The sequence below is a fragment of the Marmota monax genome, unplaced genomic scaffold, assembly GCF_021218885.2.
Source record: "Marmota monax isolate L192 unplaced genomic scaffold, Marmota_monax_Labrador192_F-V1.1 WCK01_AAM20220418_F8-fsc01215, whole genome shotgun sequence".
NCBI classification, from domain to species: Eukaryota; Metazoa; Chordata; class Mammalia; order Rodentia; family Sciuridae; genus Marmota; species Marmota monax.
This window is the reverse complement of record NW_026693440.1, coordinates 23079-87181: the sequence shown is the minus strand read 5'-3', so window position 1 is coordinate 87181 and position 64103 is coordinate 23079. Positions and strand designations below refer to the sequence as shown.

Here is a 64103-nt window from a genome sequence, read left to right as displayed (position 1 = left end):
TGTTCTAATTGGTTATACATGATAGCAGAATGCATTTCGATTCATTGTACATAAATGGAACAAAACTTTTCCTAGTTGTACACAACACATGTGTAGTCCTACATGTACCTCGGGTAATGAGGTTCATCTCATTCCACCATCTTTCCTATCCCTATGCCCCCTCGCCTGTCCTACCTCCCCTTTGCCCAATCAAAGTACCTCCATTCTTTGCCACCCACCTCACCCCCTTTATGGGTCAGCATCCACTTTCAGAGAGAACATACAGCTTTTGGTTTTGGGGACTGGCTCACTTCCCTTAGCCTGATATTCCCATTCACCCGCAGATGCCATAATTTTTTTCTCTTTTAATGCTATAAGCAATATTCCATTTTGTATATGTACCACAGTTTCTTTATCCATTCATCTGTTGAAGGGTTGGTTCCACAAAACTATGGAATGATTCACAAATGTGGGTGTCATCCTTGCTCAGGGACCATGCTAATTTTTTTCTGTATTGTCCCAATTTTAGTATATGTGCTGCCAAAGCAAGCACACTCTGAGTTTTAACAAATGTAGATACCCATGTAAAAACTACCATAATGAAGATATAGAGCCGTTTTTTCACTAGAAAAGGGGTTTCCTTGGGATCCTTCCCAGTGAGTTCCTTCACCACCTGTTCCAGGCAACCACTGATAACTTTTTTTTTTTAAACTATAGATTCATTTTTCCTACAGTACTATTTCATATATATGCCACTATAAGTGGACTCATATCTAGGAGTGCAATTGCCTCCTACGTTTAATGTATGTTTTTATCTTATGTGATACTGTCAAGCCATGCTAAAAAATGACCAGAATCATTTTATACTTCCACCAGCAATTTAGGAGACTTCCACTTGACTTCATCTTCACTAGCACTTGGGCCATTCTAGTGGGTATGTCTTTGTGAGTTTATTTCCTGACAATTAATGATATTGAGTGAACTTTTTTTTTTCTTTTGAGATAGGGTCTCACTAACTTGCTTAGGCCCTTGATAAGTTGCCAGCCTCAAACTTGGGATCCTCCTGCCTCAGCCTTCTGAGTTGCTGGGATTACAGACATGTGCCATCATGCCTGGATCAAATAGTTCTTCATGAGCTTGTTGACCATACTGTTTTTGTATGTCAGCTCTCTCTGGCTAGCTGGAATCCAGACTTCTCCCAGCTCAGTGCCAACTGTGGGATTGGTTAGCTTATAGTTGTTCTTGGCCCTCGCAGGTACTGCTTAGAATGTAGCCCCAAACTGAAGACCACCTCCATGCAGATTTCTGGAACTCTTTTTCTTGTGTCTCCCATCTTTCTGGTAGTTTTCTCTACATATTTTTGGTTGCTTAATCTCCTGGAACTCTGGTCTCTCCTCAGTGAGACTGTTATGCCCCATTTGGGTTCCCCTTCCCAAACTGAGGTCTAGAGGGTGCCTCCAGGTAGAATGCTCACCTATTTGTTCTCCTGCTCTTAGGGGTGACAGTTGCATATCCCTTGTGGCTTTCTATCTGAAAAATAGCTCTTTAAAAATATATTTTGACTGGGCATGGTGGCACATGCCTTAATCCTAGTGGCTCGGGAGGCTGAGACAGGAGGATCACGAGTTCAAAGCCAGCCTTAGCAAAAGTGAGGTGCTAAGTAACTCAGTGAGACCCTGTCTCTAAATAAAATACAAAATGGGGCTGAGACTGGGGATGTAGCTCAGTGATCAAGTGCTCCTGAGTTCAATCCCTGATAGATATATATATTCCAACTTTCTGGTTGCTTTCAGTGGGAGAACAAGTCTCATATAAGTTACTATCTATTGATTTCTCCTTTTGTTGTAACTTTTTGCAATAATTGAAAAAAATATGTTTGTGGGACTTCTAGGGTATATTGTAGTTTTTGTGAATAAATGACATCCCCCTGGTACAACAATTTAACCTGTTTTCTCTATTGCCTTTTTTTTTTTTTTTTTGGTGGTGCTGGGGATTGAACCTCAGGCTCCATGCATTCTAGGCAAGTGCTGAGCTGACAACCTCAGCCTCTCTCTGTTGCTTTATATTTCTTGGAAATTGGTAGTCAGGTTTAGGTTCAATTCTGTTTCTTATGAAAACTTAATAGGAAATATTGCATTGACATCTGCATGTCCTCTCCTTTGATGTTGACTACTAGTCAACAGTGACGTTGGTGAGATTTGCTAATATATTACAGGTTGCAAAATAGCAATGGTCTGAGTTGCTGGGATTTTTCTTTCTTCATTTAAAGGTTGGGATGCCTACACAAATAAAAATTTATGATTGATTATTCTTTCTTTTTTTTTGGTACTGGGGATTAAACTCAGGAGCACTTGGCTAGTGAGCCATATCCCCAGCCCTATTTTGTATTTTATTTATATACAGGGTCTCACTGAGTTGCTTAGCAATTCGCTTTTGCTGAGGCTGACTTTGAACTTGCTATCCTCCCTCCTCAGCCTCCGGAGCTACTGGGCTTACAAGTGTGTGCCACGGCGCCTGGCTATGATTGATTATTCTTTACACAGATATTTGGTTTGTATAGTTAATGCAGGAGATAAACATTTGATTCCTTTTCTTCATTTAAACACTTTTCAGAATAGTAAGATATTCTTCTAGCATTATCAAATGATACCCAAAGGGGCTTGAAATCTTTTTAACTTTTATTTAAGAGTCAATATGATGTCATGCATTTAAAAATATTTGGTGTGTTTAATTCAATTAGGAATAGTAATTGTTCTTACCTGATGCTCCATTTCTCCCCCTTTTGCCTTGTAGAAGCCTCTTTATCTTGGCTCCTGGGACCCTTTGCCACCATCTAGTGGTCATTGTTGCCTATTTCCCTTGCTTTTGAAGTATGAGATGTTCCAAGTTCATCTTAAACATTTCCTGTCCAGACCTTGAAGGAATTATTTCTCTAAAAGAACTTTGGTTCCTTTCAATAGGAAATGATATTTAGAGGCTACATTCCAAGTACGAGGATTGCTTATTGCTCAAATTGACTGTCATTTGTAGGCCTTTTTAGTGAACAAAGCTCAGAAATATGTGGGGATTTTTCATCATGTCATTTAGATAATTCCCATGAAAATTCAGGATGCTAGAGAGATTTTACTTCACTTCATCTATCTTAGATTTGTGTTTTCTTTCTCTGATGTTGGAATTCCAGTTTTAAATGACATCAATATAATTGTTTACAGTCTTGTGCCACTTAATGACATTTTGGTCATTAGTGCATAATAATGGAGCTAAAAAAATCTTGTCACCTAGTATTTTTAGTATCTTTTCTGTGTTTTGATATGTTTAGTTATATAAACATTTACAATGTTACAATTGTCTACAGTATTCAGTATAATAATGTCTTATAGGTCTTTATCCCCAAAGCGATGATATACCACCATATATGAATACCTACATGTGGAAATGGCTATGTTTTCTAGGTTTGTATAAGTATACTCAATGATGTTTGCACACTGAAATTGCCTAAGATGTGTTTCTCAGAATTTATTCCCATCATTAAGCAACACACGACTATATTTATGTTATTTAAAATACTTTCAGGAATGTATTCCTGAAATGAAATGAAATTCTCTTGTCTTTAAGCTATATCCCACTAAGATGTGTTTGAAATAATTCATTTCTGTGGTTTGTCACCAACTTGATATAACAGGTTGTTTCATTTTTGCTTTCAGTATTTAGGTGTTACTTTTTAAGATTTTTTTTTGTTTATTTTACAATTATTTAAATATTTAGAAGAGCCAAAGTTAATTTGTAAAAATAAGTTGTTTCTGTTTTTTGGTACTGGTGATTGAACCCAGGGCTCCTATCCACTGAGCAACATACCTAGCCTCTTTATTTTTTATTTAGAGATAGTTCTCACTAAGTTGCGTAGGGACTTGCTAAGTTGCTGAGGCTAGCTTTGAACTTGTGATTCTCCTGCCTGATTTTGAAAGAACTCTAGCTTTTGTCCCAGTTTTGTCTACCCTGATGTTGTTACTCTCTTTTATAGTTAACTTTTAAAATTTATTTCATTATGTATTCTGCTATTAAAAAATAAGCAAATGAGAAAAGGGATATGTAGCTCAGTGGTAGAGCACTTGCCTACCATACATGAGGCCATGTGTTCAATCCCCAGCACCATAAAAAGAAAAAGAAAAGCAAATGATTTTTACATGTAGCTATGATAGCTTTATATAGGTACTGGCTTCACCTTCCCAACTGAAACAACTAAAATAAATATGAAAAAAACAACAACCCACAAACAGATAAAATTTGAAGATCAAGCAACATTGAAGATCAAACAACAAAGAATAATTCTGGAAACATAAGGAACAAATGCTGTGATCTCTTTAGTTGTCCCAGCTTTTACTATGTTCAGAGATTCCCAAGCCATGACAAAGAAGGGGAAGTCAGGCAGAACCAGAGGATACCATGAATTGAGAGATGGTGCTGAAATTCCAGGAAAACCAAAGTGACTAGAATTCACAGGGTGGAGTACCAAAAGAAGTTTGCTACATTGAGAGACAATTCTGGAAATCTGTGAAAGGCTCTCTGAGTGTTCAGCAGGGTATTGATCAGCACATAAGTGTGATGAAACTGCTTAGCAAGTCAGAGAAACAATCTTAAGTGATTAGAAGGAACAGGTCCTAACACAGGGACCAGAAAAGCACCTGGAAGAAACTATGTAAGGAAGTTGGGTAGAATAATCAGAAGGGTGTTACCTCAGACTGACTATTACAGTTTATGTCATACCTAACAAATATTCAGACCCAAGAGAATCAAATTGTTACCAGTAACTTAACTGTATACAAAATATTAAGAATAGTAATTCGTAATGTATGGCATCCAATCAAAGCTTACCAGGCATGCAAAGAAACAAGAAAAATACAATCCACAATGATGAGGAGAAGAATCATCCAATCAAAGCCAACTGAGAACTGGCGGAGATGTTAGAATGAGGTAATGGCATTAAAAGTTATTACTACGATATTTCGTGTGTTAAAAGGTAAATAGAGATATAGAAGATATATTTTTAAAAATCAGACTTCTGGAGTTGAAAATATATGATAAATACAGTGGATGGGATTAATGCCAGAATAAGCATTGTGATGAAATTGTTAGTGAACTTGAAGACATAGCAGGAGAAGTACCCCAAATGAAACACAGGGAAAATTTCTTCTGTTAAAGAAAAGTGTCCAGAGCATCAGTGAGCTGTGGGACCGTTTCAAGTTGAGCGATAAGAGGCATTCAGAAAAATATTTTAAGAAATGATGGCCAAAAATTTTCAAAAATTTGTGAAAACTGTACATCTGCAGATCCAAGATGTTAAATGGAACTAGAGTACAAAAAGCATGAATAAAGCTATATCAAGGTATATTATACCATAAATAAATTGTTCAAAACCAGTGATAAAGGGCAATCTTAGCAGTTAGAGAAGACGTTTATGTAGAGAAGAACTAAGGATGACATCAGATTTCTTGTCAGAAATTAGGCATAAGAGAATATAGTGGAGTGATACCTTTAATATATTTGAAGAGCGATAATGTTGGCTGATAATATAATGCCCAGTGAAATATCTTTCTATAAAATGAAGACTTGTACTGACATACAAGCTGAAAGAATTCACCCTACACTTGCACCAAGACAGCAGATGGAAATAATGGAATAAAGGAGTAAAGAACACTGAAAATGGTGACTCTGTGCATAAATATTTAAAATAATTTTTCTTATTTGAATATTTTAAAAAGTCATTGACTGTTTATTTTTTTATTTGTTGTTCAAAACATTACAAAGCTCTTGACATATCATATTTCATACATTTGATTCAGGTGGGTTTTGAACTCCCAATTTTACCCCAAATACAGATTGCAGAATCACGTTGGTTACACATCTACATCTTTACATAATGCCCTATTAGTAACTGTTGTATTCTGCTACCTTTCCTATCCTCTACTATCTCCCCTCCCATCTTCTCTCTCTACCCCATCTACTGTAATTCATTTCTCTCCTTGTTTTTTTTTCCCATTCCCCTCACAACCTCTTATATGTAATTTTGTATAACAATGAGGATCTCCCTCCATTACCATGCAATTTCCCTTTTCTCTCCCTTTCCCTCCCACCTCATGTATCTGTTTAATGTTAATCTTTTCTTCCTGCTGTCATTGACTGTTTAAAGACAAATATCAGTGTAGTATGGGACTTAGAAAACATGTAAAGTAAAATACATGACAACAGTATAAATCTCAGAAGGGTAGTAACTATTGTAACGTTCTTATTGAATATGTGAAGTACTATAGTATCATCTGAAGGTAGATTGTGACAAATTAAAGATGTATATTCTAAACCCTGAAGCACTAAGATTAGAAAACAGAGTTATAGCTTAATAAGCCAATAGAGGAATCACTAAAAATACCGATAGTGGTATTTCTGCAAAAGAAGACAGAAAGAAAAGAAAAAGAACAAAGAACAGAAGGAACAAATAGAAGATTATATTAAGCTTACACCTATGCACAGCAGTAATCCTATTAAGTGGAAAGTATCTAAATACATCAGTTAAAAACAGAGTTTGTCATATTGCCTAAAGAAGCAAGACCCAAATAGATGTATATGGGAATAACACTGTAAATAGAAAGACACAAAGAAGTCAAAATTAAAATGATTGAAAAAGGTATCTCATGTTAAACACTAGTCAAAGGAAATCTGGAGTAGCTACATTAAACCAAAAGAGGTTGTGGGGCAAAATATATCATCAGGACTAAAGAAAATCATTTCCTAATGATAAAGGAGTCAGTTAGTCAAGATTATATAATAAATCTAAATGCTTGTACTTTTAATATTAGACCTTCAAAATACATGAAGTATAAAAATTGATAGAATTATGAGGAAAATGATGAATATAGGATTACATTTAGAGATTTCAATATCCTCTCCTCAGCAATTGGCAGAAAACAAAAAATAAAAGTAAGGTTGTAGAAAGTATGAATGACATAATCAATCCATCCATTTGAAATTAGTTGACATTTATAGAAAACCCCCAAAGAGCTGAATACCTATTCTTCTTAGTGCACGTGGAACATTTACCAAGATAAACCATATTCTGGATCTTAAAAAAATTATCAGTAAATATAAAAGTATTCAAAGACAGGCAAAGCTTATTCTCTGAACACAATAAAATGAGAAATCAATAATGGAAAAATCTGGAAAATTCCCAAATATTTGGAAATGTAAGTGCCAGGCTGCTATATATATAATTTTTTTCTTTTTTTCATTTTTGGTACATGAACACACAGTACATTTATTTTTATGTGGTGCTGGGGGTCGAACCCAGTGCCTCACACATGTGAGGCAAGCACTTTACCACTGAGCTACAACCTTAGCCCCCACTGCTAAATAATTTTTGAGTCAAATAAATCAGAAAAGAAATTCATATTTTGAGTTGAATAAAACTGAAAACAACATATCCATTTGTGCAATGTCACTAAAGCGTTACTGGAAAATTTATAGCACTACCAGGCCCAGATAGCTTTATTATAAAAGAAGTCTCCAGTCATTGACTTTAGTTCCTACTATGAGAAACTAGAAAAGGAAAAATAAGTTAATCTCCAAGTAAGCAAGAAAAAAAGTTATAATAAAGACCATAAGTCAGTGAAATTTTAAAAAAGGAAAATAAGAGAAAATCAATGAAACCCAAAGCTAGTTCTTTAAGATGAATAAAATTGATCAACATCTAGCGAGGGAAATAAAAGAGGAGACACAGATTATCAATATCCTGCAATTAGAGAAGGGATATAACTACAGATTCCACAGATACTAGACTGATAATGGGGATATTATGAACAGTTTATGTTAATTAACTTGACAATTTAGTTGAAATGAAGAAATTCCATTTAAGCCACAAATTGCAAAAGTTCACTCAAGAAAAACAGACATCTTCATAAACCTTGTTGACTATTAAAGAAATTGAAGGTATAGATAAAAACCTTTCTACAAAGAAAAAAATATAAGACCCAGATAGCTTTATTGGTGATCCAATTAAACCTGTAAGGAAGAAATGATACTAATTCCTAATAGTAATACTAAACCCTTGTAGAATACTAAAGCAAGGAAATATTTCTCCTATGAAGCCAGTGTTATCACTACACTAAACCAAGACAAAGATATAACAAGAAAACCACAGACCTCTCATGGGATCTCCAATGAACCTGTACAGAAATTCTAAACAAAAATTTAAGTCAAATACAATAATATGTAAAAGCTCAAGAGATACAAAACAAGCATTTAAAAAATATAGCAGAGGTGGGAAATATTGGGGAGTAATATTGGCCAAATTATATTGTTATTTTGTGTGCATGTACAAGTAGGTGACAATAAATCCCATCGACATGTAAAAAAAAAATCAGCCCTGATTATTATTTTAAAATTTTTTTTAGATGTTGATTGACTTTTATTTTATTCACTTATTTATATGCAGTGCTGAGAATCGAACCCATTGCCTCACACATGCTAGGCAAGTGCTCTACCACTGAGTATCAACCCCAGCCCCTCAGCATTGATTATTGATGTAGAAAAACAAACAACAAACTAGGAATAGAAAAAGGGAGCTTAAAACATCCTCTGAAAAAATGCAGCTAACCTCATACTTAATGGTTGATAATTGAATACTTTTCCCCAAGATCAGAAACCAAACAGAGATGTCCACTCTCATTACATCTATTCAGCATTGTCCTGGGGTACAGTAAGGAAATAGCTAGTATACTAAGGCAAGAAAAAGAAATAAAATGCACTCAGATTGGAAAGGAAGAACTAAAATTCTCTTTATTTTCAGATAACATGAACATATAAAGATAAAATCTGGTATGATCTAGAAAAAAGCTATTGTAAGGTTGACGGATAAAATTTATATCTAAAAGCAATTATATTTTCTATATATTAACAATGAATAATTAGAAATTGAAATTTTAAAGATTTCCATGTACAATAGAATAAAAATATGAAGTATTTAAACATAAACGTGGCAAAAACTAAAATGTATATATTAAAAACTATAAAATATTGCTGATGGAAATTAAAGAGAACCTAAATGGAGAGATATACCTAATTTATGAGTCAGAAGACTAAGGTGTCCATTCATCCCAGTTTAATCACCAGAGTCAACATTATTCCAATCAAAATCCCTGCAGAGTTTTGTAGAAAATGACAAGCTGATTGCAACAGACCTAGAATACGTGGCTTCAAGACTTAAGCTAGGGCTGGGGATGTAGCTCAGTGGTAGAGCACTTGCCTAGCATATGCAAGGTCCTGTGTTCAATCCCTAGTACCATACGAAGAGGAAAAAAAGAAAAAAAAATATTCTAAAGCTACAGTAATTAGGATCGCAGACAAAACATTGGAACAGAGCCAAGAATTCAGAGATAGATACACATATATATGGCAACAGTCATTGACAAAGATGGAAAGACACGTAGAGAATGGAAAGTTTTTCAGCAAATGGTACTGAAATTACTGCATATTTATATGCCAAATATTGATCCATGCCTTGCATAGACACCTGAGTTAACTCACAGACTTAAATATTAAACTCAAAACTACAAAACCTCTAGGAAAAAAATAAGAGAAAAATTTTTGTTGAACTTAGGTTTGGCAAAGATTTCTTAAATTTGACAACAAAAGCATTAAAAAGGATTTGACAATGTGGGATTCATCAAACTAAAACCTCTGTAATTCAAAATACACTTCGAAGTGAATGAAATAGACAAAACACAAGCTGGGAGGAAATTACTGTAAAACATTTATCTGATAAAAGACTTGCATCAAGAATATATGAAGAACTCTTAGAACTCATTAGAAAGAAAAAAAATATAGTCCTGTAAAATAACACTTCATCAAAGAAGATAAACAGATAGTAAATAAAGACATTAAAAATGCTTGACATAATTATCAGGGAAATGCAATTTTAAAGCATAAGAGTTACCACTACACACTTATTAAATAGCTAATATTAAAGACAATTGTGCTGAGTGGTTGGAGAAGAGATGGAGGAACTGGATGGGTACACAACTGGTGGGGATATAAAGTGGTAGAATCACCTTCTTAAAAAGGTAAGCATACACCAGTCATATCCAACCATTCTTTTCCAAGAAAAGATAAGTTAGATAGCAATAGAAGGAATTTTATATCAGTGTTCTTGGCTATTTTATTTGTAAAAGCCCCAAACTGGAAAAAAATCCAAATGTCTATCAATAGATGATAGACAAATTGTGGTACGTACATATAATGAAATGCTACTCAGCAATAAAAATAGATGATAGATAAAACTGATGTAGATGAATCTCAAATTATGCTGAATGAGAGAAGCCGTAGAAAATACAATATATTATCCCATACACATAAAACTTGAGGAATACAAAGCAATCTATTAAGATAGACATTTTGCTGGAGGAGTGGGAAAGTGGGGGACAAGAAGGAAGGGTGACAAAGGGCAGAATTACCTAGAGAATGAGAATATTTTTGGAAGTAAAGGATGTGTATATTATCTTGATTATAATGGTGATTTCATAATTTCATGTTAAAATTTATCAAATTGCACACTTTAAATACATGTAATTTATTGCATGCCAATTTTACCTCAAAGCTATAAGAAATATATTCATCTTTTTTCACTTTCTAAGATACAAATAGTATTCTATAAATACTTTTCTCTACTTCATTTTTAAAAAATGTATTCTGGAAATCAGCTCTTAGCAGTATTTAAAATTATTTTCTTTCTTCTTTGGTTTATTCAACAACTTTTATTGATGACAGTTGTTTCAGCCTTTTGTGACCATCTTGTGTTATTATAATTAATGCTTGAATAACATAGTTTTGTAAATACAGGTTTTAAACATTTGTTGTTGTATTCCCAGTATATTTAGAAGTTAGGGCTGGGGGACTATATATAGCTCAGCAGTAGAGCACTTGCCCTAGGTACCCTTCCCCAGCACTGAAAAAGTAAAAAAAAAAAAAAGTGGGATTGTGGAGTTAATAGGTAAATATATAAGCAGTTTTGGGAGATGTTGCCAAATCTCATTCATAAGGGTTGTATCATTTTGTATACTTATCAGCAGTGTCTGAGAATTTGTATTCCCCCACATTCTCTCACCTACTGAGTATGTTGTCAAACGTTTGGATCTTGCCAATGCAAGTGAGAAATGGTATCTTGGTGTGGTTTAATTTGTATTTTGTTCATTATGAGCTAAGCAGAGCATGTTTCCATATTTTATAGCTATTTGCATTTCTTTTCCTGAGATCTGTTTATTTCTTCAGCCCATTTTTGTATAGGTTTGCTGGCCATTTCATTTATAATATTCTTTATATTTCAGGAACATGATTCTTTGGACAATAATATGTTGCAAATGTTTTTTCTCAGGTTGTCATTGTTAAACTGCTTGTGTGTGTGTGTGTGTGTGTGTTTGTGTGTGTGTGTGTGTGTGTGTGTAGCAGGTTTAGATACAGCCAGGAAAGATTTTTTCATTGAGGCAGGTTTTGCCCACTCATAATACATAGAAAATTTCACCCAATATTTTCTAGTACTTGTTTATTTTCTATTTTTACATTCATGTTTCTTATCCATTTGTAGTTTATCTTTTGAATAAGTAGAGAAAAATCCAATTTTATAATTTTCCATGTGGTATTTGCAAACGCTACTTATTAGAAAGTCTGTTTTCCCCAAACTCACTTTTATTGTACCCCAAATGTCCAGTGCAGTCGGTTCTGTTTCTGGATTCTCTATTCTGTCCCACAAACTCTATGTATTCTTGGGCTTGGACGAGGGTACATGATTTGATTATATAGTCTGCCCTCCCTGTACCCTTCATTGCTCTTCTTTTTCAGTGCTTTCCTGCTTATTCTTGTTCTTTTGAATTGACTATATTCAACTTGACGACAGATTTTTTAAGATCCACATATGTTCATTCCCTCCCCAAGTTAAACGTCCCCAGTTTCTTCAATTTTTAGCACGTACTTTTCGGGCTATTCATGATTCTGTTCTTTTCCACAAGTCATGCAACCTTAAAATGTGGCATCCAGAAATGAAGCCACCGGCGTGGGGTGATAATGACATGATTCCTTAGGGTAAGGCTTTTTAAAAAGAGTATCATCCACAAGTGGAGAAAGTAACATAGGACTGGAGTGAGCAGGGAAGGAAAGCCCAGTCCGAGCAGTAGTCCTTTAGAAGGGAGCAGGAGAAGCATCTCCTCTTGTGTCTGCACTTTTGGGGCAGGTACCTGGTGTCTCAACACATTGACAAAAGGGTTTTGCTCTGGGAGGGGCTGGGAGGCCTGACTTTCTCCTTTTTCCTAGTCTCTGCCTATAATCCCCTTCTGCTAGTTCCCTGGCTTCCTCCAGGGCCTTCTAAATCGCAGGTCCTCTCCCAGTTCCAGGGTCAGGTGAGCCTCTTTCCTCCTGGAGTCCTTTCATTTGGACTCTTCCGCTGGGCTCTCCTCGCGCTGTCCCCTCCGTGCTCCGCAGTCGGTTCTTACCGCTCCCGGCCCCGCCCCTCGGCCCCGCCCCTCGGCATCCTCCGTCTGCTCACTGCAGTCCGCCCAGTGGCTTCGTCTGATGACACGTTTTACGTGCGTTGGGCAGAAAGCGCCTGCGTGGAGGTAGGCAAAGTTCACTCCCAGTACCCGCCCCCTGCGCTAGGTCCTCCCGAAGTAGGAAATGGTGAAAGAGAGGGTCCTGTGCTGTTCTGCAGGGAAGCGTCGCTTCCGCTCAGCTGTCCCTACACCATGGACTCAGTACCTGCCACTGTGCCTTCTGTCACTGCCTCCCCGGGGAACCCGGAGCTCCTGGGACCCCTGTAGGTGCTCTACGCAGCCCTCATAGCCAAGCTACTGGAGGTGACGGTCCCATTCCCAGCGAGGGACCCCAGCTCTGGCAGGCGGGTGGCTGAGTTCTGGCAGAGTGGGTGCACTGACTGTCGCGGCGACGGAGAAATGGAGTGTGTCAGGCCCAAGGAAGGCAGGAGGTGACTGTATTGTTAAGCGAGGCTGGTGAGGGTGTACTTGAGCTTTCCCCACTTGCACTTTTTTTTTTGACGGAATAGAGGTGATAACCTCATGTTATGTTCCGAAATGCAGCCAGCAATCGAAACAGCTAACGTTACTACAGGTCTTTTCCCTACGGAGACTGCTGGGGAATTGGGCCCAAATGAGAGTTATCTCGTATTACGTGTAGAGGGTGGTGAAAATAGGGAAGAGTAGGCAGGTGTTTAATGCACTGCCTTTGAGCAGCCATTTAAAATTAGGCTTTGAATTTTATAGAAGGATGTTAAATTCAGAGAAGTTTATCTAAGCCAGTTTTCAAGAGTTGTCTGAAATTACATGTCACTTATCTGTTTATATAAGAGTGGAATGGAAGTAAGATTTAAAATCTTATACGTATATCATCATTGTTTTTATTTGTTGCCATAAAATTAATTAGTTCTTTCATATATTTAAGTTTTTGTCTTAAATGAATTTTTAAATTATAAAAACCAGGTTATCTAAGAGAAAAGAATGATCCAGAGGGATTCTAGCCAGGTGTTAGACAATGTGATGATATAGGGCCTGTTACAAACTGGAAATGTATGCTCAATTTAAAGTATTTAGATTCGGGCTGGGGTTGTGGTTCAGTGGTAGAGCGCTTGCCTAGCATGCATGAGGCACAGGGTTAGGGTTAGGGTTAGGGGTTCAATCCTCAGCACCATATAAAAACAAAATAATGTGTCCACCTAAAACTAAAGATACATAAATAAATATTTTTAAAAAAGTATTTAGATTCATTATACTTGAAAACACTGCAAGTGAACAAAAAATATGAGACTGCCAGTATCTTCTCTCTTGAAGAAGCTATTGGAAAATATTGAGGAGGTGGATTTCTGATGAGGAGGTTGGTTTAGAATTGCCATGATTCTTTGTGACTGTTTTGTTATAAATTTAAGGTTTCCCATTTCTTCTAATTTGTCTGTTTCAGCTGTTTACTACATTGCCTGATGATACTCAACCTGGGCCTGATTTTTATGGACTACCATGGAAGCCTGTAGTTTTCACTGTTTTGTTTGGATTTGTATCCTTTGTCGTTTTCTTTTGGAAAACTATTCTTGTTGTGAGTAAATTAACTTACTTATACCTTAGCACATAAGCACAAGGATTATTTTATATAGTCACTGGCCCCCACCTTTTTTTTTCTTTTTCAGTTGCTAAAACACAAATTAGTGGTTTAAGTCAAACTAACCTTATAAAATAATTTAGTGTGGGTGCAGTTGGTAGAACTGGTAATTCTTACAGCCATCCTGACCAGTAGTTTCATATGTATCAGAAGTTTTAAAAGTGGGATAAAAGATGGAATAGGTTAGATAAATATCCTTTTATGTAGCATATATGTCTAGTAATCTATATTAAAGAAATAACCATACTTTGAAGATTTTGGTAATGTTTTTCAGTGGAACAGTGTATTAGATTGAAGACTTAGCACAACATAATTCATTTAAGGGTTATTGTATGTTCGCTTAATGTAATAGTAGGCAGATTTATCTATTTCAAAGCTTTGAGGTACAGAAAATGCTCACAATTAAATGTGAAGTGGAAAAAAAAGCAGAAACTAAGATTTAAATGTTGATGAACTGTATGTTAATATAAACACATATAAACAGGGGGAAATGCTGCAAAGAAATGCAGTAAAATGAGAAAAAGGAGATGAGATAATTTTTCCAGTCTTTTATATATATTTTTCCCAGATTTTATGATTTGATCATATGTTCAGAAAATACCTTTTTATTTGGAAGTATAGATTATGTGTTGTCCAAAAATCCATTAAATGTTTTGTTCATTAAGTCTTTTTTTTTGTTCTGAGCAGAATTAGTCCATCTCTGTGTATGTGTGTACATATATGTATAAGTGTGTGTGTGTGTGTGTGTATATATATATATATATATATATATATATATGTGTGTGTGTGTATATATATGCTTATACATACTTATGTTTGTACTGTAGGTCATTCTGTTTCATAGTTATTTAACATAATTGGAAGAAAATTATTTTAGGTAAATGGGCTTTGCATATGAAAAGCCTCACAGTTAAAGAGGCCAAAAGCATTGGATACAAATATTTTCAAATCTGAGTGTTCTTTTTCTGATTTCTTAATTATATCAGATATATAATTGTTAAGATAAGTTTCCTCTCCTTGTACAATTGAGTGTAAAATCTCTTAAAAAGTATTCCCTTCTTAAATAGAAGAATCTTTTGCCTGGATTCCTGTGAGGAATTTTCTAATCTCATTGAACTTTTTCTCAGCTAAAAGAAAAAAGGAAATAGAAGGATAAAGAGAGGGGAAAAACATTAAAACATTTTATATTTCTCTCTCTTGTTTCTTTCATTTCAAGAACCCCAGTACCTGTTTCTCTTTTTACTAGGTTATGTGGGATCTGGTTCCTAGCTGTTGCTCCTCAGTTTCAGCATTTGACTTTGGAGCTTTAGTCCCTTCCTTAGATGACTGCTTTTATGCTACTTCCCATTTTCCTCTGTTGTCATTTTGAGTAAAAGGTTAGCAAGGCTATGACATTAAACAAATGTTCATTTCTTTCTGTGTTGGGGTTTTCTGAATGCAATTTCCAATTACGAAGATCCCATGGATGATCCTTGGACACATCTGAGTATCCCATCACCATTTATAACATTAGAAAGGACAAGTATATGCTAAGTTACAAAGAAATTTAGTGATGTTTTTAAAAAATTTCTGCTTAGGTTTTATTATCAGGCAGTTTATTGCTGTCTTTAGGAAATGATTCTTTTTGTCCTTTCCAGAATATGTTAATTGTCATTTCTCTTGTTGCTTGTGCATTTTCTTCTAGCAGTCTTACCTTTCAGATTTCTTGCTATATATTTAGTGGTTTGCAGAAATAAGATGATGTAGCCTCTTAGTTTCTAAATTCAGCCAATAGCCAAATTTAAATTGGAGTTCTAAGATGTTTTCTGGTGAGTGAAAGTGGCATATCTTAGTACAAAGATATGCCTTTAATATTGTTTCCTCAGATTCCTTTTGAATAGTCATTGTTTCTAGACTTTATCCTGGTTATTTAGAATTGTCAAGTAAATGATTTTGAGTACACACACACACACACACACACACACACATCTTTACTGTGAAATAAGGTACATATCTTAGTGTTTTTATGTCAGAGGCTATTTATGAAATATCACTACCAATTAGATTTAAAAGGCTTGTTAACCTTTACTTATTTTTAATCCTATAAATTATTATCCTGAACCAGAATGTTATTAAATTCTCACTTGGTTATGATTCTGACTGTTGTTTTAGGAATGCTGTTTCTATTGAGCAGATGTTTGACATCAAATTTAATCTTTTTTTCTCTCTTCTAGGTAAAAGATAGAGTATATCAAGGTAAATTTTTAGGTTTCTTAAACTTGTAATAACCCTTTGTATTGGTGTTTGATGTGTGTTTTATGTATGTTAGAAGTAGATACAGTGACTTTTAATGTCTATTATCTTTTTTACCTCCTGAAAATTTTACTATTCCTGGGTTGCTAGCATGGATAATAGAGTAGATGATGATGGTTCCAACTCTGAGATAGGAGATAAAGAGGAGGAACAAATTGTGGATAGGGAGATGATGATAAGTTTTAATTTGGGGCAGATTAACTTTGAATATTGATGTAATGCAGATGTATTACATTTGAAGAGTATTTCTATGCTAATGATTTAATCATGCATTAAGTAATTGAGTAGATAATTTAAAGAATGGTAATGTGCATCAGTATGCTTTCATTTCTGTTTTTCTTTGCAAAGAATTAAATGATTCCATTTTCTGAAAAGAAAGTGTTTTGAGAAGGGAGGAATATCAAGCTACAACACTTTACTGTATTTCCCATCTGTGAAATAATCTTAAATTGAAATATCATTTTGGATGGGAGGGGTACCTAGGATTGAACTCTGGGGAACTCTACTGAGCCACATCCCCAACCCCCTATATTTAGAGACCAAGTCTCACTTAGTTGCTTAGTGTCTCACTCTTGCTGAGGCTGGCTTTGAACTTGGGATCCTTCTAGCTTAGCCCCCTGAGCCACTGGGATTACAGGTGTGCACCACTGCGCCCAGCAAAATATCATTGTTCTTATATTTTTCTTAAATTTTAATAATTTTTATACTCTTATTGCTAATAAGCATAGATTGCTTTTTAAAAGCATAATAGTTATGCTAAGAAGTATTTCCTCATAGTACCATATAACATGTCTTTGCTTTTAGTAGATTGAGTAGTTGAATTTCATTTAGTGATTGTAATAATCTTGTGTATTTCCCCCTTTTAGTCAATGAACAGCAAATTTCCCAAAAGATGAACAATTCCACAAAAGAAAATGAAGAACTGAAGCGGAAATTGTCAAATTATGAACAGAAGGTATAATTATTTTTTTTGTTTCTTTCTCCCTTGGTTCTAGCTTAAATCATTTCTACCTGTTTTAATTTAAAAATCGTATTTTAAAATTTTTTGTTTCATTATTTCCTACAAATCATCCAAATTCTAAGCAGTCATATGTATTAAGTACTGCTTTCTTCTGGAAAAGGGTCACTTGTCTGGAAGTAACTTGTATAGTAGCACTATAATTTGTGTGTCTTAATTCTGAATGCTTTATTTACATAGATGAAGGAACAGGTCAAAGAAATCATGAAGCAAAATATGATTCTTTCTGATGAAGCAACTAAATATAAGGTAAAAATCCCTTCTTTGGGGGGAATTACATTCTAAACTCAAAAGTAAATGTAATGAGTGAGTAATCTTGACACCTTTTTTTTTCCCAGAATAAAATGAAGCTTCTTGAAAAAGATAAAGAACTTCTGGAGGAGAGAGCTAAAAGTCTTCATGTTATGTTAGAATCTGAGAGAGAACAGAAAGCTAAGACTCAGGACTTGGTAAGAGTTTTGCTGCTAAGTGTTACTGTAATTTGGCTTTTGAAATATTTTGTAAAATTGGTTAAGTTGAACTTAGTCCAGCTGTTAACTAAAGTAAGATTAGGAGTCAAGGAAGTTGAACCCACTTCTGCCCATTTTGTGGAACTTTTAAGTACTGATACAACAAATTATTTTTATGGGCCTAGGAAATGTTTTTATTCTCAACCTTGGATAATTTTCATATTGCTTTGCTCTGCCCTTGGAAACATGCAGAACAACTAAAAAACTATTGTCCAGTTGAACAGTATTTGTTTACTTTTTACTTGAAAGAGTAATGAATTAATCAATTTTCTCTACTGAAAAAAATTTTACTTACATATTTCATTTTCAATTTCTATAAGTTTCTGTAATTACATAAAAGTTGAAAAAGATAGTAGAGAGTGTGTTCTGAAATATCCTACCCCCAAGTAAGCTTGATCACCTAGCCGAGGTAGTATTTATCAGATTTCTCCACTGTAAAAATTCTTTCCAATCCTTTTCATATTGTATTCTTTGGAAGTTACCATGCACAGCCCACAGTTAAAGTATGAAGAGTTACGAGCTCAGGATGCAGCTCATGGTAGAGCACTTGCCTAGCATGCATGAGGCCCAGGATTCAGTCCCAGGCATTGCAAACAAAGATTGCAGAGTTATGTCCACTTCCTTAAGGAGCGAGTATCTTTATAAATTTTTTGGAATTCTTCTGTATGTGAGATTAGTCTATTCTCCCTTAAATTTTATCATTTTTTACTTCAGATAAGAAAATTTTAAAAATGATCTTGGGAAATTTTTTTTCTCTATCACTAGAAAAAAATTTACTAATTTGAACTGGTTTACTTGAAACAGTAATTAATTAGTTAATTTTCTATGCTTTAAAACATTTTATTTACTTATTGCATTGTGTTTTTCTATACTTTGACCTTTTTTTCTGGTTATCTCATAAACCGTAAGGTTGTGGATGCCATGAAATATTTATGACTTCATTTTCCCTCATCTCTTTCAGTTCTTGATTTTTTGCTTAGTCCAAAGCTGGATCCCCTGCATTTACCTGAAATGTAATGGGATGGCTTGACAAATATTTTGTTGTGTTTATCTTTTTTAGTATATATGTGTGTGTGTGTGTGTGTTTGTACACACACACACACACATATATATATATATATCAGTATTTCTACTGAAATCCTAATGCATATTTTGTGTTCTGTTTTCACCTGGCAGATAATGGAAAATAAGAAATTGATAGAGAAGCTTAAAGAGATCATTTCAGTGAATACTTCAGAGGTAAAGCTGCCAACTCTTGCTAACGGATATTAATACTACATCTTAGTTTTTTTGCGGACCAAAAATTTGAGGTGTGCTAAAATGTGCAAAAAATGAGAACTATATGATGTCTGGTTTGGGAAAGTATAACTTTGTTTTTTCTTTGGAATTAATTCACTAACTGTAGTGTTTTGCATTAGCTTCAAATTCTCCTTAATGAAGCTAAGCTTCGTGAAGAGAAGGTGAAGTTGGAATGCTGTCGGCTTCAGAAAGAAAATACCATGCTTAAGAAGAAGAAAGAGCAGGTAAAGAAAATTTGATGTCATACATAATGTAAACTAGAGAAGTGAATATCATTATCTTGTATCTTTCTTAGATCTGTTTCTGAGGTAAGGAATATTCATGTAGGACCTTTTCTAGATATGCAGCTCCAGAAGTTCTTCTCCAGCTAAGGTGACAGATGAGGGCAAGGTAAGTTCTGTAGTTACTGTGAATCATGTGGTCGTGCAGGAACATGTAGCTTTCCTACAGTACTTGCTCTTTGCTTTATCCTTCTGTGTGTTCTATTTGTACTATCCCATTTGTTTTTTAAAAAGCAAACTGTTCCCCAAGAACCTGAGACCCCCTCAGTTTCCACCAGTACTTCTTTGACTGAGCATCCAGTTGGAGTAAGTACTTAGAGGTTGAGAACTGAATTGGGTTTTATTCTGTGCATTTCTGGGAAGGATATTCAGAGCATGACACTGATCTTGTTTGCTTTAAAACTGCATGCAATATTGAGCTTACTTTTGTCCTTAACTTGGGAATGTTGCTTAAGTGTGTACAACTATAATGAACTACAGAATGTGAAAAGTTATCACTCTATATGGTGTTTTGTGTTGAATGTTCTAAGGCGAAGTAAATTCATTATAAAAATTATATAATTCATCATTTTTATTTTTGTTTGGAAGAATGCTATTTAAGAATTCCTCCATTGTGCAAACCCTATTTTGAGTGATTTGAATTAGATTGGTATCAGATTTTCTGAAAGTGAAATACTGTTTCAGTGAAACAATGATAATCTGAAATGACATCTTGAGCCAGTCCCAAGCAATGGTCTCATTTGTTCACATAAGTGCATTCTCTTGTAACTGTGTTGCTATTATATCTGGTAGGTCTTCTGCAGCTCTATAATAAAATAAATTTTTAATTGTTCAGTTTCAAACCCACTACTCATAGGAAATGATAAATCAATATCTCAAATGGTGTACAGTAAATGAAAGTAAATATTAAAACCTTGTCTTCCTTGGAAATTTGTGTATATAGCACTGTGTTGGAAAATACTTCTCAAGTGCCAGTGTATATATATTCCAGGAATATACATCTCTGGAGAAATCTAAGGGCAGCTTAGATAAGACCCCAAACCCCTTTGTAGTAGAAGATTTAAAAGAGAGCAAAGACCCGTTGTTAGAGAGGAGTAGAGGTGGGAAAAGCATGGCTTGGAGGCAAACCGTGGGATTGAGTTCCTTTAATATGCAGTGTGGCCTTCAGCAAATTACGATATTCCATTTGCTTTTGTTCCCTCTTACTTAAAACAAGACAGTCTACTTAAAGATCTCAGAGGCTGAATAATATATGAAAGACTTACTGACGATACTCTGAATAGTAGCTATTATTACATGGGTAGAGAATGGATTTTTCATTGTATTCTGTTCATTCTTAATATGGAAGTGATGAGCTATTGTGATGAAAGGGAAGTGATGGGGAGGGGGGACTCCCTTTGATATAGATTGTAGTGAATACAGCATGACATACTGGTCAGAAATCACCTCTGTTAATAACCTCTGCCAGTCCTCTTGCCTTTCCCTTTCCTGTGCAGATATAATCAGTAACAAACTGCTCCCTCTTGTGGCATCCTTCTAACTTCTGTAAGCTGTCAGTGGGAATACACAGGAGGGGTGGGGAGAGTTTTGTTGCACTGATGGTGTTCTCTGGACAGATGCTTGTTTTGGGTTTTAGCTTTTATCGGTGTTGGTACTTTGTCTTAATACATAGGAATTTTAAGACTTTTAACTGCTTTCAAATCTTAAATTGCAGGTTAATATGGCTATGAAAGGGCCCCCTCCTTTCTCAGGGGTACCCTTCATGGGCCCCCCGATGGGACCCCCTATGGGACGGCCTCCACCACCTCCCATTTGGTATGGACCGCCACTTCAGTTCGATGGGCCTTTTGGGCCTCGGCCAATTCCTCCACCATTTGGTATGATGATCTGAACAGTAGTGATTGACTTATAAATCACATTCATCTTTCATTTCTATTGCTTGCTAAAACAGTTGGTTGCTATCTCAGGTCTTAACAATGAAAGGATAAAGCTGAGTACATTTTAACTTTTCCTCCAGTTTTCTGGGACATATGGGACACTACATAATCTTATACTGAGATAGGCAATAGCTATCTCTCAAAGATGAGGATAAGGGGCTATATACAGAAAAGCAAGAAATATTACTTCTGCAGATGTTTGTTGAAAATCTGTTGATATGCACTGCAATGGATGGAAAGGTGGATGAGACACATGCCATAACTTAAAATTTTGTCACAGATATGAAAATCCTATAACATAAAGTTTGTAATCACCCATAATGGAAGCATAAGGAGTAGGTTATAGAATATAGAAAAGGAAAAGTCAAACCCTCCTTACCTTGAGAAAAGTCAGAGGGAAGTGTTAAAGAGGAGGATTTAACAGTGACCTAATAAATGTTGCTGATTTAATTAGGTGGCTGTGGAAGGCCTTTTCCAGGAGGGCATGCACCTTGATTCTGATGGCATGTGTAAAGTCCATGCTGAAATACTTCATGAATTTTTAATGGATACAGTAATAAATAGTGGGATTTCCTTTTATCAAAATTTCTTTGATGTAGTAAAGTTCTTATTTCATAATGTATCATCTTGTCATGGTAAATTAGTACTTCCAAATATAAATGGAGCTCTTGTGAGATAGAAATAATTCTGCAATTATATAGTAGGGAAAGAAAAAAGACAAGCCTGGAGCTAGGTAGAGCCATGTTTAAATCCTTAATATGTTGCTTCATGGCTGGTTGGCCAAAGGCTATAACCTAAACTTGTTCCATCTCAGTTTGCCTCATCTGGCAAGTCAGGATGTTCACCCGTTGATGTTCTAGGTTTGGGAGAAATTAAAGACTATATTAACATACTTGAAATCACCCTAGTTCAGAAATTTCTGGGTATTTACATAACTTCCTTTTTATTTTCCAGGTCCTGGTATGCGTCCACCAATAGGCTTCAGAGAATATGCACCAGGTGTTCCACCTGGAAAACGGGATTTGCCTTTTGACCCTCGTGTTTTTTTTCCAGGACCCGCACCATTTAGACCTTTAGGCTCATTTGGCCCAAGAGAGTACTTCATTCCTGGTGCCCCATTACCACCTCCAACTCATGGTCCCCAAGACTATGGGCCACCACCTGTTGCAAAAGACTTAATGCCTTCAGGCTTTAAAGATGAACCTCCACCTTCACCTGATTCTCAGAGTAGTGAGGGCTGTTCACAGGCCTTAAAACTGGGCCCATAAAATTAACCTCTGACACTTAGTCAGAAAGTGGATTATGAACTATTATTCATTGTGTTAAAGGATTATTGGCTTCAAAATATAAAAGTTTATTTTAAATGGTTTATGTTTTTAGAATGAAGCTGCCTTGGTGCAGTACACATTTTGAGCCAAAATATTTTCCCCCTAAATATCCCCCACTTAAGCTAGAGTATCCTTCCAACTTTAAAACATGCAATAAGGAATACCTTTGTTTTAGTTAATGTAGCATATACAATTGCTAAATGATTTAGAATGTCATAATTATGGACATTTCCTCTGGAAATGCTTTAAGAACATGTATTTCCATTATCCTATTTTTAGTGTATTCCAGTTGATAGAGAAATGGTGTTTTATAAGCTTGATTTTTCTCTTCCAGTATCTGGTCACAGAGACTGTTATGCTAAAAATGTTTACTCAAAGATCATAAACTTCATTTTCCTTCTTGCTGAAGTTCTTTGTTGTAATAGTTCATAAAAAATTGTTTATTAATATTTCCCAAGTGTCTGTTGATTCATTGGATCGTCATGAGACTTTGTGCCATTGGGGAAGCATGTAAACTCACTCTCAGAACTGAAGATGGTGACTTGGCAGCATATTCCCTGTTGCTCACTGTTAAGGAGGCTGGACCTTGGTCAACTGTGGACTTCTACAGAGGATTTCTTTTACTTGTGAGAAGACTTGTGGCTCTATTTTTGTAGCACATTCATGTACTTTTTTCTAACCATTGTCCATGTGAGAATGGTTTTCTTAGAATGAGTTTACATTAGTAGCAAGAGTTGTTTGACCTGAAGTTCTACTGCTTTTGCCATTATTGCATGATAACAGTAAATATAAGGTGGTATGTTGTGTCTATAAAAAATAAGGAAATTTCTTTTTAAAAATGTACACACACACTCTTCTCTTTCCCATACCTTGCCACTGATTTTTCAAGGAATATGATTAAAAAAATTAGAAAAGTATAATCCTCTGAGAAAGAATGAATGAAACTCTAAGGCTTATAATGTCTTTAATCAGCAAATATTGGCTGAATTAAATTTTTTTTTTGATAGATACTCAAATATATTTTATTTAAAAATCAATTAAAGCAAGTCCTGAATCTGTAACTACTGTCTTTAAAACAATGTTTCTAAGAACTAGCTCTCCAGAGCTGTAATTTTAATTACGGCAATTTTAACAGTACATTTTAAGAGGTTTAAGATTTAAATAAAATTATAAAAGCCTGGTACTTTTGTTTACTGCTAGACCATATTCTTCCATTCTTTTAAGTTCTAGAAAGTAATAGGATTGTTGAAACCTACAACATAACATATCATTGTTCTTTTTATGTCCCCTAAGTATTCTGAAAATAGGGGCAAAAGCTTCAGTTTGAAACAAAATCTCTGTGAAACAAAATCTCTAAACTACTGAAGAATTCAATCTACATAACCTCCATTTAATATCAGAAGCAGCAGCTGTGTGTAAGAGGAAAACCATATAATAGCTTATGCCATTTTTAACCATGTAAAATAAAATTTAAGTCACAAATACCAATTTTGAACGCATCTTTCAACCTCTACAGGACACAAGGCAATGCTGAAGTTACTATAACTTCTAATTTTAAAATAGCATTTAAATAAAGGTGATGTCAGTTAGGAAGATAGATTTTCAAGGAAAGGCAGATTTATTTTTTTATTCAAAGCAACAGTAGTTTTCCCTCTAAAGCCTTTTTTGTATTTATTCTATTAGTAAGCTATAATGCGTTCTACGTAGTTTATCTGAGCAGTTCTGAACCCACCCATAGTTGCCTCTCCTTACATCCATCTGATTGTACCACTTCTGTAGCAAAGCCCAAGGTAGCTGCCCATATACAGGTTGTGTAGAGAATACTGTCCCTTGATTCAATTATACTTTTGTATCTCAAAAGTTTTAGAAGTCCTCTCCAGCAAATTGTGTTTGAGTTTAGTTACTAAAATCATTTCATTTGTGAAGCAGTAGTGTTTCAACCTGAAAGTATTACTGCTATAGTTGTAATTATTGTCCAGTGACTCATCCCCTCCCACACTAGAAAGTAAATTTAAACAACTAATTTGTGAGATACAGATTGTTTTGTGTTAATTGCTTCAAGATAAAATCACCTTTTTTTTGGGGGGGGGGAGGTTTGGTCATTCAGGTCTGAATTAAAGCTAAGCTGATGACAATGTTCAATTTAAGTTTGTTTAATGCTGATGAAAGACATTCATACAAAGCATCCTCTTTTTTTTTTTTTTTCATATAACCCCATTCTTTGGTGGCAGCTGGGGTTGTGGCTCAGTGGTAGAGTACTTGAAGGCCCTGGGTTTAATCCTCAGCACCACATAAATAAATAGAGGTTAAAAAAAAAAAAAAAAAAAAGCATTCTTATGTGAAGGATGCTAAATGTTTCTTCATATAAATTTTCACTTTGAGGGGCTGGGGTTGCGTGTGAGGCACTGGGTTTGATCCTCAGCACCACATATAAATATAAAGGTACTGTGTTCATCTACAACCAAAAAAAAGGTTTTTGTTTTTTTTTAAATTATCACTTTGATATACATGTTTTATAGTCTATGAGAAAACAGAAAGAACAATGTATCAGTTTTGCTACATTTTAATAGTAGATTTTAAGGGAACAACATCAAACATCAGTAACATCAAACAAAAAGGTACTGAGTACTCCACAGGGTACAGAGTGCTGCCCAAGCACCTTGGAAAGTTTACATGACATGGAGAAGATGAGGCCCTTCTCTTGAGAAGTTTACAGTCTGGAAATTTTGACTACTCAGAGTTTCAGTTGAGTGAACATTTTATTAAGGCAAATTCTTCATTTCCTAGAACTACTGTAGACTGAACTATTTTTGCATTTGTGAAATTAACCCAATCCAGATGAAAGACTAATTTTGGTTGAGAATTCTTTCAGGCTCATATAGTTTTATTAATATTCATCTAGTAAACAAAATTGACCTAACAGACAACTGAAAAATTAAAGACTAGATCTCTTGAAGTGCAAGGGCTAAAACAACTGTTATTCATTTTAAAAAGCAAACGGATGGTATCATTAGGGTTTACACTAGTTTAAAAATAGGCCAAGTATTGCATTCCCTTCATGCATTGTTCATTTAAAACAGTGAATATTAAAATACATGGGTTCTACATGTAACCCACAAAAAAGCTCCTCACAAATCTTTATGTTCTGTGTATCAAATATCCACCTCGTGTACTATGAAAGTTTTATTTATGTCTCATCATTAAGTTAAAAGTAATGTAAATAGTGAAATTATAATAGGCTAATGACCTGCATATTTTCATATGATTATCAATATATCTAAATAGGAAATAAATGTCAGTTGTATCTACCTATATTATAAAAAATAGAATATCTTTCCAGATTTTGCATACTCATCACTTTATAAAGACAAGGTATGCAGGTTTTAAGGTTTCACAATCAGTTGTCAGAAAAACAGCAGTTGTTCCTGCAGTATCTCATTAGCATCTGACTCAATTATTTTTAGATGACATGATTTAGAAGACGTAAACCCACCCCAAAATTTGTAATTATTCTGAGAGAGATGGTTTTAATGTTAACCCTAGAAACAATAGCAATGTGATGTAGAACAACTAATCAACATGACTAAAAATATGCTCACTTTCAGAAAAACAATCTGGTCATCTGGAAAAAAGTCACAGCTACAACCTGGAGAACACTCCCATATAAGATATTGATCTGGTCAAGGCACACTATTTCTAAGTAGAACTATCAGATGAGGGTGAATTTAGGCCAGCTCTAAGGAACAGCCTATAAGACAGACCATAACTGATCCAATTTCCTTTCAAAGCAATCTGGTACTATCCTACCCACTTCAATTCAAAAGTTTGAAGTTAATTCAAATCAAAAGACCATATTGGAGCAAAAGTGAGCAAATGTGTAAACTCTAGCACATTCTTATTGCTGTATTAAGTTTGAAGATGAGCATACCTACCACAGCAGTATTGTTCCAGGAAGCAGGGTAGGAACAGTGGTAAATTAGGAAACAGACTATTAATTGCACAATTAATTGAAAAGTAAAAACATGTTTCAAAATCTACAATAAACCTGTATCCAAAGGAGTCATAACAATGAGGTGCTGGACTTTAGTTCTGTAGTACAGCTTTGCAATGGACTCACTGGCGTATAGGTACGGCTCACTTCCTTCCTCCTGAAGGATGAATATGCTACACAGAGCTATGATGATTTCTACTGAGTGGTAAAATTCACAGAAATTCCACATTACTCATGTCAGAATCATTCCTTGTGCAAAGTTTGATGTAGATGAAGATAAAGTGGTTTCTTGGTCAATAACTGCAATTTCTTTCTTTTAAAGTCAGTGGGTTTCTTGTATCTGTAACCACAATAGAAAGATCATTGTTTAAAATACTTTGATGATTGATCTACTCCAATGTTACATTCTAGATAAGAGGGACTAAGAAGAAACATGAACTAGTAACCATTAAAACAGTAAGAATCCTATATGTATATCACTTACAGTTCTATTACAATTGGCCCAGGTTTAATCTCATCCATCTCCATGAAAGCAAAACACTTGGTGCTGGTAAAACTTTTTTTAGGCTTGTAGTGTTTGAATTCAAAGAAGATAGCTGCACCTAAGGAATTAAAACAAACCACATAAGCCAGAGACCACACATTTCTTACGTGTCACCAGAAGCCTATGATTTTACAAATTAACATGTGTCAAACAGTCTGATGACACAACTGTTGATAACTCACTGTGGCTGTCACTCCAAGCTCTTCTACCATGTCTGAGTGACATTTCTCCATATCATTTAATTCTACAAAGTACAACAAAATTGTATAGCAAGAATGTAAGTTATGTACACAGGTAGAATCATAAACTACCAAAGAATATAAAATATTAAATACCACAAGAAAAACAGAAGTTACTTAAGTATCAGCAGTACCTATAGAAATGGTTTCAATAAGCACCTATATTAGATAGAATAGAAATTTAAAAGAGTTCCTTTAAAAAAAAATTCTAGCTTACATCATTTCTCTCCCTCCTGAAACCACCAAGCCCAGATTGTCCTTTCCATATTCTTACAAACTAACTGCCAGTTATAGTATCTTTTTACCCAATGCATCTTATTGAAAGAAAAATAAATAATTCTTTAACTGTTAGAAAGTAATCATTAGGTTCCTAAAAGGACTTAAGGTAATTATTAGGGACCCTGCTTCCTTAACTCTGTATTATGAGAAAAACTTCCCTATCAAATAATATTTAACCACATTATTACACAACTAGATAATGCAACTGCTAATTCTCATATTTTTTAAAAAATGTTGATTTGACTTTCTTTAAGTCAATATTCATAACTATGTGACGTAAGATCTTGTGTTAAGTATACTATGAACACAAACCCAGATAAGTACTGTGTCCTTAAGAAGTCAATAACTGATAATTACAAACCTTTGGTTAATTTTTCAATATGCTTCTGGAGCTCAATGTCCACATTAAAATGAACATATGTATCTTCTTGAAGCCACAGGAGTATCTTGCACAGGAGTTAAATCTATGCCATTCAGATCTGGAGAAACAAATAAGTTTCTGCTTATGAGCATTCACATATACAGAAGGAAAATCTAGAAACTGAAAAGGTTACAGTTCCTAAAGAGGCATGGAAGGAGCTGAGAGGAGATTCTCAGGCTAAGAGATTCCTATTTGGTGTGAGCAAGTATGTGAGAGTTGTTGAAGTTCATGGGGTATGTGGAGAGAAATGAATATAGACTGGATAGGAGACCTCATGAAGGGGACAAGGAAGCCTTTACATGGCCAAGTGGACAAAACTTGATCTTCATAGTGAAGTGGTAAAAAGAACAAACATGTTTTCTTTAGGGAATAGCCCACTATATTTTTTTATGCAAAAAAAAAAAATCTGGAGTATATAATTTGCCACAATGGAGCTCTGCCACCAATTTCTAACTTTGATCAAGTATATGGCTTATTTAGAAAAGCCTTTAAACCTAACCTTATCATAATTTCCCTGTTAAGAACCAAAAATGGATGAGAACAGCCAACAAAAACCCTTTTGTTAATGAATAATTTTTCATATATATTATCTAAATTCTGGTTATACTGTTTACAACATACCCTGAATTTACAACAACCAGATGGTACATTATATATAGTTTTAATTTTCCGGGTTTTAAAATTCAGTTTAATCAAATTCAACATGGACTCATTTAATAACTCCTCAGTGTTTATGTGTTATTCATTTATGTATCTCAAAAAGCTCAAAAACAATTTAGTACAGTTAATAATTAAAAAATATTTACATAAAATATTTCAGTTTAACATATGCAAAGGTAATTTAACATTTACAACATCATTAAATATTTTTGTGTTTTAAGTATACTTTCTGAATGAGTATGCAGTTTTACAAATGGCCTATCAAATAATATAAATATTTCCCAGTACACTATATATTTGATAACTGGTAACATCGGCATTTAAAAGTGTACCAGTATTAGTGCTGTGGATTATGTTCTTTAAATAAATGTTTTTCTTTGTGGTCATATTTTTCTTTTAATTAGCACTAATGAACCCATGGATCTGACTTTATTTCTGCAATTGATAAAAGTTCCTCCATTTAATTTCAGCGCCGATCTGTTCCTTTGGTGCAAAACTACAGATTAAAATAAGCCATTTGTACTAACTATAGTTATTTCTATAAAATGGTATAATTTATTCCTTAATCACATCATCATCCCACGGGATTGCATTCAGGGCATGGATGTTATGGACGCCCCCTACTTCCCTGTCCCCTGATTTTCATCTGCCTCTGTAGGACTCACCTATGTAGATACCTCAGTAGCACAGGAAGAAGAGGGGCTGAATCAGGAGAGATGGGAAAACAGGATATGGGGCTTTGTGTAGAAAACTACACACCCATGGAAGGTGAGGGGTGCTATTGTTAATCTACATCCTGAAGGCTGTAGCTGCTGTTAAGGACAATGTGTATGTTTAGTCCGCACGTTAGATGGAATCTGAAGAGCAAAAATCTATACAAACTCAAAAGCAAAAGTGAGTGTATAAGTAGGAAATATTTTTTGTAAGTCTTTCAGAACTATGTTCTGTTATGATCTCTTCTAGGATTTTGCCTCATTATAGAATGCATTAAAGTAAGTTGTCACATATACAAGACCATCCCCTGTCAAAAACTTTGTCCCATATGAGAAAAAACATAATGCAATTTGCCAGTTATTTACCCTTTACACTAACTGTAATATAGGGATCGATGCACTGTCCAGCATCTTTCAGACCAATTTTCTCAATCCTGATAGTGAGTAATGTCATTCCCGGTTCTGATGGCAACCTTGGTAATAAAGTACCTGGCAACAGAGAAACCTCAATAAAAGTTAGCTCCACCAATAATTCAGAGTAAATACTTTGACAAACAGAAGATATAGCCTACCTCTTAAGAACTAGCTAGGCATTATGTATTTTTATTTCCAAAATTCATGAACATCAGATGTTATACTTTTTTAGAAAAATATTTAATTTTACACATAATATATCTGCATTTCCCAAGCATACAATCACCTTTAAGTAGAAAATAATAATTTCTATAATAATAGTGTATAGTATGTATAATAAAAGTTTGTTAAAACATCACTTGAGGAAGCCCAATTATACATAATAGTATAATATGCTCACATAATATTTATATTCCATATGTACTTCTATATTATACTCAGCATCTTAATATGAAGTGGTAGAACAAAGACAAGAAAAGCTTTTAAAATACTTGTTATACTGTCCTAAATCTGAGACATTTAATATCAGAGTTGATCAATACATTCTTTCCTTTATTTACTCTTAATAAAGAAAATAATTTACAATTTGATATTTATGTTTCAATTTAACTATATAGTCTAACTTGTATTCTTCATTCTATTTTGTATGATTTATTCTCTCAGAAATTAGTACTATACAGACTGCCATATAAAAGGGCCATTTGTATAACTGAAAATTTTCCCCAAAACCAACTAAAAATTTTAAAACTAAAAACCCACCCAGAACAACATGACAACATTCACCCACCAAGTACATATGAAGGAAGAAATCAATTGTTCAGTATGTTCCCTTTTTTGAAACTACCAATAGAGAACAGATGCAAATAAGCTGATTTTAATCAAGTATGTATACAGAACCTCAAAATACACTTAACAAAAGATTTTGGTTGATGTTTTTCAAGTTTCTATTCAACAATGTGTTATGCTACTTTTAATGATGAGTTATTTGAAATACATGAAGCAATCAACACACTACATTTGAAAATACACATTTGATTGATGGCAAATGTGGCTTGAGGAAATTTTGGGAGGTGATGGGAATGTTCTGAACTTGTATAGTGATGACAGATGCAAAACTCTATAGAGGTGTCAAAAATCAATGAATTTGCTCCAAGGGAAGCTGCGAGGCGGCGGCAAGCCATTGAGACACTACTTCGGAGGCAAGCTCAAGATGACCGGTTCTAACGAGTTCAAGCTGAACCAGCCGCCCGAGGACGGCATCTCCTCGGTGAAGTTCAGCCCCAACACCTCCCAGTTCCTGCTGGTCTCGTCCTGGGACACGTCCGTGCGCCTCTACGATGTGCCGGCCAACTCGATGCGGCTCAAGTACCAGCACACCGGCGCCGTCCTGGACTGCGCCTTCTACGATCCAACGCATGCCTGGAGTGGGGGATTAGGTCATCAGTTGAAAATGCATGATTTGAACACTGATCAAGGAAATCTTGTTGGAACCCATGATGCCCCTATCAGATGTGTTGAATACTGTCCAGAAGTGAATGTGATGGTTACTGGAAGTTGGGATCAAACAGTTAAATTGTGGGATCCCAGAACTCCTTGCAATGCTGGGACCTTCTCTCAGCCTGAAAAGGTGTATACCCTCTCAGTGTCTGGAGACCGGCTGATTGTAGGTACAGCGGGCCGCAGAGTGTTGGTGTGGGATTTACGGAACATGGGCTATGTGCAGCAGCGCAGGGAGTCCAGTCTGAAATACCAGACTCGCTGCATAAGAGCATTTCCTAACAAGCAGGGCTATGTATTAAGCTCTATTGAAGGCCGGGTGGCAGTTGAGTACTTGGACCCAAGCCCTGAGGTACAGAAGAAGAAGTATGCTTTCAAATGTCACAGACTAAAAGAAAATAATATTGAGCAGATTTACCCAGTCAATGCCATTTCATTTCACAATATCCACAATACATTTGCCACAGGTGGTTCTGATGGATTTGTAAATATTTGGGATCCATTTAATAAAAAACGACTGTGCCAGTTCCATCGGTACCCTACCAGCATCGCATCACTTGCCTTCAGCAATGATGGGACTACACTTGCAATAGCATCATCATATATGTATGAAATGGATGACACGGAACATCCTGAAGATGGTATCTTCATTCGCCAAGTGACAGATGCAGAAACAAAACCCAAGTCACCATGTACTTGACAAGATTTCATTTACTTAAGTGCCATGTTGATGATAATAATAACAATTCGTACTCCCCAATGGTGGATTTATTACTATTAACAAAGAAACCAGGGAAAATATTAATTTTAATATTATAAGAACCTGAAAATAATGGAAAAGAGGTTTTCTTTTTTAATTTTTTTTTAAATGAACAATTTCCTAAATGCATGAGATGGTTTGATGGTTTGCTGCATTAAAGGTATTTGGGCAAACAAAATTGGAGGGCAGTGACTGCACTTTTAAGAATTAGTTTTGACCTTGATGATTTTTGTTTCCGCTGTGGAAATAAATGTTTGTAAATAAATAGAGTTAATAAAAATCCCTTTGCATTCTTTCTGGACCTTAAATGGTAGGGGAAAATGCTCTTGAGCTATTTCTTTTTCTGGTTGTAGCTGCTAATTCTAAAGCTGCTTCAGACTGCCTCATGAGGAGGTTAATCTACAATTAAACAATATTTCCTCTTGGCTGTCCATTATTTTCTGAAGCAGATGGTTCATCATTTCCTGGGCTGTTAAACAAAGCGAGGTTAAGGTTAGACTCTTGGGAATCAGCTAGTTTTCAATCTTATTAGGGTGCAGAAGGAAAACTAATAAGAAAACCTCCTAACATCATTTTGTGACTGTAAACAATTATTTATTAGCAAACAATTGATCCCAGAAGGGCAAATTGTTTGAGTCAGTAATGAGCTGAGAAAAGACAGAGCATATCTGTGTATTTGGAAAAATAATTGTAACGTAATTGCAGTACATTTAGACAAGCATCTATTTGGACCTGTTTCTATCTCTAAATGAATTATTGGAAACATTAATGAGGTTTACATATTTCTCTGACATTTATATAGTTCTTATGTCCATTTTAGTTGTCCAGCCACTGGTGATTAAGGTTAAAATGAAAAAAATTATAGTGCGAATGAGACTCATTTCAAAGTAATTCCTTAAATCAGAACACGAACTCAGCTTGGCCTATTCTGAGTAGTTCCAAATAGTATTATACAGTCACGCTTTTTATTTTTAATTTATATTATTTGCAAATGTATATCTCTGATTAGGACTTAGACTGTTACTGAAATTTTATTTTATCCATGATGTATTTTTTTTAATTCTTAGATATAGAGAAGGGTCTTATTTTTTAAGTATTTCAGTGAAAAATGAGTTCATTGTGAACGCATCTTTTGAAATGTATTTTCTTCATTGCAGGTCCACCTAATCATCTCGTGAAAATGGTTTCTCTATGGAAAGCTTTGTTTGCTTCCTACAAATACATGCTTATCCCCTAAGGGATGTGTTATAGTCATTGTGGACATGTTATTTAGTATGTGGATTTGTTTTTTGTCTTACAAGAAATTTGCCTGTTTATTTTTTAATAGATTGTTTAGGATGAGGAGTCTGCGTCCTTACGCAGTACTGTGAAGAATTCCTCCCATCTTCCCCCAAGTAAGCCCAGTTGCTGTTTATGAGCAGTTCGTTTTTTTGTAGTATAATCTAAACCTGTTATTTCCCTGCTGTATAATAAATCAGATTCGGAACACTTAAATGTTGGATGTTTTTAAATATTGGTAATGAATGTAATTTACTACATAAAAAGGCTTCTGTAAAGCAAAACTCTTCATCAAGGGCATGTTGAGGATGACATTTTACCTTTAAGTCCACTCTGCCTCATTTAATTATGTCTATTCTGATGTATATTGGGGCTTCAGTCCTGGATAAAGTGATGTGATGTGTTGGAGTTCAGCCATTTCCCTGGTGCCCCTTTGAAGGCTCCGCAGGGCCCTGAGCCATCCCCTGGCCTCTCTCAGGATGGGCCCTCACTACGGCAGCCTCTGGTCGCCTCCTGGCATGGTGTTTTCTTAGTGGTGCCAGTGCTGTGGAGCTCATGCAGCTCATACATCCCTGTGCTGATGAAATCATCGTCCACATGCAGAGAGCCAAATGACAGGCCTTTCTGGACTTATCCATCAAATGCTAAATCAAAGTGAAGCCCTTGGGATGGTAAATAATGTAATAGCCAGAGACTAACTGATGGTATTGGTTCTTTAGTGTGATTATGTGCTTTTAAGAGTCATAACCACTTGGTTGAGGACAGAGCATAAATTTAAAACATTGTATAACTGAAAGAGAATTAATGTAGTGTTGTTAAAGGTGACCAAATTAAAGCCATGTGTGGACCTGTTTCTGAAAAAAAAAAATCAATGAATTTTATACTTACAGAAGGGAAATGTTATGATATGCAAATTATACCTCAACAGTGCTGTTAAAAATGTATTACTTTTAATTTAAACAAATACGAAGACAATACAGACAAATGCAAGAATGGGAAGGCCTGGAGGCTGCATTCCACTGTTGCATTAACAAACCTAAATGGGCTCAGGCTGATATCATTAAATATATACATAATACCTTTTATGCATCTTCTTTGATTGACAAATTAGGGTACTTTTAGAAGAGGGGCTTGTACCTGGACATCTGGGATGAACTTCAGAGAGTTAAGAAACACCTCTGAAATTTTATGAAAAATGTGAATATGTATACATTTATATTTATATACATACATATTCACATGTATGTATATCATATATGAATTTTTCTGCAGAAAAGTTCATTCTATTATGTAGTACATGGCTGTATAAATATGCTACAGTGTATGTACACATTCTTGTGTTGATAGATATTTGAATTACTTCAAGTGTTTGGATATAGTTAACAAGGCTATTATAAATACTCTTCTGAACATCTTCTGGTGCCCATAAGCACCCATTTCTGAAACAGAGGAATCAATAAGTCACCTGGCATGTTACCTCCATACCTACTATGTAACGACAATCCATTTCCCAAGGTGGTTGTGACAATTTTTATTCCTAGCCCAAGTGCAGTAGTGTTCCCATTGCTCCACATCCTCACTAGGTACTGTTTTCTCAGATTCTTCATGTTAGCCAATTTTGGTATAAAGAGATCAATCATTTTAATCTGCATTCCTCTGAAGATCAATAAGGTTGAGCACCTTTTCGAATAAACCAAATATATGATTTCCTCTTTTCTGAAGTGTGTTCAATTATTTTGCTCGATTTTTTATTGAGATGTCTATCTTATTGAGCTGTAGGAGGTCTCTATTATTTTGCTGGACAAATGTTTTACAAGTAGCTTCTTAGCAGTTTTCCTTTATAAAGACTTTTTGTTGAAGTAGAGCATATACATTTTAAAATGTACAAATTGGAGATCCGGGCTGACTGATCCGTGCGGCCCGCCACGTGGCCACAGATGGCGGGGCACCACCGAGAAGTGACCAGCAAGCAGGGAGAAACGTTGCTGCAGATTCTGTGGAATCCTGCCGGCTGAGCCCCCACTAAGCCCCGGGCTGAGTTCGGGATTTCAGATGGGGAAGGAAGCGGTACAGTTCTATCCCCCACAATGGAAACTCCACCAAGGAAACCAGCGGCCACCATGTTGGAGAGCTGAAGTAACCACCACCACTCTCTGACAGATTGCAACAATAAAACAGGTGTGTGTTACTCAGCTCAGCTCCCATACAGCGGGGAATTCACATAAAATCTCTCCTAGGCTTTCTGGGGGTGGGATTATCAGAGCAAGCCTGCATAAAGACTCCGGGAAAACTAGAGACTCCTGACCTTCAACTCCCCCTCCCATTAGCGGTGAAAACGAAACCTGTCTAGCCAGCACTGGGGGAGGGGCAAGCGGAAAAAATCAAAACAATAGAGTGCTGGGGTTCCCAATAGACACCCTCCACACCCAACAAATGGCAGGCCCAGAGTACAGTTTGAACTGCCAAGAGGCATCACTCAGGGGAAATCTGGTCTAGCAGGAGAAACCAGGACTAGCAGGAGAAACAAGGGGACTAGAGGCCAGGCCCTCGCGACTGGGCGGCTGGAGACCGCACGCCCACCGGCAATAGTCCACCTGCTGCCCGTGTGACTGGGCAGCTGGAGAACGCCTGTCCGCCGGCGACAGCCCACCCGCTGCCCCTGTGACTGGGCGGATGGAGACCGCACGCCCGCCGGCGACTGATTTCTCGCTGGTGGCCTGCGCGACTGGGCGGCTGGAGACCGCCTGCCCGCCATCGACCGGGAGCTGAAACCAACCAGAGACAGTCCAGTCCCACTCCCCCATTCAGACACCCCAGCAAGGAGCCTGGGGCCAGCCATAGCAGAGAGGTGACATCACTGGAGCTCGGCCGTTGGAATTCCTTCCCCGCAGATTCCACTTTAGCAGGCATAGTCTATCAACACAAAGGAGAGACAACAGAGATATACAAAACCAAAACAAATCTATAGAAGAGAGCAGAAACACAGCAATCAAATAGAGCTGGAAAGTAACGTGAACATCATGAAAAAACAAGGGAAAAAAGGAGTACAAACAATGCAGGACAACTTAATTCTACAGGAGGACCTAGAAGCATCAGAAACAGGGATAGGGAAAGAAACTCAAGGCATACCTAACTCAGATGGAAAGGAATATTACAGAAGACATGAGGCAGCAAGTCCAAGCAATAAAAGTATATTTTGAAAATGAATTAAACAAACAAATTCAAATGGCAAAGAACAAGCTTTACCAGGAGATAGAGATCTTTAAAAAAATCAAACAGTAATCCTAGAAATGCAGGAAACTAAACCAAATTAAAAACTCAAACGAGAATATTACAAATAGACTAGATCAAGTAGAAGTCAGAACATCAGATAATGAAGACAAAGTTTATCAACTTGAAAAGAATATAGTCAACACAGAAAAGATGCTTAAATCCCACGAGCAATCTATTCAAGAGATATGGGATGTCATAAAGAAACCAAATTTGAGAGTCATCGGGATAGAAGAAGGCATAGAGATTCAAACCAAAGGAATGGACAACATATTAAATGAAATAATTCTAGAAAACTTCCCAGAGATGAAAGATGGAATTGCTTGCCAAATCCTGGAAGCCTACAGGACCCCAAACATTCAAAACCATAATAGACCAACTCCAAGACATATAATTATGAAGATAGCCAACATACAGAACAAAGAGAGAATATTAAAAGCTACGAGAGAAAGGAGGCAGATTACATTCAGGGGTAAACCAATTAGGTTAACGACTGATTTTTCATCACAGACTTTGAAAGCGAGAAGATCCTGGAACAATGTATTTCAAACCCTGAAAAATAATGGATTCCAACCAAGAATACTGTATCCAGCAAAATTAAGCTTCAGATTTGACAATGAAATTAAAATCTTTCATGATAAACAAAAGCTAAAAGAATTTGCAGCCAGAAAACCAGCACTGCAAAGCATTTTGAGCAAAATACTACAAGAAGAGGAATTGAAAAATAGTGCCCAAAACTAACAGTGGGAGGTATCTCAGTAAAGGGGGAGAAAAATAACCAAAGAGGAAAAACTAGCCAAACTAAAATAAATAAATAAATAAATAAACATGACTGGAAGTACAAACCATATTTCAATTGTAACCTTAAATGTTAATGGCTTAAATTCACCAATCAAGAGACATAGGCTAGTAACCTGAATTAAAAAATCAAATCCAACAATATGCTGCCTTCAGGAGACTCATATGATAGGAAAAGACATACACAGGCTGAAGGTGAAAGGTTGGGAAAAATCATACCACTCACATGGCCCTCGGAAGCAAGCAGGAGTGGCCATACTCATATCGAATAAAATCAACTTCAAACCTAAGTTAATCAAAAGGGATAAAGAAGGACACTAAATTCATTCTATGAGGCCAACGTCACCGTGATCCCGAAACCAGACAAAGACACTTCAAAGAAAGAAAACTACATACCAATATCTCTAATGAACTTGGATGCAAAAATTCTCAATAAAATCCTGGTGAATCGAATACAATAGCATATCAAAAAAATTGTGCACCCTGATCAAGTAGGATTCATCCCTGGGATGCAAGTCTGGTTCAATATACGGAAATCAATAAATGTTATTCATCACATCAATAGACTTAAAGACAAGAACCATATGATCATCTCGATAGATGCAGAAAAAGCATTTGACAAAGCACAGCATTCCTTTATGTTCAAAACACTAGAAAAATTAGGGATAACAGGAACTTACCTCAACATTGTAAAAGCTATATATGCTAAACCTCAGGCTAGCATCATCCTAAATGGAGAAAAACTGAAGGCATTCCCTCTAAAATCTGGAACAAGACAGGGATGCCCTCTCTCACCACTTCTATTCAATTTAGTTCTTGAAATACTAGCCAGAGCAATTAGACAGACAAAAGAAATTAAAGGCATAAAAATAGGAAAAGAAGAACTTAAATTATCGCTATTTGCGGATGACATGATAATATATTTAACAGACCCAAAAGGGTCTACAAAGAAACTGCTGGAGTTAATAATGAATTCAGCAAAGTGGCAGAATATAAAATCAACACGCATAAATCAAAGGCATTCCTGTATATCAGCAACAAAACTTCTGAAATGGAAATGAGGAAAACCACTCCATTCACAATATCCTCTAAGAAAATAAGATACTTGGGAATCAACCTAACAAAAGAGGTGAAAGATTTATATAATGAAAACTACAGAACCCTAAAGAGAGAGATAGAAGATCTTAGAAGATGGAAAAATGTACCCTGTTCATGGATAGGCAGAACTAACATCATCAAAATGGCGATATTACCCAAAGTTCTCTATAGGTTTAATGCAATGCCAATCAAAATCCCAACGGCGTTTCTTGTAGAAATAGATAAAGCAATCATGAAATTCATATGGAAAAACAAAAGACCCAGAATAGCAAAAGCAATTCTAAGCAGGAAGTGTGAATCTGGAGGTATAGCAATACCAGAGTTCAAACTGTACTACAAAGCAATAGTAACAAAAACAGCATGGTAATGGTACCAAAACAGGCGGGTGGACCAATGGTACAGAATAGAGGACACAGAAACCAATCCACAAAATTACAACTTTCTTATATTTGATAAAGGGGCCAAAAACATGCAATGGAGGAAGGATAGCATCTTCAACAAATGGTGCTGGTAAAATTGGAAATCCATATGCAACAAAATGAAACTGAATCCCTTTCTCTCACCATGCACAAAAGTTAACTCAAAATGGATCAAGGAGCTAGATATCAAATCAGAGACACTGCGTCTGATAGAAGAAAAAGTTGGCTACGATGTACATACTGTGGGGTCGGGCTCCAATTTCCTTAAGAGGATGCCCATAGCCCAAGAGTTAATAACAAGAATAAACAAATGGGACTTACTTAAACTAAAAAGTTTTTTTCTCAGCAAGAGAAACAATAAGAGAGGTAAATAGAGAGCCTACATCCTGGGAACAAATTTTTACCCCTCACTTCAGATAGAGCCCTAATATCCAGAATATACAAAGAACTGAAAAAATTAAACAATAAGATAACAAATAACCCAATCAACAAATGGGCCAAGGACCTGAACAGACACTTCACAGAGGAGGACATACAATCAATCAACAAGTACATGAAAAAATGCTCACCATCTCTAGCTGTCAGAGAAATGCAAATCAAAACCACCCTAAGATACCATTTCACTCCAGTAAGATTGGCAGCCATTATGAAGTCAAACAACAACAAGTGCTGGCGAGGATGTGGGGAAAAGGGTACTCTTGTACATTGCTGGTGGGACTGCAAACTGGTGCAGCCAATTTGGAAAGCAGTATGGAGATTTCTTGGAAAGCTGGGAATGGATCCACCATTTGACCCAGCTATCGCCCTTCTCGGACTACTCCCTGAGGATCTTACAAGAGCGTACTATTGGGATACTGCCACATCAATGATCATAGCGGCAGAATTCACAATAGCTAGACTGTGGAACCAACCTAGATGCCCTTCAATAGATGAATGGATAAAAAAAAAATGTGGCATCTATGCACAATGGAGTATTACGCAGCACTAAAAAATGACAAAATCATAGAATTTGCAGGGAAATGGATGGCATTAGAGAAGATTATGCTAAGCGAAGCTAGCCAATCCTTAAAAAACAAATGCCAAATGTCTTCTTTGATATAAAGAGAGCAACTAAGAACAGAACAGGGAGGAAGAGCATGAGGAAAAGATTAACATTAAACAAAGACGAGTGGGGGGAGAGAAAGGGAGAGAGAAAGGAAAGCATATGGAAATGGTAGGAGACCCTCAATTTTACACAAAATTACATATAACAGGTTGTGAGGGGAAAGGGGGGGGGACAAGGGAGAGAATTGAACAACATCAGATGAGGTAGAGAGCGAAGATGGGAGGGGAGCGGAGGGTGGATAGTAGGGGATAGGAAAAGTAGCAGAATACAACAGTCACTAATATGCCATTATGTAAAAATGTCAGTGTGTAACCGATGTGATTCTGCAATTTGTATTTGGGGTAAAAATTGGAGTTCATAACCCAATTGAGTCAAATGTATTAAAGATGATATATCATGAGCTTTGTAATGTTTTGAACAACCAATAAAAGAAAAAACCTATACACTTGTACATTGCTGGTGGGACTGCAAATTGGTATAGCCAATTTTGAAAGCAGTATGGAGATTCCTGGGAATCTGGGAATGGAACAACCATTTGACCCAGCTATTCCCCTTCTTGAATTATTCCCCAAAGACTTTAAGAGAGCGTACTATAGGGATACAGCTACATCGATGTTCATAGCAGCACAATTCACAATAGCTAGACTGTGGAACCAACCCAGATGCCCTTCAATAGATGAATGGATAAAAAAAATGTGGCATTTATACACAATGGAGTATTACTCTGCACTAAAAAATGACAAAATCATGGCATTTGCAGGGAAATGGATGGCATTAGAGCAGATTATGCTAAGTGAAGCTAGCCAATCCCTAAAAAACAAATGCCAAATGTCTTCTTTGATATAAGGAGAACAATTAAGAACAGAGCAGGGAGGAAGAGCATGAGAAGAAGATTACCATTAAACAGGGCGAGTGGTGGGAGGGAAAGGGAGAGAGAAGGGAAATTGCATGGAAATGGAAGGAGACCCTCATTGTTATACAAAATTACACATAAGAGGAAGTGAGGGGAAAGGGAAAAAAAAAACAAGAGAGAGAAATGAATTACAGTAGATGGGGTAGAGAGAGAAGATGGGAGGGGAGGGGAGGGGAGGGGGGATAGTAGAGGATAGGAAGGGCAGCAGAATACAACAGACACTAGTATGACAGTATGTAAAAACGTGGATGTGTAACCGATGTGATTCTGCAATCTGTATACGGGGTAAAAATGGGAGTTCATAACCCACTTGAATCAAATGTATGAAATATGATATGTCAAGAACTATGTAATGTTTTGAACAACTAATAAATAAAATATATCTATAATGGTGATGGTGATGATGGTAGTTATGATGATGATGATGGTGATGATAGTAATGGTCATGATGGTGATGGGGATGGATATGGTTTTGGCAATGGAGATGGTTTTGGTGATAGTGATAACAATGGTGGGTGGTAATGATGATGGTGGTGATTATGGTGATGAAAATTATGATGGTGATGATATGATAGTGGCAATCATGATGGTAATAGTTATTATGACGGTAGTGATGATGGTGAGTAATGATATCCATTGAGCCATTACCATATATAAGACACTATTTTAATAGCTTTAAATGTTTAAATCAGTTAACCTTTACATAAGTAATTTTTCAGCTGTCCCTTGGAGCCCAGTGAGTGTCCTAGAAGAGTTATCATGGACTCATTCATCACAGTAGGACCCCAATCAAAATCAGGAAATACAGGAAAATGACAGGGATGTTGAAGCTATTGTTCCTATAGAATTTATTACAACTAATTGTTAAAACTACTTATACAAGAACATGGTAGCACTAAGTGAGGTGGTCTGACCATATTGTCATGAATCACAGTACAGAGATGTAGTTGATTTGCAAGTACCTAGTGGACAGCCTCAATTCAGTATTTTCCCCACATCTAGTATCTGGTGGACAAGTAAACAGGAATTCAGAAAGCCTCCATCACGAGCCTTGATGATGAAGAGACTCATGGAGGGCCACACATACACGGAAGGGTTCAGGAAAGTTTGTTGTGTTGTTAAACTTTGTCACTAAACAGTCAGCATGACTTTCTCAGGACAGTATGCATTTCTGTAAGCACCTATACTGATGCAGATATATTCACTCTGCCAGCCTCTCCTGTCAGTCCAACTTCCCAGTTGGGGAGAGAAGCCCTGCCTAAAATACACTCTCAACATCACTTTCATGTCTTACCATCTCATTTGATCTCATAAGTCATTTCTCCTAGAAAAACAAGTTAGAATAGTTGCTTGTATTTGCACTAAACATTGAGGTTAAAATCACATAGTATAAAGTAAGGAATTCATATCTTGGGCACTAAGCCTAGAAAAAAATCCTATCTCCTTTATTACAACAATACAGCCCATCCCCTATATAATATATAATGAGTGTTGGGATCACATCCAATGCTAAAATATACCAGAAAGATGACTGGTGATCCACAGGCTATGTAGTCCATGCACATGAAGGGCAACATTGTTGTATAAGGATGCAATGATCGGGGGATGTTGGGAAAACAATAGGCTGAACAATGGTCAAAGGGCACCATTTTTGCAGGGCTCAGTGGTGCACACCTGTAATCCCAGCAACTTGGGAGGCTAAGGCAGGAGGATCGAATATTCGAGACCAATCTCAGTAACTTAGTGAGGCCTTAAGAATTCAGCAAGACCCTCTCTCAAAATAAAAATTAAAAGAGGGCTGTGGCTAAGTGACCCCAAGTTCAATCCCCAGTACCAAAATTAAAAAAGAAATAAAGAGAGAGAGAGAGAGAGAGAGAGAGAGAGAGAGAGAGAGAGAGAAGCACCATTTTATTATAGTGCCTGTAATGGAGAGAGAAAGGGAATAGGAATGAAACCTAAGGGCATTCAGAACCCTAGAGCAAATGTAACAACACAATGAGACCTTTTTCCACTCCCCATTTTTATCCAAAATGTAAATGTGAAAAACAGATGAATACTCTAGGGTCACATGAGCAAGTGAGCCATGCACAGTTGTTTAGCAGACTCACAGCTGCCCACTTTTCATACAGCAGGTCCCAGTGGGCCTCCTTGCTCCAAAGTCCCTCAGACACTTTGCAATAGCTGAGGGTGTTTGATACCCACAAGCAATCACCAAGCAGCTAGAGTGGAACTAAATGAACACAGCATTATCTAAGTGTTGGCTATCTCCCAACTCTGAACAGTGAATGGAAAGACTTAAGTTCCAAAATTAGCTCTTACCTGACGAACAGGAAATGAGCTTCAGGGTTTTCCACAGCTGCCCTGGGTCAGGGTCAGAGTAACCTGTCAACATAATATAGCCTCTGATAATGGGAAAATTGTATTTCCAACAAGGAAGTTCAATTGATTTCTGCAGTGGAGACCCAAGAAATAGGCACCAAAGTGGAGGACAGCCCGGGTGGCGGCTGTATCAACAAATGAAAACTTACACATAAAAATCTGTGCATGAGTGTCTACAAGTAGTTTTGTTAATAATAGTCAAAACCTGGAAACAACTGAGGTATCTTTCAGTGGGCAATGGTCATACTGTGGTACATCCCTGCCATGGAATACTATTCAACAATCAAAATGAACAAATTGTTGATTTTTAAAAAATCTAATCTGGGCTGGGTGCAGTGGCACACGCCTGTAATCTCAGCAGCTCAGGAGGTTGAGACAGGAGGATCACCGAGTTCAAAGCCTCAGCCTCAGCAACAGCGAGGTGTTAAGCAATTCAGTGAGACCCTGTCTCTAAATAAAATACAAAATAGGGGTGGGGATGTGGCTCAGTGGTCGAGCGTCCCTGAATTCAATCCCCAGTACCAAAAAAAAAAAAAAAAAAAAAAGAAAAGAAAAGAAAAGAAAAGAAAAAGAAAGAAAGAAAGAAAGAATCTGCCTAAAGGAACTTTCTTGTTGTTCTGGAAAAATTGTTCCCAGAGCTGATTCAGCTGTCTGTAAGAGAAGATAGAATTTTTTTAGAGGTTGAAGGAAAAACTTCATTCAATTCTACTACTTTTCTACTTTTTAAAAGCTTTGCTGTATCTCATTGAGAGTCCTTATACATATGATTGGAAGAAAGGACACTGATTTTCCATCACGAAACAGAATGTAATTCTCTAGGTACTTTTCTTCATCAAAACTGACTAACCAAAATATCTATAACATGGATGTTTTACAGGATTAAATTATTCTAGAGTTTTAAAGCACTCTGAGAATAAACATCAGGCTTTGGGCTTTCTTTGATTCATTCCTGAATTATTACGTTGATAATAATGAAAGTAATGACATTAGGATGATTTAATGGCAAAGCTAGGAACAGGGTTGACCAACTTTTAATTTTAATTATTACTTAAAAATTCTAAGGAAATGGGAGACAGAAGGAGTTCTAATATAAAATTACAGTTTACAGTTGCCTTTACTATAATGACAAAGCTAATTTCTGTAGTTTTTTCGTACGCCATGGTGAGCAATTAAGATGTATCCCACTTACAGTGTTAACATTTCTAATCTCTTCCACTGGATATTCAACATTCTAATTGCTCATTTTTATTATTACATTTTTGCTTTGTTCTGTTGGATAGAACTAATTGAGGTAGCACTTAATCCAGATGTCTGATTGGAGGAATACGAGGGGGGAAATCTCTACAGACTGCAAAATAGAGAGGTGAATACCTCATGATCCATTCACAAGGCTTCTTCCTGGAATCACACCCATACAAGAAACAGGTAAATTTCCTGCATGGCTGTCTTTGTGGCTAGGGATGTCATCACTGAGGAGAGCGCCATGTCATTGAGCTCAGAAGCATCCACGCTTGGATTGTCATGAAACACACAGAAAGGGATACAGAGAGAGCAGAAGAAGGGAAGGAGAAGATCGAGAGATTGAAGATGAAGGAGAGGAAGAGAGAGAGAAAAGGAAGAAAGAAGGGTAAAGGAGATGAGAAGGATTTGTTTTCTAAATTTAAACTGGAAAGGTCTCACAAGCATTAAAAGACAAAATTACAACATATTTAGTTCAAAAATCAAATTGGCTTTTATTAGTGGATTCTAGGATTGAGCAACACCTCATTCTATAAAATAGAATAGGCATTCCAATAAGCTGAGCAGAGAGGGTGGAAGAAAGTTAAACAGAATAGCTATAGGAATACGAAGCAGATCCATTGTTTCAAAATTACTTTCCTTACAGAGTCAAAACAGAAAAGACTTTTTTATCATGCTAGTTCATGATAAAAATTATACAAACTAGCCCTTTGTATAATTGCTATGACTTCCCTGTTGACTTTGTTTTCATTTTTGTTTTTTAATTGGACCATTCCAAAGTTTAGTTTGATTTGGTGGCACCTAGCATGAGTGACTGCATTTTGGTTTGGTCTGGTATGTTAAGTCCTAAAGCTGGAGATTAATCCACAACAATTGGCTCCCATGAACTTTATTTAACTCAAGTAAATTGTAATTCTTCTTGGACCACATTCATCAAAGAACTTCCTTAATCTCACCTGTTTCCTAAAATGAGACATATCAAAATGTTTTATGCCTTTGTCTATATTAATATTTCTGTTTCTTTTGTTAAAATAATTCACTTTTCCATTGATCACACCCAACAAAGAGAAAATACAGGTAATAAAAGATTACTTCAAGAAAGAGATAGAGATTCTGGAGAGAGAAAACAATTATTAGAAATCCTTGAAATGAAGGAAACAACAAACCAAATAAAAAAACTCAATAGAAAGCATCACCAACAGACTGCATCACTTGGAAGACAGAATGTCAGATAATGAAGACAAAATATACAATCTTGAAAATAAAGTTGACCACACACTGAAGACGGTAAGAAGCCATGAACAGAACATCCAGGAATTATGGGATAGCATCAAAAAAACAAATCTAAGATTTATTGGGAAAGAGAAAGGCACAGAGATTCAAACCAAAGGAATGCACAATTTCTTTAATGAAATAATATCAGAAAATTTCCCAAACATGAAGAATGAATTGGAAAATAAAATAAAAGAGGCCTACAGGACACCAAATATACAAAATACAACAGAGCCACACCAAAACACATTATAATGAAAATGCCTAGCATACAGAATAAAGATAGAATCTTAAAGGCTGCAAGAGAGAGGAATCAGATCACATATAGGGGAAGATCAATTTAGGTCTCAGCAGAATTTCCAACCCAGACCCTCAAAGCCAGGAGATCCTGGAATAACATATACCAAGCTTTGAAAGAAAACGGATGCCAACCAAGAATCTTATATGCAGCAAAACTGAGTTCAGATTTGATGACTAAATAAAGGCCTTTCATGATAAACAAAAGTTTAAAAAAAAATTTACAGTGAGAAAGGCTGCACTCAGAACATTCTCAGCAAAATATTCCATGAGGAGGAAATAAAAAACAATAATGAAAATCAGCAAAGGGAGGAAAAACACTAAAGGAAAGGCCAATCAAAGGAGAAACCAAGTCAAGTTAAAAACCAAAAATATACCAAAATGTCCAGGAATACAAATGGCATTTCAATAACAACCCTGAATGTGAATGGCCTAAACTCATTTATTAAAAGACATAGACTGACAGATTAGATTTAAAAAAAAAAAAAGAAGAAGAAGAAGAAGATCCAATGGTGCTGGTGCTGTGACTTAGTGGTAGAGCATTTGCCTCACATGAGACACTGGGTTTGATTCTAAACATAGCATATAAGTAAGTGAATAAAATAAAGGTCCATCAACAACTAAAAAATATTTTTAAAAAAAGACTCAACAATATGCTACCTTCAAGAGATTCATCTCACAGGAAAAAAAAAAAAAAAAACATCCACAGACTGAAGGTGAAAGGGTGGAAAAAAACATACCACTCACACATGGACCACATAAACAAGCAAGGGTTTCCATCCTCACATCAGATAAAGTGGACACAAAAGCTAGTGAAAAGGGATAAGAAGGACATTTCATACTGTTTAAGAGATTTATACATCAACAAGACATAACAATAATAAATATCTATGCCCCAAACAAAGGGGCATCTATTTATATCAAACAAGCCCTTCTCAACTACAAGAACCAAAAAGACAACCACACAATAACACTGGGTGATTTTAATACACCTCTCTCACCAAACAAACTGGGTAGAACTTCTAAACAAAAACTGGGTAGATCTCCCAAACAAAAACTAAACAAAAAAAAAAAACTATAGAACTCGGCCGCCCGCCGAGCAGCAGCAGCAGCAGCCGCTGCCGCCGCCGCCGCCGCCGCGTCCCATTCACGAGGGCCGTCCGCCTCGGCTGCGGCCCAGGCGGCTCCAGAGGCAGCGGCGGCGGCGGACGCCCCGGCCCCGCCCCCTCGGCAGCTCTCCCGCGGCTGGTCCTCGCCGCCGGCGTTCATCCTCCGCTGCTCCTCGGCCGCCTTCCCACGTGCGCCGGCGCGGGCCAGGAGCGGAGCCGCCGCAGTCACAAACCATGAATTATGTGGGCCAGCTGGCTGGGCAGGTGCTTGTCACCGTGAAGGAGCTCTACAAGGGCATTAACCAAGCCACACTGTCAGGGTGCATCGATGTTGTCGTGGTGCAGCAGCAGGACGGCACCTATCAGTGTTCACCTTTTCACGTGCGGTTTGGGAAGCTGGGAGTCCTGAGATCCAAAGAGAAAGTGATCGATATAGAAATTAATGGCAATGCAGTGGATCTTCACATGAAATTGGGTGACAATGGAGAAGCTTTCTTTGGGGAGGAGACTGAAGAAGAATATGAAAAGCTTCCAGCTTACCTTGCCACCTCACCAATTCCCACTGAAGATCAGTTCTTTAAAGATATTGACACCCCTTTGGTGAAATCAAGTGGAGAAGAAAGACTCTCCCAGAATTCAGATATCTCACACATCTTAGAAACAGAGACCGTTTTCACTCCAACTTCTGTGAAAAAGAAAAAAACGAAGGAGAAAGAAATGCAAACAGGACAATAAAAAGGAAGAGCAGCCTGCTTCTCCTGCTGCAGAAGACACTTGTGAAGTGGGTGTGAGCTCTGATGATGAGAAAGGAGCCCAGGCAGTGAGAATTTGCCAATAAGACTTCCTGCTGTGATACTAAAATTTCATTCGTGGCAGACTAGTGGTGTATCTCTCTTCATCCAAGGATCTTCAAATGCTTCCTTAAAGGAAGAAAAATTTAAGGAGCCTTTGCTCTTCCATTCTGGAGATCACTACCCCTTATCTGATGGAGATTGGTCCCCATTAGAGAACACCTATGTCCAGGCAGTATGTCCTAAGAGTGATTCAGAGCTGGAGGTGAAACCTGCCGAGAGCCTGCTCAGATCTGAATCTCACATGGAATGGACATGGGGCGGGTTCCCAGAGTCCACTAAGGTCAGCAAAAGAGAAAGATCTGACTACCATCCTAGGACAGCTACAATTACACCATCAGAAAATACCCATTTTCGGGTAATTCCAAGTGAGGATAGCCTCATAAGAGAAGTAGAGAAAGATGCTTCCATTGAAGATACTGTCTGTACCATAGTGAAACCCAAACCCAGAGCCTTGTGTAAGCAGATGAGTGATGCGACATCTGCTGCAGAACTTCTTGAACCTCCTCTTGCAACTCCTCAGATTCCATCTATGTTAGATGCAGACCACCTTCATAGCCCATCTTTAGTGGAAACTGCCTCAGAACCCAAACCAGTGGCTAAAGTAGACTCACCATCAAAGAAGAAAGGTGTCCACAAGAGAAGTCAGCACCAGGGACCTGATGATATTTACCTCGATGACTTAAAGGCTCTAGAACCTGAAGTTGCAGCTCTCTATTTCCCTAAAAGTGAAACGGACCCTGGCTCCAGGCAGTGGCCCGAGTCTGACACTCTCTCTGGCTCCCAGTCCCCACAGTCTGTGGGAAGTGCAGCTGCAGATAGTGGCACTGAGTGCCTCTCAGATTCTGCCATGGACTTGCCCGATGTCACACTTTCGCTATGTGGGGGCCTCAGTGAAAATGGAGAAATTTCTAAAGAAAAATTCATGGAGCATATCATTACTTATCACGAATTTGCAGAAAACCCTGGACTTATAGACAATCCTAATCTTGTAATTCGTATATATAACCGTTACTATAACTGGGCTTTGGCTGCTCCTATGATCCTTAGCCTGCAAGTATTTCAGAAGAGTTTGCCTAAGGCCACTGTTGAGTCCTGGGTTAAAGACAAGATGCCAAAGAAATCTGGCCGCTGGTGGTTTTGGCGGAAGCGAGAAAGCATGACTAAGCAGCTGCCAGAGGCTAAGGAGGGAAAGTCTGAGGTGCCGCCAACCAGTGACCTACCATCAAGTACTGAAGAGCCAGCCAGTGCCAGGCCAGCTGAGGATGACACATCCAGTGATGAGGGGTCACAAGAGCTTGAAGAATCCATCAAAGTGGACCCCATCCCCACAGAGACCATGAGCCACAGCAGCACAACTTCATATAAGAAGTCTTTCCGACTCTCCTCAGACCAGATAGCAAAATTGAAGCTCCATGATGGCCCCAATGATATTGTGTTTAGTATTACAACCCAGTATCAAGGTACCTGCCATTGTGCGGGTACCATTTACCTGTGGAACTGGAATGACAAGATCATCATTTCTGATATCGATGGAACAATAACCAAGTCTGATGCTTTGGGGCAGATTCTCCCACAACTAGGTAAAGACTGGACTCATCAGGGTATAGCAAAGCTCTATCATTCCATTAATGAGAATGGCTACAAGTTTCTGTACTGTTCTGCTCGTGCCATTGGCATGGCTGACATGACCCGTGGCTACTTGCACTGGGTCAATGACAAGGGCACAGTCTTGCCCTGGGGTCCTCTGATGTTGTCCCCCAGCAGCTTGTTCTCCACTTTCCACAGGGAAGTAATAGAAAAGAAACCAGAGAAGTTCAAGATTGAATGTCTCAATGATATTAAGAACCTGTTTGCCCCATCCAAGCAGCCCTTCTATGCTGCCTTTGGAAACCGTCCAAACGATGTTTATGCTTACACACAAGTTGGAGTTCCAGACTGTAGAATATTCACCGTGAATCCTAAGGGTGAATTAATCCAAGAAAGGACCAAAGGAAACAAATCATCGTATCATAGGCTGAGTGAGCTTGTGGAGCATGTGTTCCCACTTCTCGATAAAGAACAGAATTCTGCCTTTTTGTGCCCAGAGTTCAGCTCCTTCTGCTACTGGCAAGACCCAATCCCTCATGTGGACCTGGATGACCTGGCCTGAAGTGGCACCTGTGGCAGGGATAATGGGGAGGTGTAGTCACTCTCCTCACAGCAAGGAAGGTGACCTATCCTGTGGACAAAGATCCAGGGCTGACAGTGGGGCACCTTCTTTCTAGAACAGGGACACGGCCCCTGGAGCTGGCACGACCACCCTCCTTCACCTTCCTAGGCTACTGCTCAGCCCTCGGAAGGAGAAGAGAGGGGCTCAGCCTGAGTTAAAGCCCTTGTGCTCTGTCACACATGGGCCTTCACACGTGCTTCCTGCGGAGTTGTATACTGGGCACTCCTTGAATTTTCATTAACTTAAAAGGAAGAAAACAGAAGTTAAAGAATGGACCAAAACATTACACAAAGTAAAGTGTTAACAATTTCTACTGAGCAGTTGAGATTGTCTCTCTATAACCAGGGCTTTCTTCAGAGGGTCTGGTCCATTGAACTGCCACAGATCCAGTTGTGATGCTGGCTAAAACTATCTGTGCACATCTTTCCGCTGGGTTCCTCCATTTCTGCACACTGAAACAGAATAGCTGCTCGCTGTGCCAAGTTGGGTGGGCCCCCAGGGCTTATGCACCAGAGCCACTGAACCCATACCCACCAACATGAACTTCTGGGGAGAAAATCCCCTTGGATAATCAGTTTCTTATCTGTGACTACTCTATGGTGAGAGGCCTTTAAGTTATTTCTTAGACATAGCTGAAGAATAGATTTATATTTGATGTCTGGAATAATAGTGGGATTTTGAGTTTCAAAACAAAGAACACCAACACAAAAATGCAAGTACACAGTTGCAGTAGGTCCTGGGGATAGCCCTTTTCTCTGTCCTTGTGCCTGTTGCCTGGCTTAGATGGGGCTTTAGGTATCTTGCTTTGGGACAGGATTTCTAAAATTCCATGCTACAAATTAGTCAGGGAAGCACAATGAAGCTTGTATAAAGGCCACTGGCCAGTAGTTTTGGCTTTGTCATCACAACCCTATGTTAAATTCTATAGAAACCATGTGAGAAAGGGGTCTTGGAGCTCCTGTTGAGCAATCAGCCCTTCAGCAGCGACCCCAGACCAACTCCTCTGGCAGCTGGGGCACTTATGTGGTTGGCAAGTGCAGAGACTACCCTTTGAGATCCCATGGGGACAGAGAGGTACTCATGCATTTGCACTAAAATATACATGGCAGCTGCATGGACTGGCTTGGTTGTAATGAGCTCGTATCACATGTGGGAATAGAGAGCAGCAGGGAAGGATTGTGTGCCAGAAGCCCCTCTGGTGTTGGTGATCAGCTGGGTGTTGACAGTCACTGTTAACATCGAGAGAACTGTTCAGGGCCTTCAGGGGACTTGAAATAGCCCCAGGGCAGAGCCCTCCATTGAGGAAGATGCAGGAAGCAGTGGTTCCTGAGCTGAGGGGGAGCTGCAGATGCTTTTAGGTAGTTTCATTTCCAACTCCTGTGTGTCCCTGTCATCTTCTCGGGGAACTTCTCTTGTTTGTTTTACCCAGAATAATACTGATCTAGAGTTGGAGAAACGGGTGATTATTTTTCCAGATTGGAGAGTTGAAAGGCCCTGACTGATTGCAGCCTTTTTTCCCTAGTGCTATTGGGTATGGAGGCACTGTTGAAACCCCTTGAACACAGTTCTCAGTGGCAAACTCTGGAGGCACATATTCCTAGAGAAGAGATGACACAGGCTTTCTCTAGTGCAAAACCTCCCCCTTAAATAGTGCTAAGGACTAATTGTCTAATGAGTTTATTTATATATAGTAAATAGGAGAACTAGGTTATGTTTATATGAAGTTCTGCCCAGTTAGTGAATTAAGATTTTAGTAAAATATCCATTCAGTTTTCTTATTTCCATAGATGCCACCAGTGTGTCCTTTCAACTGCCTTTGATTTAGAGGAAGAATGAGAGCTTTATGTGCTTAATCTGCACTTAGTAGGACTTCTTTGCATATGTGTGGTACAGAAAATCTTAATATGCATCCTCTTTTTAGGTTGTCCTTCACAATTTTTGACTAGTTTTTCTTGACAAGCTCTTCTCCTTGGATATACAGGCCTTCTGAGAGGATCCAGCCTAGTATCTGGATCTCCCAGCCTGTGTTGAGGGTGGCTGGTTCTTCTGTCTCAGTGTCCACTAGCCCTAGACTTTGTTGCTGCAGATTGATCCAGTGGGTACATAGGCTAATGACTGTGAGTCTTTTTCCTTGTTTAAAGGAGTCCCTTTTGCTGATAGTAGATGATTACTATTGCTGTAATGTTAAGAAAATATTAAGTTTGTGCTGAACATCCATTGCCATTTGGTACAAATGACATTTGTTCTTTCTGTGAAAGAGAGATGCCCTTGAGTGTGTTTGCACACAATCTCTTAGGATGGCGAGTTGAAGCATCAACCTCACGCTGGCTCAGTGACAAGCAACGTCACAAGGACAGCTGTAGGGAGATTGGGCTCTTCTAAGTCATTCTTGTCAGTTGCTCCATTGGTGACATGACCCCTTTCCCTCTTCCCATTTCAGTCTAACTTTAGTGTTTGCTCTGATATCATGTGTTAAAGCTTGTACTGCTGTGGAAGTTAATGTCTGCTCTCCGTCAGGCTCTGCGAGGTACATGTGTGGACTTGGAGCATGCACACTTAGCGCCATAGTCAGTAATGGTTCACTGTGTTCAAACACATCTACATAGAGTTTTCATTTGGAAAAAGAAACCTACTAGTTTGATGTCCTAAAACAAAAGCTGCTAAAAATCATAGGGAAACCAACTGAGGAGGAAAGGTGACTAAGTGACTGAAACGTGCTTCTGCCCTGAACAGCCCACTTGACCGTGAGCCTGCACACAGCCCTTCTCTAGTTGCTTTGAAGGTGAAGCAAGGCCTTTGAGAGAAGAAATGGTTAGAAAAAACATTAAGCACTTTCTCTTTTTGCAAGTTGGTGAAAACGGATTCATCCAGGGAGCTTTATCTTTTCAAGTATCATATTCACTCTGGGAAACCATATTTTAGAGCATGCTGGGTTTTATTTAAAACTGGTTAAAATAAATGTTATTTCCAGGTGGAAAATGACTTTTGGTTTGGTTTGAGGGTAAGAAAGGGAGGGGACACTGCTCTTTAATAATTACGTTCAGCCAATGATGAAGTATTTGATTATTAGACAGAAATATCACTAATAAGTTTTCAGTTGTCTGAAATTAATTGTAAACATCAATACAGTACTCTTTAGTTATGGTAAAGACATCTTAAGATGAATGGCTCATATTTTGGTGCAGCGTTTGATGTTCAAAACAAAATGTTAAAACAATAAACAAACGTAAACTCTGAAAAAAAACTATAGAACTCAATAAAACATTCAATAATTTAGAATTAACAGACATATATAGAATATTCCATCCATCAACAAGCAAATACACATTCTTCTCAGCAGCACATGATCCTTCTCCAAAACAGACCACATATTATGCCACAAAGCAAGTCTTAGCAAATCCAAAAAGGCAGAGATACTACCCTGTATTCTATGTGACCATAATGTAATGAAATTAAAGATCAATGATTAAATTAAAAATGGAAGATACTCCAACACCTGGAGACTCAACAATGTGCTACTGAATGATGCATGGATAACAGAAGACATCAGGGAGGAGCTTTAAAAAAATTCTTAAAACGTAAATGAGAACTCTGATACAACTTATCAAAATCTCTAGGACACCATGAAGGTAGTGCTAAGAGGAAAGTTCATTCCATTAAGCTCACTCATTAAAAGAAGAAAAAGACAACACATAAATGATCTGACATTACATCTCAAAGCCCTAGACAAAGAAGAACAAACCAATAACAAAAGTAGTAGAACACAGAAAATAATTAAAATCAGGGCAGACATCAATGAAATTGACACAAAAGAAACTATTCAAAAAATTGACAAAACAAAAAGCTGGGTTTTTTTGAAAAAAAAAATGAAATTGACAAACACTTCACTGCCCTAACAAAAAGAAGGATTGAGAAAACTCAAATTACTAAAATTCATGATGAAAAAGGAAATATCTTGACAGACACTATTGAAATACAGAAGACAATTAGAAACTATTTTGAAAATTTATACTCCAGTAAAATAGAAAATATTGAAGACACTGACAGATTTCTAGAGGCATGTGATTAACCCAAACTGGGTCAAGAGGACACACACAATTTAAACAGATCAATTTCAAGCAAGGAAATAGAAGATACCATCAAATGCCCACAAACCAAGAAAAGCCCAGGACCAGACCAAATCACAGCAGAGTTCTATAAGACCTACAAAGAAGAATTAATACTAATTCTCCTCAAATTATTTCATGAAATAGAAAAGGAGGGAACCCTTCCAAACTCATTCTGTGAAGCTAGTTATCATCCTGATACCAAAACCAGGCAGAGACTCATTAAAGGAAAGAAAATTTCAGACTAATATTCCTGATGAACATAGATGCAAAAATTCTCAATAAAATTCTGGTAAATTGTATACAAAAACATATTTCAAAAAATAGTGCACCATGATAGAGTGGGGTTCATTCCAGGAATGAAAGGTTGGTTCAACATATGGAAATCAATAAATATAATTCATCACATCAATACACTTAAAGAATAATATGATTATATCAATTGATGCAGAGAAAACATTTGACAAAATGCAGCACCCTTTTATGTTCATAACACTAAAAAAACTAGGGATAGTAGGAACAATACCTCAACATTGTAAAAGCTATCTATACTAAACCCAAGGCCAACATCATTCTAAATGGAGAAAAATTGGAAGCATTCCCTCTAAAAACTGGAACAAGACAGGGATGCCCTCTTTCACAACTTCCATTCAACATAGTCCTTGAAACTCTAGCCAGAGCAATTAGGCAGACAAAAGAAATTAAAGAAATATGAACAGGAAAAAAAGAACTCAAACTATCATTATTTGCTGATGACATGATTCTATACTTAGAGGGTCCAAAAAACTCCACCAGAAAACTTCTAAAATTAATAAATGAATCCAGCAAATTGGCAGGATATAAAATCAATACCCATAAGTTAAATTCATTTCTATACATCAGTGATGAATCTTCTGAAAGAGAAATTAGGAAAACTACCCCATTCACAATAGCCTTAAAAAAATAAAATACTTGGGAATCAATTTAAGAAAAGAAGTGAAAGACCTCTACAATAAAAACTACAGAACACTAAAGAAAGAATTTGAAGAAGACTTTAGAAGATGGAAAGATCTCCCATACTCTTAGGCAAAATTAACATTGTCAAAATGCCCATACTACTCAAAGCACTGTACAGATTCAATGTGATTCCAATTAAAATCCCAACATCATTTCTCATAGAAATAGAAAAAGCCATCATGAAATTCATTTGGAAAAATAAGAGACTCAGAATAGACAAAGCAGTCCTTAGCAAGAAGAGTGAAGCAGGAGGCATCACAATACCAGACCTTAAACTATACTACAGAGCTATAATAACATGGTATTGGCACCAAAATAGACATGTAGACCAATGATACACTAGAAGACATAGAGACAAACCCACATAAATAGTTATCTCATACTAGACAAAGGTTCCAAAAATATACAGTGGAGAAAAGATATCTTCTTCAACTAACAGTGCTGAAAGCCATTATGCAGCAAAATGAAACTAAACCCCTATCTCTCACCATGCACAAAACTCAACTCAAAGTGGATGGAGGACCTAGGAATTAGACCAGAAACTCTGCGTCTAATAAAAGAAAAAAAAAAAAAAAAGTAGGCCCAAATCTTCATTATGTCAGATTAGGCCCGGACTTCTTTAACAAGATTCCTAAAGTCCAAGAAATAAAATCAACAATCAATAAATAGGATGGATTCAAACTAAAAAGCTTTTTCTCAACAAAATAAACAATCAAAAGGTGAAGAGAGAGCCTACATTTTGGGAGCAAATTTTTGCCACTCCCATGTCAGATAGAGCACTAATCTCCAGGATATATAAAGAACTCAAAAAAACAAAAAAACAACCCACTCAATAAATGGGCTAAGGAGCTGAACAGACACTTCTCAGAAGAAGATATACAATCGATCAACAAATATATGAAAAAAATGTTCAACATCTCTAGTAATTAGAGAAATCCAAATCAAAACTACTCTAAGATTTCATCTCATACCAGTCAGAATGGCGGATATCAAGAATACAAACAATAAGTGTTGGCAAGGATGTGGGGGGAAAGGCACACTCATACATTGCAGGTGGAACTGCAAATTGGTGCAACCAATCTGGAAAGCAGTATGGAGATTCCTTAGAAAACTTGGAATAGAACCACCATTTGACCCAGCTATTCCACTCCTTGATCTATACCCAAAGGACTTAAAATCAACATACTACAGTAATACAGCCACATCAATTCAAAATAGCTAAATTGGGAAGCAACCTAATGCCCTTTAATAGATGAACGAATAAAGAAACTGTGGCATATATACACAGTGGAATATTACTCAGCATTAAAAGAGAATAAAATTATGGCATTTGCAGGCAAATGTATGGAGTTGGAGAATATCATGCTAAGCCAATTCCAAAAAAGCAAAGCCCTAATGTTCTGATAAATGGATGCTGATCCATAGTGGGGGGGATGGGAAAAATGGAGGAACTTTGGGCAAAGGGGAGAGTGGGAGGAGAGGACAGGGACAGGAAAGATGGTGGAATGAGACGGACATTAATACCCTAGGTACATGTATGACTGCACATATGGTGTGATGCTATATCATATATAATCAGATAAATGAAAAGTTGTGCTGCAATTGTGTACAATGAATAAAAAAATGCATTCTGCGGTCATAGATATCTAATTATAATAAATAAATTTTAATTTTTTAAAAAAATTGAAATAAAATTTTTAAAAAGTGCTACATAGAAAAAATTTTTTCCTCATCTCATGCCCAAGATGAAAAGAAGAGATAAACATTTGTAACTTTGTTTGTGGCAACATCATAATCATCCTCCTGACCAAATGGTATTAGGAGTCTATTTGACCTTCTGAATATTCTATAAACTTACATTAAATTACACATATGTAAATTTATATATGTATGTATGTCTATAAATTGACATATGTGTGCCCATTTTTTCACGTGATGAAAATCCCCTCTTTGACCTCCAACCACAGGGAATGTTACTGACCACTTGGGATCAGCTCCATGTGTGCTCCAAGGCCACCCTCTGCCCATTGCTCCCAGTCAATGAATGAGTGAATAAGGCAGACCCATTCCCAGCAGGCCTGGCCTCCTCTGACACAGCAGTCTTGGGCACTTCCAGCTGACCTCTTCTCACTCTCTCCTTCGTGGGGAGTCAAACTGGAATTCCAGTCTGGCAATTCTCCCAGCCTTCCCCATCTTGATTCCTATTTTCTCTCACACCTGAAATAAAATCTCTGTGCACTTCCAAAGAAGATAATAATTCACTTTTCCCCAGGATTAAAATTCATCTTCTGAATAACTAGGCAGTTAGTCTCTCCATCCTGCCTTAGGTCTTGTGTTCTCCTCCATAACCTGTCCAGTAAGGTCCCCTCTGACTCATCCCTTCTCTACCTCACTCCATCCCTACTTCCAGAAAGAAGCTCAACAACCTCATCTAGAAAAATGGGGATTGGAGTTATGTTGCTCTCAGGGTTTCTTTCAATTAAAAAGAAATGCTATTCTATGAAATCTTAGTGTTCCCAACGTTTCAGCTTTCTGCAGATTTTCCTGGTTATTAATAGGAACCTGACCCTTCCTCAGCACTATCATTGTAAGGGGAGAAATGGAAAGTAGTTATAAGTTAAAAAACAGATAAATACATAAAATTCCAAAGAGAATCAATCAGTCCTTAATGTGAGACTCAGGTGAGAAATTCAAATGGCAGTGGATTCATGGAAGATGCTCCTGGAGGCAGTTAGCCCATTTTTTTAGTAGGTGCCCACACCCTGCATCCACTGTCTCTCATTCCCATATGCTCAGTTCTTTTAACCTCTTTATGGCCATCACCCTGTCTACTCCTACATCCAGCCCCCAGAAGGGTTTACCATCTTTTTCTGCAGCCTCAGTTTTCACCACTGGGTAGGCAGGGGTATAACAGAGGAAGGACAGAAATAGGTGGCTCTGAGTAGAAGAAAATAGGGGAGCAGTTCATGTCCTGATGTATCCAATAGGTAAAGTATTCAAAGGCTCAGCTGTCAAAATGTAATCCTGTAGCTCTCTCTCCCACCTTACTGTGCAAACGCCATACCTAGCCCAGAGTTAGATTTACTTGAGCCCTGAGGAATTGCTACACAACAAAAGCATAGAAGAACAAAAACAGAAGCTCATGGCCCTCAGGTGCAACCTCTGTGCCTCTTGGATGGGGTGTCAGCTTCCCCAACTACCCAGGTGTTGCTTCTGATAAACATGGGCCACATTTATTTGCACCATGTATTCTTCTTAAAGCTCATCAAATGGATGGGTTGATTAATTAATGAAGTATTTCTTACACTTCCAGGTAAGAGACATTGAGTCATATTCCAGACATGATTTATCACTAGAATTTGTATTGGGTGACTCACTTACAAGAAGAATTTTTAAGCATCTAAGAGATAGGTGAAGGTTTTGAGCGACTGCTGTATCTTCTTTGTGTTCTTCTTCTGATTGATGTTCCTTCTCTCACTTATTCTCACATCAAACCACCCCAACATTATTTAAAAAGAAGAGGATTTTTAAAATAAATAAATGATGCATTTGTACAGATTTGTGACTGCTTTGCTGCTCAAGTACTAGGCCACTTGTTCTCAGCTCTGATTACATTAAAATCATCTGGAACCTTTAAAACCTACCATCCAAAAAAATTAAGTGAAAACTTTTCAGTAGGGGCTTCCAACATGACATTTTAAAAAGCTTCTCAGGTGGGAATGATACTGGCCAAATCATATTGTTACATTGTGCATGTATGAATGTAACAACAAATCCTACCATTGTGCACAACTATTACATACCTATAAAAATGTGAAAAAAAAAAATAAAAGTTAAAAAAAAAGCTTCCCAGGTGATTTTAGAATTTGGCCAGGATAAAGAACCACTTATTAAAATCAGTGAACACTGGTTAATTCACTGAAATTCAGCAGAGAGCTAGATCCTTCACTCCTCTCTCTCACTTTCAGGGTTCCCTTACCAGTTTTTGATAAGGTCAAGGCACCACTGTTTTTCTGGGTAGTCTTGATCATCACAAATACCACTTCCCTATGGCTCTTCAGGAAAAGTATTTAACAATCTCATAAGAGCTTGAAATGCTAAATAGTTAACATCACACTCCCTGCTGGATTTTGTTCCACATAACGATGTCTTCAATCATTTCATCATGCATCATTTAAAAGCAGTAAAATATCACAATTTATGCTCACAGGCATGAAGCACTAAAGTACATTCAGTCTGCTGCTGATGAGTTTAGTGCAGCTTTTTCATTTGCAACCTGAATACAAGATCATGTCACAATAATTTGGTTAAGCCTGATAGATAGTGCCATCAGCTGCTACAGAGCATGGGAAACTTGATGCATTTCACAATGATATTTTGGGGCACCTCAAAGATGAGTAATTGGACCTTGCTTACTTTTGTTTTAATCTTTCAGCCATGTCTTTAATGTAATTTGTGTGCATATATGTATACATATATACTTATAATATACAAGGACAGATACATAATGAAATATATAAATGCAAACTATACACATATGTGCACACTTTTTTGACCAATGTAAATGGTGGCAAAACCACTCTAATTTGAAGAAACCAAGATAAACAAGTATGAATGTGATTGGAAAGTGGATTACCATTCAGTGAGTGGAGTGACCAGTTTTGGGTGGCCCTAGACAAGCCACTTCACTTCTCTAGGCTCTAACTTCTCTGCTGTGAAAGGAAGGACTCACCTGGGGATGGCATCTGTGTTTCTCTCTTATTGGTTCTTCTAGCACTAACAGAGCCTCCCTAGAGGGTCAGGTGATGAAGAATTCTGAGGCTGCATCTGCCCACTCCACTATCATCATATCAGTGCCACTCATAAGGGAGAAGGGGAGTGGGATTTAAGTTCCACTGGGTCAAAGACCATAAAATTTCTTCCCCCACCCATTGCAGTGACAGGAGATCAATAGAAAGAATATTAAAATATCTGTTTGCAGCACCTTAACTGCTAATCTTCACAGCTGTGTAAAATGTGTGCACACATACTCTCAGCTTGGCTCAAACCAGTTACATTTATCCTTTAACTCCTAATTCTCCCTCTTCTTATCAGGACAACCACATGTTATAGCAATAAATAATATTTATATGGCACATAGTTTATGTTAGGCACAGTTCTAGGAATTTTGCATATGTAATTCATTTAATCCTCACAACCCTTATTATCCCTATTTAACAGATGAGAAAGCCAAGGCACAGATTATTTAAGTGACTTGCTGAAGCTCACATCGTAGTAAGGGAGCTGAGGTTTAAAGTGAGGCTGTCTGCTCCTGATACAAAGTGTTCAGCCACTAGAGGAACTCATATCTTCTCCTGAACATCCATACTAACCATCCTCTGTTCCACATCTTTTTTTCTTCTTTTGTATTCCATCACTCATTGAGATTATGTGATTATAGGAGATCAACCAATGTGGTAGACACTATGGAATTTTGTCAGAACACTACATAGAATGTCTGTCTTCTGGTTTGCCCACCTAGTTTGCCTTTCTGTGGGGATGAGGGTGGAAAAATTCAGAGATGGCTTCCTAAATGAAATGATGCCTGTGCTACTTCTTAAAGGATAAGTCTCTATTACCACATCAAAATCAGTTTGCTCTCAAACATAAACACTCCCCTGGCAATTGGCTATCCTACTTGAACCCCAAAATATTTATATATAGATATATACTTATATATATCTATATAAATGTATATATATTTGTAGATAGAATTGACCAAATTGGAAAAAAAAAACTTTAAATTACCAGCACAAATAAAGTTTAGTCCTACTATAACAAATAAAGTTCAGGCCTATTATAATTGGGGTAAATTGTTTGTTTTATGCAAGTACTAAATTGTCACTTCCAGGTGATATTATTAGGCTGTTAAAGAAAGGGGAAGAAAAATTTAATTTAATAAAGAGAAGAAAGAAAAAAAAAGTGCATGCTAAGGATTAAACCCAGAGCCTCAGCAGGTACATTCGGTGGCGCATGCCTATAATCCCAGCAGTTTGGGGGGGCTGAGACAGGAGGATCACAAGTTCAAAGCCAGCCTCAGCAATGGTGAGGTGCTAAGCAATTCAGTGAGACCCTATCTCTAAATAAAATACAAAATAGGGCTAGGATGTGGCTCAGTGGTTGAATGTCCCTGAGTTCAATCCCTGGAATAAAAACTAACAAACACACACCTAGGGCCTTGCAAATGTTATGTATGGATACACTCTACCACTGAGCTACACCTCCAGCTCAGAAATTCTCTATTAGGAAAGAAGGAAATATTTCAGAACAAAAGAGATTGAGAAAAATATTTTCCTCTCACAGTGAAGAGTTTCACAGTGAAGACTCTCTTATAAATCAAAGGTAATGAGTTGATAACTTCATGAAGACATGAGGGGAAAGATGCTATGTCTTGGTGAGTTCAACAAATAACAATTCTCTGCTTCTACACTCTGGGACCTAATATTAGGATAGTTCAGCAAAGAGAAAAATCAGAGAGAATTAAAAGGGAACTATATTGGAATACCATTTTTATTTGTTTTAGTTTGGTTGCTCTCACTTTTTATTTAATAGCCACATGTTTCAAATTTATTACAATAAATAACTTTTTACCCTGACTCTGATGGTAATTTTATTTTGCAGACATGTAAAGATACGAGCCTGGTAAGACACATTTACCTATGAGGCTTGAAAACACTGAGACACTCACAAAAGAAATGTCAGAAAGGACACAAGCGCTTCTCAATTCTTCAGAGCCGCTCCAAGATGACTCTGAGCTAATTACCATAACAGGTCACTCAAACTAAGCTTAAAGGTCAATCTGTTTTAAAGACAATCTGTAATACCCTGGAAATTGCAAGTTACCTGCCTCCTAGATGATGGGCAGAGAAAAACATGAAATTTATCAGAATGATCAGACTCTTAACCTTCTAAGAAACAACCTTAGAAACAAGAAACTAGTCAGAGGTGATTTCAAATCTGTCTCAGTTAAAAACAAAGAGCAGGGGCAGAGCAAAAAGGAAAAATGACCAGAAGCTCTGGTGAACAGAAAGAGGGTGTCAATACCAAGTGGGAAAGTACAGAGGCTGAAGGGGGGTATTGTCTGGAAACTCCATGGTCTGCAGAATTGTCTGCAGATTCCAAATTCTCAGCTGCCCCAGGGAAGTTAGGATGGAGGGGACTTTTGGGCAACCTAAGCCAGCTCCCCAGGTTCAGTGCTAAATACCAACTCCCACACTTACAGAGCACACTTCTGGCATCATTCTGGACTTTGAAGGGGAGCAGCAGAGCCAAGTTTCCACCTGAAGTCATGTACACTCAACGCCCACAATCAGAGTGGCCCTGGAGGTTATAGCACACCCAGCACACCTGCCATTTACACACTTCTTTGCAAATGGGAATGTTCTGAATTAAATGTCATGAACTTTCCTTGATTAATTTGCTTATCAAACACTTGTTTTCACAGGACAAAGGTGACTTGAACACAGGCCTATTTCAATGATCACAAATGCCACAAGAGTACACTTTCTTCTTCTTAGAATTCTACATGATATGTGACATAATTTGATTAATGTCAATTCTTCCTTTAGATGATAAGAACCGAGAGGGCAGGGATTGTTTATTTTTTGCCAGCTATTGTATGGTTCTTGCCTGAAACACTATTTGGTACCAACTAGGCTCCCAATAAATGTTTGCTGAAAAATCACACCCACACAGAAAATTATGAGCACTGAGAAAATACGTATGCAGCACCCATCACAGTGCAGGGCAACTGAATCAGTGTGTGTTGAATTGAATGAGTGAGTGGAGAAGAGTCTACTTCACTCAATTCTGGTGCCTCCTCCTACTTTGGGGCATCTTTCATGACCATACTTTTCAAACAGAAGCTCAATGCTCTTATTTCCTCTCTAGTTACCTTCCCTTTCCATTCCACTGAACCAATCCCCTTGAAACTGTTTCAAACAGTTACTTGCAAATCCCCCTCCTCTGCAGTGTCTGTGGCATCATTACTACAGGTTTTCCTCCTATGGTCCTGTACTTTCTTCTTTTCAATCACTGACTTCCTCCTATACTCTCATCTTGACCTTCTGCCTTTTTTCTTTCATTAAAATTGGGTTTAATCACTTATGGGTTCCACTGCCACTTTTTGCTAATGACATATAAATTTTCAGATCTGTATTTTCCTGACCTGTGGTCCCATATTCCTAACCTCCTGGGAAATATTTCCCTCCTTTGTGTTCCCAAAGCTTTGTATCCTCCCCCAATCACAGGCTATCTGCCAGACATGACGCTTCTTCTACTGACTCCCCAGAACAAGATCCACCTAGCACCAGTCCCAGCACAAAGCAGGGAATAAATGCTTGTTGAGTTAATAAGTTTATGAAAC

The 64103-nt window shown here is 37.3% G+C and overlaps 3 protein-coding genes, 1 non-coding gene and 1 pseudogene across 5 annotated transcripts; 3 read left to right on the top strand and 2 right to left on the bottom strand.

Annotated features, from left to right (window-relative positions):
* Positions 1–424: 424 nt before the first annotated feature.
* Positions 425–532, bottom strand: LOC124101484 (U6 spliceosomal RNA). Its single transcript, XR_006854623.1, has one exon. It is a non-coding gene; the product is annotated as a U6 spliceosomal RNA (small nuclear RNA).
* A 15812-nt stretch (positions 533–16344) lies between these two features.
* On the top strand, positions 16345–23288 carry LOC124101480 (transport and Golgi organization protein 1 homolog). Of its 2 annotated transcripts, XM_058583383.1 has the most exons (9): positions 16345–16410; positions 17334–17422; positions 17666–17734; positions 17824–17934; positions 19171–19233; positions 19413–19517; positions 19633–19683; positions 21289–21451; positions 22466–23288. In XM_058583383.1, the coding sequence occupies exons 2-9, from the start codon at positions 17360–17362 to the stop codon at positions 22777–22779; spliced, it is 939 nt and encodes a 312-aa protein (XP_058439366.1). In that variant the 5' UTR covers positions 16345–16410; positions 17334–17359; the 3' UTR covers positions 22780–23288. The 2 variants fall into 2 exon arrangements, with proteins under 2 accessions (XP_058439366.1, XP_058439367.1); XM_058583384.1 differs by lacking the exon at positions 19633–19683.
* Positions 23289–25386: 2098 nt separating this feature from the next.
* On the bottom strand, positions 25387–30871 carry LOC124101479 (axin interactor, dorsalization-associated protein-like; annotated as a pseudogene).
* A 352-nt stretch (positions 30872–31223) lies between these two features.
* LOC124101483 (mitotic checkpoint protein BUB3) lies at positions 31224–33851 on the top strand. Its single transcript, XM_046457498.1, has 2 exons — positions 31224–32281; positions 33515–33851. Exons 1-2 carry the CDS (start codon positions 31239–31241, stop codon positions 33522–33524), a joined length of 1053 nt encoding a protein of 350 aa, XP_046313454.1. The 5' UTR covers positions 31224–31238; the 3' UTR covers positions 33525–33851.
* Positions 33852–47656: 13805 nt separating this feature from the next.
* On the top strand, positions 47657–53205 carry LOC124101481 (phosphatidate phosphatase LPIN2-like). The gene is given in 3 exon segments (XM_058583381.1): positions 47657–48230; positions 48232–48359; positions 48437–53205. Coding segments are annotated over 3 exon segments (2691 nt in total). The 5' UTR covers positions 47657–47768; the 3' UTR covers positions 50538–53205.
* Positions 53206–64103: the final 10898 nt, after the last annotated feature.

Coding starts and splice junctions, on each gene's coding strand:
- LOC124101483 (XM_046457498.1), top strand. CDS start 31,239: ATGAATTTGCTCCAAGGGAAGCTGCGAGGCGGCGGCAAGCCATTGAGA.
- LOC124101480 (XM_058583383.1), top strand. CDS start 17,360: ATGAACAATTCCACAAAAGAAAATGAAGAACTGAAGCGGAAATTGTCA. Junction 17,423..17,665: donor TGTCAAATTATGAACAGAAG/GTATAATTATTT, acceptor TTATTTACATAG/ATGAAGGAACAGGTCAAAGA. Junction 17,735..17,823: donor ATGAAGCAACTAAATATAAG/GTAAAAATCCCT, acceptor TTTTTTTCCCAG/AATAAAATGAAGCTTCTTGA.